General features: G+C 38.6%; 2 protein-coding genes across 3 annotated transcripts; one reads left to right on the plus strand and one right to left on the minus strand.

The window, feature by feature from the left end:
• The first annotated feature begins 2758 nt into the window (after positions 1-2758).
• On the plus strand, positions 2759-18962 carry LOC132130767 (soluble lamin-associated protein of 75 kDa-like). 2 transcript variants are annotated; one of them, XM_059542563.1, is made up of 13 exons: positions 2759-2878; positions 7251-7387; positions 7803-7902; positions 8068-8153; positions 8838-9009; positions 10604-10783; positions 14541-14663; positions 14859-14953; positions 15936-15973; positions 16099-16218; positions 17010-17169; positions 17401-17565; positions 17874-18962. In XM_059542563.1, the coding sequence occupies exons 2-13, from the start codon at positions 7253-7255 to the stop codon at positions 18741-18743; spliced, it is 2244 nt and encodes a 747-aa protein (XP_059398546.1). In that variant the 5' UTR covers positions 2759-2878; positions 7251-7252; the 3' UTR covers positions 18744-18962. The 2 variants fall into 2 exon arrangements, with proteins under 2 accessions (XP_059398546.1, XP_059398548.1); XM_059542565.1 differs by having other exon boundaries at positions 2765-2816.
• Positions 18963-24666: 5704 nt separating this feature from the next.
• On the minus strand, positions 24667-34858 carry LOC132130162 (LIM/homeobox protein Lhx5-like). Its single transcript, XM_059541836.1, has 5 exons — positions 34021-34858; positions 31881-32104; positions 29718-29995; positions 26711-26876; positions 24667-25512 (listed from the first exon to the last, which is right to left on the minus strand). Exons 1-5 carry the CDS (start codon positions 34191-34193, stop codon positions 25148-25150), a joined length of 1206 nt encoding a protein of 401 aa, XP_059397819.1. The 5' UTR covers positions 34194-34858; the 3' UTR covers positions 24667-25147.
• Between the last annotated feature and the right edge of the window lie 37231 nt (positions 34859-72089).

Genomic DNA, 72089 nt, shown 5'->3' on the forward strand with positions numbered 1-72089 from the left:
TGAATGAAGTAATCAAATGTAAAACAGCATTGCATATTGGTCTGTATAAATGAAAGATAATTCTTTATTATAGTTACAAAAGCTTTTCAATCAAGAGCAGTGAGTGATTTATTTGTGGTTGCTGTTCGATTAATATAAAGATTACCATTTTAAGAGAATACACTGATACAGTACGTTCAGCCGGCTATGTCTGCTGTAAGATACTTAACAAGACAGGCATTTGGCAGAATTTGTCAATTAAAACACAATAATTTAGAGGGAGCTTAATATTTGTCTGATTTGAACCGTGTGTGGAAGGAAAATAATAATAATAACAAAAATAATAATAAATGTTATTCTAGATTCATTGCACACAAACTAAAATATTTCAAGAGTTTTTTGTTTTAATTCTGATGGTTAGGACTTGCATCTTAAATTTTTAAAAAAAAATCAGTATCTCAAAAAATTTCAATATTCCAATTTAAGCTTGTTTAGTTTGAATAATTTTGAATATAAATACTGGGCCCCTCTTGGGCTAGTTTAGAACATGCAACCACAATTTTGGAAAAAGCTACTGACTAGAGTTGTCCCGAAGACAGTCATCAACACTCTCCAGGAAGGTAAGCCACAGAAGGTCATTGCTGAAAGGGCTGGCTGTTCACAGAGTGCTGTATCAAAATATATTCATATAAAGTTGAATGGAAGTAAAAAAAAAAAAAATGTGGAAGGAAAAGCTGCACAAGCAACAGGGATGACCGAAGCCTTGGAAAGATTGTCAGGAAAAGCGGATTCAAGAACTTGGGAGAGCTTCACAAGGAGTGTGGATTACAGCCGGAGTCAGCGCATCAAGAGTCACAACACTCAGACGTCTTCAGGAAAAGCGTACAGCTGTCACATTCCTAGAACCAAGCCACTCCTGAACCAGAAAAAAACATCAGAAACATTTCAACTGGGGTAAGGAGAAAAAGAACTGGACTGTTGCTAAGTGGTCCAAGGTCCTCTTTTCAGATGAAAGTATATTTAGCATTTAATTTGGAAATCAAGGTCTGGAGGAAGACTGGAGAGGCACAGAATCCAAAGTCCAGTGTGAAGTTCCTGAAGTCATTGATGATTTGGGTTGCCATAACGTCTGCCAGTGTTGGTCCATTGTGTTTTATCAAGTCCAAAGTCAATGCAGTCATCTACCAGGAGATTTTGGAGCACTTTATGCTTCCATATGCTGACAAGCTTTATGGAGAAGCCTTTTCCAGTGGGACTTTAAGCACCTGCCCACAGTGCCAAAACCACTTCCAAGTGGCTTGCTGACCAAGATATTACTGTGCTTGTTTGGCCAGCCAACTCACCTGACCTAGACTTCAATAATGCCTCAGCAGTGCGACAGGCTGATCGCCTCCATGCCACGCCGCATTGAAGCAGTAAATCTTTTTTTGATTGATCTTTGAGAAAATATTCACATTTTTTAAGATACAGAACTTTAAATTGTTCTAAACTGTAAGTCATAACCATCAAAATTAAAACAAAAACAAAAAAACCTCTTTCAGTTATTTCAGTTTGTATGCAATGAATCTAGAATATAAGAAAGTTTGCTTTTTTAATTAAATTACAAAAAATAAAGAACTTTTCCATGATATTCTAAATTATGTTTTATAAGGTTAGAGAGGAGCACATCAGATACTTAGCCTAATCAAACACCGGTGAAGCACAATCAAGTTAATCAGAACCTTAGTATAAATACAGCTGACTTACATCTATCCATTGACAGCATCCCTCCTCCACTCCATCTCGAATTCATTCAACACTTATACGGGGAGGGGGGTACTCTTAGTTCGGGCCATTCCCTGGACAGCACCCAAAAATATGCATTATCATACTTCAGCTAATTATATGTAAGCGGGAACTCGTGAATTATTTTAGATGCACCTGTCCTGTATAAATAATGGCCTCATTCTGGAGAGCACTAATACTGGACGTCTGGGTTTATGTCGCAAGTTATTCTCTGTCGCCCCCTGCAGTGTACAAAACAACGGAGCATGAGTTGGTTAATTATTGCATTGTTTACCATATTACCCGTGCAAGATAACTACAAATTGAAATAATAATCAAAAAATACTTATAAAATGAATGCAGTGTTCATTAAGCAGATCTCCAAATACTAATGAGATATAGCAGTTGTCATTTAGAATTTTACACTTATTAATTTGTATATACGAAAGATACTTTGTAAATTCTATATATATATATATATATATATACACACACACACACACACACACACACACACACACAATACACACACACACACAATTGAGCTCTCTGAGGTACTGTCAAAACGTCAGAATTGTCTAGCAAAATAACTAAATTAATACATGGATTATCATGGCTTTAAGTTCAAGCTAACTCAATTTAAAAAGGCAGTGTAATAATACGTGTAAAATCTAGTTCTCTGCTACATCAACATTTATGTTATGTGTGCTGCATGCACTTTTCAGTACATTCCTATTTCTTATATCTATAATTTTTAAGTTATTGACATTCTACTATACAGCATTTATAGCATTATATTTTCCGTTTTCATTTGAATTTTAGGAATTTGTATTAGTTTTTTTATATTTTAACTATTTAACTTCTGTTTTATTCTTATTCCAGTGTTATTTTTTATTTGACATAGTTTGCTTCTCAAGTCACTTAAACATACGAGAAATATTGTAATCTGCTCAAATCCTTTACCTTGGGGATATTTGAGACCTCTCACATTCCGTACAAAGCAGCTCCACGGGTGCGCGCGCAAGAGCTGACGCTATTAACAAGCGGAGGATACGTGATTAAATCGGCTACTGGTAAATAACCCGCTCAAAGGAAAATATAAAACACATAAAACCACATCGTAAGCAGGGCTAAGGTGAGTCGACAAATTTCCTCCAGTCGCGTGCATGATTGGTAGTTTCTCGCGTGTTGCCAAAGCGAACTGAATTGAGCTGGCACGGCCCAGTACTGGGGGATGCATTTTATTTAGATATACTTTAGTAATTTAATAATCGATAATTTAAGCTGATATATTTCATAATATATCAGGGATGGCCGTATCTTAGACGTTGTGCTGTTATGTTACATTACATTTCTGGACATTTTGCTAAAATCAAAGAACGATTGAGATGTGCATGCGGCAGGTGAGGGTAAAATATGAGCGTAGCCTACGCACTTAACGTGTTTACTTTCTGATTCCTGGATCTGCGTGCATTTTTAATAACTGATGTGATTGACAAGTCTGAATTCATCATTTATTCATTATTATTTAGACTTGTTCTACTTTTGTATTTGTTTCATAGTTTGGATTATTGGAGTCTTCGCCTTATTGTTTAATGTTACAGTGATAAAATATCTTGAAGAAGTAGTTTTATTAATGCTTTATTTGACGACTTTTTTGTTGATCATAGAGGAGCATGAGGAAAAGTTTTCACTCCAGTTTTTGTGAATGTGATCGACAGACAGAACAAATATGATTCATTTAATAATTTTTATAATTTCCAAGGCAAATTGTTTCTTATTTTGAATAAAGTTAATTTAGTCAGCGGAGTTCGTAAACTGGCAGCTAGCGATGTCCAATTCGTGAGGTAAGTTAATCACTTAAGATGGATCTTTTCGATGATTCGGTTGAAGTCTGTTTTGTTCAGAAATCGGCCAGAGCGGATCTTCAAATCAATTTGAATTGTTGAACCGATCTAACACGAGAACTGATAAGCGAACCAAATTTGGTCGGACGACATGTTATTTACTTTAATACAAAATGTTAACGTTAACATACTGGGCAAAATTTGAACCCTGTACTTAAGTGATTTGATGAATCGGTCTTTGAACCTGTTCTTCAAAATAAACTGTTCGAAAGAACCGATTCGTGACTTCACATAACTGGAGTTTGTTGTGAGGTGGTATTCGTGTCTTACAGCATATCCCCTTTTCATGGACGGAGAACACTTTTTTTTTTTTTTTTTTTTTTTAATTCTAGGCTGTAGCACCGAAGAGACCACAATTTAATGTACTTTGATTTGTTAACCAATAATTGTTTGTATAGTGTTATCTACATGTGATTTAAATTAATTAAATTAGTCTCTATAAAATCTGTTTATATTTAGGCCTATAGAGATTTTAGAGATTTTATAAATATATATTTTTCTTTTGCATTTTAACCCTCAGAGTCAGACAAATGTCTTAACTTTCATCTCCAAGTTATTGTGTAGTTTGCTTTCTGGTCATGTCCGTTTTGACCAAACCAGTTCAATCGAGCACCAGAATTCAAACAACTCGCCCTCCCCTTAGAAACTTTACAATCTCACGCACACCCTACTCGTTTTTATGAGCACAGCGTCTCTCCACCGCCAGTGATGTGTTTCTCTTGTGCATTGTTATCTTTCACTCTAGTTTGAGTTGTCATCGTTCACTGTCAGTTGTTAATTAAATCGCCCAACAAGTTGGAAGCTTGCATTTAGTTACACGTTTGTCTTGATAGCCTTTCACCTTAATTGTGCTGAGTTAACATTAATGTCACTGCCTCCAGAATTTTTTTTTTTTTGTGCCTGACTGCTAATTCTATCTGACAAAGTGTGAATCTGAGAGAACGAGAGAACCGGCTCAGACGGGCTGTCCGCTTTTAAGTGTTACAGCCAGCCATTCTCTATTCAGGCTAGATGACTAGACCTTTGTACTGTCATAGCTGCTTGCTAATATATAAGAGATACTGGGTCTAATGGAAGATGAAGGCTATATATCTGACTGTAACGTTTTTATCTGAGCCTTAGACCAACCTGACTTAACTTCCATGTGCAGTGGCTGTAATGTGCTAATAAAACCCCTGCTGATTTTATATATATATATATATATATATATATATATATATATATATATATATATATATATATATACTTAGCTTGAGAACCATTTTCTCATTAGTTGAAATGTTGAGATTTAATGAAGATAATAGAGATCTTATGTCATGCACACATACAAAAGTGTAAACATCCCTTATGACTATTGAATTATTCTTTACCCAAACTGATTCTGTGAGATTAAGATTTCATTTTAATATTTAATCTAAGTCTCAATTAAGAAAAGTCCAATATTTTTAAGATTACACTAAACAAAGCTCAATGTTGTCTGCAGAATGTTTGACAGACAGACACAATATTCGATGCAACATGCAGTTCCCAATCAACCTGTCTGGCTTCTATTGATCAATACTTCACTGTGTCATAATAAGGCCATCCTTGTTTGCCGTAACCCGACCGACCCTGTCAATTTAGGACCAACTCGATTTGTTTTTATTTTTTTTAGTCCGACCGACTTGCCGGTTGTACATTTGCGTTAAAACCGACTAATAATTTTTTTGTACTCCTCAACTAATACAAAAGCAATAAAATAATATTAATTATATTTTAGTAAGTACTGTAAATATATAAATTGCCTAGGCCTACATACAAACGAAGACTACGTTCTTTCTTAAAAAAAAAAAAACCCTGTGACGTCATCTATGTTTACACGGATGTCACACTATGGCCTGTGCCTGTCGTCTCATTCACTGTCAGGGTCAACGGTTCGCACTTGGTAATGATGGCTGCGGCTACAGTAAACAAAATGTTCGTGGTCACTGTTCAATGTCATACGGGTTCAGGCACCATAATACATCTAAAAAATTCATTAAAACAGCTCGACACCGCTTTAACTTGGCACGAAGTTCTGGAAAAACTGTGCCCAGATCTTTTCCCATCCCTTCTCCCGTCTAGTCTAAAACTTCGAAAATCTATTGCACGAATCGATTGGACCAAACCAACACAAGTTTCGAAAATGAAAATAGGACATTTATTTTAACGGCCTTCTCTCAGAGCGCGTCCAGTTTTCTTTTTTATTTTTTTTTTTGGAACACGCGTCACACAGCAACCGCAGCTTCGGACACACACGCATAACAGCAAATAATACTTCTGCACAGTATTTCTCTTTTTACAACAGAAATGTGAATTCTGCCGGTATTCAGACAGTCTCATGCATACAGATACAGAATCGGGCTAGAATCGCCTACGTATGCGAATTTTTTCTTTTCTTTTTTTTTTTGACCTTTCTAATCGTAAACACAGCCACGTTGAAGACTGCAGTAAATGTTTTGCATTATGGCAGTCCACTCTGCTTATTGTTTTTCGAGAATGTTGGTGTTATTTGCTGTATAAAATGCATCTAGACATGCAAAATCGATTTTTACAATCGATTCAATGAACACTTGTCACTCAAATCAAACAGGATTTTTTTCGTAAGTAAACGGTCTCTCATTTGTAGGTTGCATTGACACCTAGCGGTGGATGCAAGTAAAACAGTATAACAGTACCTAATTTTTTTTCTTCTCATCTGAAATTCATGCAATAAACATGTTTTTGACAAAGATTTCAATTTGTTTGTAGTCTATATAGCCTGCATCAAAATGAGGTTTGCAATGATGCGCCCGAAGGCACGGGTTGAAGACCCAGTCAGTGACGTCACGATATGCTAATTTGTTTAAATTCATACCTATGTAATCACCATCACCAAAATTGTACTTTTTTTTTTTTTTTTACATTGAAACTTGAAAAAAAAATATAGACCGACCTACCGACCCTTTAAAAAAAGTTTTTTTTTTACTGTTACTGCAAACCAAAATATTTTTAAGGATGGCCTAAACCTCCTTTTATTCCTATCTAATGGCTAGAATTTAGCTTTCTACTGAATCCTCTGTGGTTGTATTGCCAACATTTTTTTTATTTTAACTGACTATATTCTGAAGTATCTGTACAATCCCATGGTACAATGATGCTGACTGACCCAAAGAAGGTTTTGAAGAACCCAAATATAAAAATATTTGAGAGTAGGGGTTTTATACAGTGATCAAAAAAACAAACAAAAACTGCTGAACATTCTGGAAGCTCAGTGGTGAGTAGACCAGTTTCATATGAAATTGTAGCATGCAAGTTTAGATGCTGATGCTGTTAAAAGATATTTGGTCAGGCAAAGATGACATTAAGAAGCAACAGCAAGTTTGCTGTTATAAAACAAAAACAAACATTTGCAAGGAATCTGCTTTTTGCTTTTTCTCACTCATCAGTATTTAAAATTGCTTGCAGGTAGAAAATGTTTTAGGTCATGAATGAATTTTCTGATAAAATTTAATTGAGTAATTGATTAGAAAACAAACAAACTGTTGAATTTATTCAACGGAGCACTGAAGTTTCCGTTTTTGTGACCTCTGACCCCTGCAGGGATGGATTTCCCTGTAGATGTGTTGGTGTCTTGCAGACTGGAGGACTTGGAAGGTCCAGCCCAGAGCTACATGAACAAACTGCTCTACAGCAACCCAGATAACACACAATACTTTACCCTGCCCAGCATGAGAAAGGTAAAACACACACAAAAGAGCTCCGATCATGTGGAGAATATCAGATGATACCAAAAAGGAAACTTTTCTGTGCAAATTTATATTGTATCCAATTTTACAATTTTGCATTTGTAATACAACTCCTAATATGACCATAATAAAAAACAGCTCAAATAATACAGTAAAGAATCTAGGTTTAAAAAAAAAGTGCTTTTTATATTTATATATATTTTTATATATATATATATATTATATATTATATATTATGTATGTATGTATGTATATATATATATATATATATATATATATATATATATATAAACATTTCGTCTTTAAACCCTTTAAAGATGGACCCTGTTCACTTTCATTGTGCCTCACCATTGATTAAATTATAGGCTGCAATATTTCTTTAAGAATCATATTCTGGCTCTTTTAGATCCAGATCAGCCCTGCCAGTGTTGGGTTTGTTCCTCTTTATGGAGCAAATCTAAAACACAAAGTCCTGGCTCTGTTTGCTCCTGAGGACCAGTTCACAGGTAGTCCACTTTCCTGCCCCTTGTACCTATCATGATAACATCATGAATGGATTTTATGACAATAACATCATGGATTGTCTTACAGGAAAGTTATATTTGAATTTCTTTAGTGTATTATTTACATTTATTCCTCTTCGCCTCCCTTCTCTTATCATTTTTTTTTAGCTGTGGCATTGTTCTTAGCTGGCCAGTGGTACACAGTGGAAGATATTCTCAGAACGTCAAATCCTGCAAGAGAAGGCCTTGTGAAGGTATTATTTCTTTCTTTCTTTCTTTCTTTCTTTTTTTTTTTTTGTTGAAATATTGGGCATGAAATATTTTAATGAAATCATTCAGACAAATTTTTGTACTATGAACAGTGTCTTTTTAGAATGTCGCTTCTTTTCCATGTAAATAAAAGCAGAAATCTAAAAAAAATTTTGAGGATGTTTCTTTTTGTGGCTGATCAGTGAGAGGTGTTTTTGTCACACTCTACTCTTTGCATACATAGGCTTTTATGCAGAACGCAGTCCAGAAATATTTTAAAATGTACACAGGCAGTCTTTTTCTTTCTCACTCAAAAATACATAATGCTCCCTTTTTCTTTATGCTGGCACTTGTTCATTCCACTGTAATGTGTAGCATAACACACTCCATGTGTTGTAATATCCTGTGTGGCAGTCTGGATCTCCTCTGCAGGAATATCATCTTTATAACTTGACTGTTACATGATGTTGTACGCCTGTTGTTTAAAGTCAGCATGAAATGAGAATTCAACTTATTTATTTCCTAAATCTATGTTACTGATCTTATTGTCAATTCATCCATTCATTTTTGTTTGTATGTTTGTTTATTTTGTCATTTTTAATTAAAATGTCTCAATCTCCCGGTGAAATGTCAGATACACTTTATAAAATGCAATTTATTCTCTTTTGTGAATAATTGTATTTGTGCAGGTGAGGTCTGTGGGGGAGAGGACTGTCTTATACGTGCTGAACCGTATCATTTATCGGACGATGGAAATGGGTTCTAACGAGGTACCATTCCTGTGCCACGGAGAAGACGTCTTTGCGAAAATCCTCTGGAAGAATGGAGAGGCGGTGGGGTTCTACTCCGTCAAATCTAAAGGTCGGTCCTTCTCCCTGGAGAGTCTGGCTGTGCTGTAGATACATTGCTCATTCTGCCCATTGTGTGAATAAGTTTACATCATAAAACAATGTACAGTGTCTTCATTAAAGGATGAGTGAGATATATGACTAGGCTTTGCCTAGTTTATAAGAAGGCAAGCTCACAAGCTTCTGTGGTGTGGCCTAGTAATAAAATCTTGGCTTGTACAGAGAGGTTGTAGATTCTTCAACTGTGAATTAAATAAATAACATTATTATTATTATTTTCCTGTGAAAGATTTGATAGACCTAGAAAGTTATGCCCTATGGAAGCATACATAAGAAAAAAAACATGTTATGATTAGTTGTGACATGGTTATGACATTTTAGTCTATCATTAGAGAGGTAGTCGATTAGAGTAGATTAATTCAACTTTATTGTAATTGCACATGTAAGGTACAAGGCAACGAAATGCAGTCATCTAACCAGAAGTGCAATAAACAGTAAGTACAGGATATAAAGTGTTACAAATGTACAATAAATAAATATACAGATAAGGCAGTACTATGGACATAATTTACAGATTTTTAAGTATCAGCATGATATACAGATAGGTGTACTATGAACATACTATACAGATAGATTATGTAATAAGTGTATGTACACTACAAGCAGAAACTATGAACATCATTTACACTAGTGCAATGGACATTAAAAAAGTGCATTGAAAAATATGTGCAAATGGATCATTCAGTATTCTGGATGAACAGACAGTACTGCAAGTTATATCAAGTGTTTTTTTTGTTTGTTTTTTTAAACAAAAAGTCATTATTACAGTTACAAAAGTTAGAATACAGAAATGGCACCTCATTAAAATAAGCATAATTATTACTTTCATTTTTTCTTTTGTTCTCAAAACTATGGCTTGGTATGCCATAATTTCTTTTTTTTTTATATTATGACTTTCGATTTGGGGTATGTCATAATTATAGCTTTTAGACATTTTATATCATAATTAAAAGACGTCTCGTCAATCTGCTGTGTTCGTTCTCTCTTACACACACACAGAGAAAGAGAGACATAGAGACCGTCAGGGGGTATCTGAGCACGTTGGCTGCAGATGCGTTTTCAGCGTGAGAGCGGATAGAAAGTGAGACATTTATCATTCACGTATCACCGACAATAACCCGGAAAAACTACAAATGGTGACGTTGTATGGATAGTTCACATGTTTTAACAAAAAGGTATAGTGTAAAGAGATGGGGATTGAATCTCACGAAATTGACAGGAGCGGCTGTCTAACACACAGACACACACACACACACTCACTCACACACACGCAGAGAGACTCTAAGAGAGGGTGAAAAAGAGAGGACCATGTTCATTATTACAGTTACAAAAGTTAGAATACAGAAATGGCACCTCATTAAAATAAGCATAATTATGACTTTCATTTTTTCTTTTGTTCTCAAAACTATGGCTTGGTATGCCATAATTTCTTTTTTTTTTATATTATGACTTTCGATTTGGGGTATGTCATAATTATAGCTTTTAGACATTTTATATCATAATTAAAAGACGTCTCGTCCATCTGCTGTGTTCGTTCTCTCTTACAGGTAGCTTGTGTAATAGCTTTGTGAGCCAGTGCTACCTGCTTCCTGTCATGGACTCTATATTTGTGCGGAAGGATCACCGTGGTAACGGTCATGGCTTGCAGATATTGGAGGACTTTGTAGACTCCTTTACAGATGATGAACTGGGCGTGAAATACCCTTTAACACCAGCAATGCAAAGGGGTAAGAAATCTGCTTCACTTCTTTAAAATTTTAAATGCCCCTTTACTAGTTTGTAGCCTTACGAAAAAAAAAAGGAAAAAAAAAACATTTGAATGAGGTGAAAGTGTTGAACTTTAGTAAACAAATGACTGTTGAAATGTTATTTTATAGTGGAGCTGTTTTGAGACATTTGCTCAAAGCTGTATTTAAATATGTACAGTGCCCTCCATAAGTATTGGAACAGTAAAGACAAAATAGCTTTCTCTGATGTGGAGTCAAGACATTTTTTAATAAGATTAAAAGATGAATATGCGACAACTACAGAATGTCACATTTTATTATTAGGTCTTTCGACACATGTTTTATCAAATAAAAAGGACAGCACTTTTAGAGTTCATTTCACTATTTGATGTGAGCATAAGTATTGGAATGGTTGAATTTAAGGCAGATATAAAATATCAAAAGCTAATATTAAGTTGCATATTCCTTGCATGCAATCAGAGCAGTGAGTCTGCAACCCATAGACATCACCAGACTCTTGGTCTTATGCTTTGAAATGCTTTTCTCCAGCCTTTAATGCAGCCAATTCCAACTGTTGCTTGTTTAGGGGGCGTTTCTGTCTTTAGTCTCCTCTTCAGCTGGTGAAATTAATGTTCAATCTGATTTAAATCTTGAGATTGATTTGGGAAATCGAAGACTTTACATTTATTTGTCCTGATAAAGTACTTGACTGAACTGGCAGGGTGTTTTGGGTCATTTTCCTGATCCAATATAAAGTGCTTTCTAATGAGTTTGGTGGCATTTTCTTGAATATTGGTAGCCAAGATGATTTTGTACCCTTCCAAATTAATTCTGTTACTGCCATCATACATTAAGTCATCATTAAAACAAAGAGGTCCTGTTCTAGAGACAGCCATGCATGCCCATGCTATGACACCACCTTCACCAAGCTTTACAGATGAGGTTGTATGCTTAGGATCATTTGCAGTTCCCTTTTCTCTCCACAGTTTTGCTTTCCAATCACTTAGATAAAGGTTAATCTTTGTCTCATCGGTCCATCAACTCCGTTCCAAAACTTTACTGGGTCACATTTGTGAAGAGTCTTTCCTTTCTATCTTGGGTGCTGATCTGAGGTTTGCATCTTGCAGTGTAGCTTCTGTAATTCTGTGTCAAATTCTCCTGTGGACTGTAGATTGACAGAGCATCACCCCAGCTTTCTGGAAGTTGTTGGTAATTATACAGCCATGTATTTTAGGGTTCATTTTCGAAGCTTTTATGTTTTGTCTGTCATCAACTACTGATTTCTCAGCCGATCAGGTCGTCGTTGGTTGCTGATGTCACCGGTAGTTTCCAAACTCTTGATTTCTCCATTGTTTTTCTTATAGTTCTAATTGACTTCCTCTTTTCTTTTAGCATCCAAATTACTTGCTTTTCTTTAAGAGTCGGCTTCCTCATCTTCATCCTGGTTTGTGTTTGTCATTGTCGAATGCAAGACTTAGAATGCAAAAGTAATTACTATAACTGTTAAAACACATTCCCTACTTTTAATATCTGAAGAATAAATGCAACAGGACAAAGCTGAACACTTAAAAAGACCTGTAAGGCAACTGTTCAAATACTTATGCTAACATCAGATAGGAAGATGAAACTCTAAAAGTGCTGATGATCTTAGCTGGTAAAACATCTTTGTGTTGAATCACCCAATAATAAAATGTGACATCATAGTTTTGTCTCCTATTTATCTTTTAATCATATTTACAGATTTCTTGACTCAACAGCAAACAGGACAGTTTTGTCTTTACTGTTCCAAAACTTATGGAGGGCACTGTATACATATATACAGGTGCAAATCAATAAATTTGAATGTCATGAAAAATTTCATTTCAGTAATTCAACTCAAATTGTGAAACTTGTGTATTAAATAAATTCAATGCACACAGACTGAAGTAGTTTAAGTCTTTGGTTCTTTTAATTTTGATGTTTTTGCCTCACATTTAACAAAGACCCACCAATTTACAATCTCTTCAAATTAGAATACTTCATAAGACCAATAAACAAAAAAAAATTTTTTTTAGTGAATTGTTGGCCTTCTAGAAAGTATGTTCATTTACTGTACATGTACTCAATACTTGGTAGGGGCTCCCTGATTACTGCCTCCATTTGGCATGGCATGGAGGTGATCAGTTGGTGGCACTGCTGTGGTGGTCTGGAAGCCCAGGTTCCTTTGACAGTGGCCTTCAGCTCATCTGCAATTTTTGGTCTCTTGTTTCCCATTTTCCTCTAGAAAATACAGAGAATCTATGGGGTTCAGGTCTGGTGAGTTTGCTGGCCAGTTAAGCACACCAACACCATGGTAATTTAACCAACTTTTGGTGCTTCTGGCTGTGTGCAGGTGCCAAATCCTTCTGGAAAATGAAATCAGCATCTTCAAAAAGCTGGTCAAAGGAAGGAAGCATGAAGTGCCCCAAAACTTCTCAGTAAACGGGTGAATGGACTTTGGTTTTCAAAGAACACAATGGACCAACACCAGCAGATGAGATTGCACCCCAAATCATCACAGATTCTGGAAACTTAACACTGGACTTCAAGCAACTTGGGCTATGAGCTTCTCCACCCGTCCTCCAGACTCTAGGACCTTGGTTTCTAAATAAAATACAAAAACTTGCTCTCATCTGAAAAAGAGGACTTTGGACCAATGGCAACAGTCCAGCTCTTCTTCTCCCTATCCCAGGTAAGACGCCTCTAATGTTGTCTGTTGTTCAGGAGTGGCTTAACAAGAGGAATACGAAAACTGTAGCTAAATTCCTTGAAACGTCTATATGCCTTGACCAGTCCATTTCTTGTGAAGTTCACTCAAATTCTTGAATCGATTTTGCTTGACAATCCTCATAAATCTGCAGTTCTCTTGGTTGGTTGTGCATTCTTTTTCCTTCCACTCAACTTTCTGTTAACATGCTTGGATACAGCACTCTGTGAACAGCCTGCTTCTTTGGCAATGAATGTTTGTGGCTTAACCTCCTTGTGAAACGTTTCAATGATTGTCTTCTGAACAACTGTCAGATCAGCAGTCTTTCCCATGATTGTGTAGCCTAGTGAACCAAACTGAGACCATTTTGAAGGCTAAGGAAACCTTTGCAGGTGTTTTGAGTTGATTAGCTGATTGGCATGTCACCATATTCTAATTTGTTGAGATGGTGAATTGGTGGGTTTTTGTTAAATGTGAGCCAAAATCATCACAGTTAAAAGAACCAAAGACTTAAACTACTTCAGTGTGTGTGCATTGAATTTATTTAATACCCGAGTTTCACAATTTGAGTTGAATTACTGAAATAAATGAACTTGTCCATGAAATTCTAATTTATTGAGATGCAAATGTATTAGAATGATTTCTGAAGGATCATGTGACATTGAAGACCGGGGTAATGGCTGCTGATAATTCAACTTTGCCATCACAGGAATAAATAACATTTTATTAAAACAAGTTCTAAGTTCTAATATTTCACAATATAACCCTTTTTTTATTTTTTTTTATCAAATAAATGCAGCCTTGGTGAACATAAGAGACTTCTTTCAAACCCATTTTTTTTTATCGTACCTACCCCAATATTGTAATTTAAACTTATGTGTATATATCACATACAGTATATATTTCAATATTTACTTGTTTACTTTTACTATATATTATGCAATAAGATTGTAAGTAAATATAAAAAGCTAATTTCTTTAATATGTTTTACTAAATGTATATAAAGTGTCATTTAAAAAAAATATGCTTCAGTATGCAGAAAGTACCTGAGCACATACCCGGCCGATGTGGACCTGTTGTGGGAGGTGGAAGGAGTTGGAGGTGTCTACCAGAAAGTGAAAGTGGCAAACAAACTTGGCTCCATGACACTTCAATGTGAGCTTTTGCATTGGCTCTTCCTGACACGCAATTATTAAAATTTAACAGTTGTTGTGTTGTTTCTTAAAATGGCAGCTTTTACCAGTATATCTCATTGTTCATTGCAAGTGACATCACACTATCAGCTCAGTTTCACATATTTATTAGAGTTATATATTAGATTATAGTTTTGTTGTGTCCATTTCCATACAGGCAATCACAGCTCATGGGCAGCAGAAGTAAGCAAAAACGGAAAGGTTGCGGTTAATGAGGTTGAGATGACCGAGGAGAGCTACCTGGACATCACGGTAAATGTGATCCTGTCTTTTTGGAGTATATTCTCAGAAAAGCATTCTAGCATGTGGACAGTTACTGCACCTCTCTAAATTTATCTCTTTAAAAGCATGTTTTTTTTTGTAATTCATCTCCTTAATAAAAGACAATTGCTATCTGACTAAATCACAACTAAGCAATTTTCCAATCAATCTTTCCAATCAGTCTTTTTTAAAGCAATATGATAGGGTTTCTTTTACATTAAGATATTATTTAACAATGTTTTGTTGAGTCTGTCAATTACTCAATTAAAGCTGCAGTCAGTAACTTTTTTTGACGCTCTAGCGGTTAATAAACAGAACTGCTTGCGTCTTGCGGAAGAACATTGTAGCCGGAGCTACTTCTCTCTGTTTATGTCTATGAAGAATCACAAAGGTACCGGGTTAGTCCGCCGTGGTACCCCCGAAGCAATCTAAAATAGTCCGAATATAAACACTTATTATAGATGTACCCTAGTGATTCAGGACAGGCTAAAAACACGGTTTGGAAAATGGATTCATGGTGTACTCGCTTATTATATACATTTTGTAAATCTTGAATACAAAAAAAGTTACGGACCGCAGCTCTGATTGGTTGTTTCTTACCGGGAGCAGTGAATTTCTGCAAATGGCAATAGGACCACTGGGAGGAGCCAGAGGAGCTTGATTTTTTTCACAGATTATCTGTCTCATATTCTACTGTCAGGACATAATGACAGGTTTCACAAATACATTTTTACAAAAGTTACCTACTTCAGCTTTAATGGTTTGTGTTTAGCTTCAGTAACTAAGAAACACGATTTAATGGTTTCTGGTGGATATGAACCTATTATATAGGGCTTCCTTTAGTCATTCAGACTCAACATACACATGATTGCTTAATTGTTGTGCTTTTATTTTGAATGTGAGGTATTTGCATTTAAAGAATCTGTTAACCCTTGACTGAGTAGTGTGAATTGTTTTCATTTTGGTTGAACAGGAGGATGTGGTGGTAGTCAACAAACATCTCAAAGTAGCAGAAGGTTTGGATTTTTTAATCAATCTAAAAACACCCTTTCTTGGCAATTCAGACAGTTTAAGTTGGTGTGAAAGCCTTTTCTTTTTCTTTCATCCCTTTTCTTTTTCTTTCATCCTGTTACTCAAGAAATGAGTGAGTTGCCCATATCCACACGCACGCGCAGTACTGAATGCAGACAAAAGAAAAGGCAGCGGGAAGAACCAGAAGAGAGCACAGTGGAGAACCGACCTGAAAAAATCAGCAGGTCTCTAAAAACCCCTCACATACAAGATCTCATTGACTGATTGCTTTTAGAGGTTTTACTTAAAATTACAGTAATTAATATCATAATACAACAGATTGGCTCTTAAAATGACCATCTGTCATGGGCCTGCTAGTAAACTGTTGATATGTAACATTTTATTCTTGTCAGGATTTAATATGTAAACTTTTTAAAGCATCTTAAATGTGTTAAAAAAACAAAACAAACCATATGTAGGGACCAGAACACCTTAGAAACCACATATAAACACTTAAAGAACTTATTTTATTTATTATAAATGTTTTTTAATAATGCTCCAATTATGCTAATGTATTAGTACTTGTAAAAAATATTGACATTAAACCTAGATTAATAAATATATAATTTGGGTCATAATACACTACTATTCAAAGTTTGTGGTCTGTAAACTGGTTTCCACAATTTTTTTTTCTCATGCACACAGAATTCTCATGCACACAGGCTTTGATTATAAAAACAGCAAAATGTTTACACACATATATATATATATATATATATATATATATGTATGTATATGTGTGTGTGTGTATATATGTGTGTGTGTATATATATATATATATATATATATATATATATAAATTACATTTTTTAGCAGCCATTACTCCATAATGTAAATCATTGATATGCTGATATAGTGCTCAGTTTCTTATTAACAATGTTGAAAACAGTTGTACCAAAAAATGGAATGTAAATCTAGAAGGATTTAATTACTTTATTATCTTCCTTGTAATTTATAACCTGTAATTTGATTATAGAGTCATCGAACCAGACGCAGAGATAGAACCTGATGCTGTTGTGCCAGAGACTAAAGAACATGTGGATGGAGAAACTGGAGGAGAACAAGAAGGAGCAGCAACATCGGCCCAGGTGGAGGAGGCTGCAACTAATGAGGCCCCTGCAGACACAGAAATTCTGGTGAGGGACACAGCAGCATCCTTTGTAGCTAGTCTTATGTGGTAAAATATTTCATCTTTGGTTTAATATGAGGCAAAAAACAAGTTGGCTTACATAAGTTGCCAATGCAAATTATTTTTGTGGTTCATAAAACTATGTTCTGAATGCCAGATTTGCACATTTGTCAGTTCACAAATGCAAGTATGTACGAACCCAAACCTCAGGTTTCCAATTCTTTGATTCTCTGTGAAGGTGGCAGAAGTCAATGAAGAAATTGGTGTCAGTCACAAAGAAGAGAATGAGAAGTCAGCAGTCACAGCAGAGGATGCACAGATCATGCAAGAGCTCCCTCTAGAGGCTGATCCTGTCATCCAAAATGGCCCAGCTGAAGAGATAGAGGCAGAGAGAGAAGCACAGGTGAACTTTTTAGTTCGGTTTAAGGTTTTACTGTTACATGGTTTGAGCAATCTGTATACACTACCATTTGGGTAATTTCATTTTTTTTATCCTTTAATAAATTTCTATATTTGTATTAATTTCTCCAGTCTTCATAGCAGTCAGTGTGATTTAATATGGTAAGCTTGTGGTACTAACATGAGCAATACAAGTTCAAACCCTACTCAACATTTTCCAATCTCTTCCTGGATATTTGAAACATTTTAGGAGAAATTAATTGAATAGTGTTTTTTTTTTTTTTTTTTGAGTATTTGCTTTGTCTCGTTAAGGATGACATCATTGGCACCCCTGAAGTTTCTGAAGTAGTGGAGCAAATTGACCAAGAACTTGTTACTGAGGAGAAACAGGAAGTGTCTCCTCCAGTTGAGGAGGAAGAGGAAGTTCAGCAGGACCAGGAAGAGGAAGTAGCTCCTGCAGTTGAGGATGTAGCTTCAGCAGTTGAGGAAACTGAAGACACTGATCATTCACAAGCTGTTCCTGAGGCGCCAGTCATTCCAGCCAACCAGGTTGAGTGTGTTTCCTCTGTGCAGGACAGTGATACAGTAGAGGGACCACCTGCTCCTGAGCTAGAAGCTCCACACGAGGAGACGTCTCCTAGTGCAGCAGTTGAAGAAGACGTCATTATAGAGACAGAGGAGCCAGCTGTGAACCAACAAGATGAGACTGCCTCCGATGAGACACTTGAGACCGAGGAAAGCCCACCTGCAGTGGAGCACTCTGAAAAAGAGGAGCCAGATGTAAATAATTTACCTCAGACGGATGAAAAAAATAAACAGAAAAAAGAGGAGGACACTGCCACCACTGAAGATGATGATGATGAGGGGAAAAGCTCAGATGAAATTCAAGATTCTCCTCCAGGCGTTCGAATTCTTCGAGGAGGCAGGATCAAACCTGTCCTGCCAACACCCAAGCACACATCCAGAAGACTGAGCAAAGCTGTTGTTATACAGGTGTTTGATGAAGAGGAAAACTTCACGAGCACTGAAGAGGAGAAGTGGAGCACAGAGGAAGATGAAGCTGCTGAACACAATTCCGGAGAAGAGGAGGACCCTCCGGTGATTGACAGGAGAGTGTTGCGGAGGAAAACCAAAGTGATCCAGTCCACACCCACTAAAGCACAAAGACGCAGTAAAAAATGATTACATTAATTCTCCACGACACTACATTGTCTACATTCAAAACACATAGTACGTAAGTTAGTAAGTACTACTTAGTACACACTTATATACCAAAATCTTTACTAGAGAGAATTCAAATGTCTTTTATACTTGGGTAACAGGCATTGTATACAACATCTAGTTTTTGGTTTTGTTTTGTGACTAAAAGAGAAAATTAAAACGGGATGTATTTGATGTTAATATGTTGTAAGCACAGGCCTTGAGTTACAGTGCTGAGTGCTCACAATTATGACTGTGATTTGAATCGTCCTTTACTTTTTAACTGTTATAATTTATTCGTATTGAATGCAGCTTAAACTGCTTATAAAAAAGTAGCTATAATCTTGCAAATTTCCCAGACTAAGATCTTCTTTTAGGCATGCTGTTGTGGATTGAGTTTCACCAGAATCGTTTTAGATTTTGTTTTCACAAATGTTTTGATTTAAAAAAAAATAATAATAAAAAAAAATCGACTCCCACAGTAAGATATTAAGGAGACCCTTACACATTTTTAACTACTTTTCAGGTGATTTTGTGACAGGTTTTTAAATGTTCTCAACATTTTTGGAATTAAGGCATTGCTGTGCATGCCCATACGTACAAATGACATGTACATTAATTAGATGTATTCAAACATAAATATGCTTATACCTGAGGAAAGTCCAGGTTTATATAAAGTTTACATGTGTGTATGTATATGTATACGTGTGTGTGTGTATATATATATATATATATATATATATATATATATATATATATGAACCTTAATAATTGTAGCTTTAAGTACTGTAATATAAAACATTCTGTTGAAACCTCATTTTACTCATAGTGAAGTATTTCGTTGTTTTGGTTTTTCAAAAAATCTTTAGCCCACGTGTTATTACATAATTCATATTTTGTTAAAGCTGTGAAAGAAACGCTTACACATTTCAGTTTTCGAGTTTTAACGCTCTATGGTTAATGTGGGTGACCACATGAGGGCGCACCTGGATGTTAAATGATGTTAAATCACTCTTCACATTCTCTTCTTTTTTAATTTAAGATTATTGTTCGTCTTTGCCGTTATCTCATTGTGGACATCTGAGGTCAGTTGCTTGCATTTTCATATTAGGTGAAAATATGATTTAAAAAAAAAAAACTCCAGAAACGTGTGTTCTTCCAGATTTCCTCTCCACTTAAATGAAAAGTAGACATTTTTTGATCACAGTCTTGAGTGCTTCAAACTTTATTTTACTTGTTTAGGTGTTTGAGCAATATTTTTCTGGACTAGTTTTCTCAAAATTTGATTTTCCTATAGTAAATAAATACCTTTCTTGTAAATTGCATATCCTCATCATTTTTTTCAACCAGTTTTTTCAAAATTAATGCATCAAATTAATGCACTGTGCTCTGAGCTGTGTAAACATACACGTATGGATGAGGCGGAGGGATTTTGTACAACTGGTTTGAATGATATTTCGTTCCCAATCATTTGCTAAGCAAGGTATGTCAGAGTGCATGTGCCGTCTCTTTTGTGTTTTCTAACAAAAGTCGCCCAGCTGGTTTCCTCTGCCGTACCCTTGCCTTGTTCTTCCAGCTTTTATCTATTTTAGCAAATTTTAGGCAATTTCCACATCTTTTGAATTTTTTTTCGTTGACCATATGTGTGTAACTACTAATCTAAAAAAAGAATTGGTTAAGGTATATTTTGATGGATTTTCAAGGAAATGGACTAAAAAAAAAAAAAAAAAAAAACCTTTTGAACTGTGCGTGGTTTTTGCAAACCAATTGTGCGAGGTTATTGCTCTGCAAGTGTGTGTGTACCTGTATGTACGTCTGTGTGTTTGTGGTGTGGGTGCACTAGCTGCTGTGTGTTTTATGGTCCTGGCTGATTAAGCTTGGCACTGTCAGGAGTGGGTTTGTGTGTGTAATTAATGATGTGTCTCCTGCTCTCTCCCATGGTAAAGGCTAATAGGATTTCCCAGCCCCAGGCTACAGCGAGGAAAGGCTGGGCACATGAGGAAGTGTGCTGGAGAGGAGAGGGGAGGCAGATTGCGAGAGGTGATAGGAGAGGTGACAACGCAGGAGGTTTGAGCAGGTGGAGGTTACAGAGGATTCTGGATGGTCTGGCTACACTTGAGAGGAGAATTTGGGCTGCTGTGGGAAAATGAGAATGGGTTAAAACTGTAAAACCTCTGGAAAAAGAAACCATTAAAAGAAAAAGAAACTTGTAATTTAACATTTTATGGGGAAAAAATATTTTCTGGTATTTTTTCTTTCTAAAAGGTACTATTCAACTAGGTTTATATTTTATATTAATGTAAAACAAATATTTACAAATATTTTGAAAACTCGAAATAATTTATTTTAGTTTATTTTCATTGAAAAAGTGCATATTTCATGTCCGTAAGTTATATTCTCCTAGGTAAAATGTAAGTAACCATTTAATGCGTATTGATGTAATATTTGCATCAATATTACAAAATAAATATAATAATATTAAATAAGTTAACTAGCCAGTTAAAACCTTTTTAAACCATTTGATATCAATAGTATGTATTGTTTGCATCAAGTTTCAAGTTATTGTACAAAAAAATAAAGTAATTTTAATGAAATAAGTATATCTTACAGTATATAAGTATTTTACAGTATTTACCATTTTATATCACTATTGCGTATACTGTATGCACAGAATAGAAACAATGAAAACCCTTAAAATAGTTCCACCAAACAGGTTTATAATGTGTAATTGGAACTTGCATTTTGAACTGAACTAAAAATACACAAGAACAAAGCTAAATGTAATTTTCCATCTGAAAAAAACAACAACATAGTAAATAGTTAATTGACACATTTGCTTAAAGCAAAAACAACTTTTAATTGTTCAAGTTCCTTTGCTATATTCAAGTTTGCTCAAATAAAACTTTTTATGATTATGCTTAAACATTTGACCTTCGAAGAGTCTGAAATCAAAAAGAAAATGTGCAAATATAACCGTAATCTCTGAAGAGAAAAGTAAAGGTGACGAGAAAGATAATAAAATCTAGGCTGAAGAGCGCGATAGAGTAAGCAAACCGAAGTGAGGAGGGATGCTGAGAGGATTTGCAGTTTCTCGGGGGTTCCTGTGCTTGGGGCTGATTGTGTGCCGGGTGGAGGGGGGCATTGTGGGATAGCATGGGACGGAGAAACGGGAGGGAGAGAGGTGTGAGAGAACGAGCAGGTGATTTATAACAACAACAGAAGGCTTCTCTCCCCTCCACCACCTCCTCTTCCCTCTCAATGAAGCAAAACAAGGAAATCCATTACAAAAAGGCTTGTGTGATAATGGACTTTGGTGTGTGTGTGTGTGTGTGTGTGTGTGCGCGCGCGCAGAAACAAGACATTAGATATATTTGGGTTATAAAACTAAAGATTTTTTTCTGAGATATCAAAGTGTGCCCTGTTAATCTCTTGGTCAAAGCATGGCCCGTCCATATATGTATGTGTATACAGACACCTTTTCAGTCCCCAAGCTCCTTGCCTTCACGTCCTCACCGCCCTGAGATAAAGACCTCTATTCTACCTCGCCAAACGAGATATGGTGCTGGCAGGCTCCAGGGAGCAAACAGAGAGAAGGAGGAGAAGTAAATAATAGAGGGATATGGCAGGCAGTAATGGTATGGTGGCACTAAAGACCACGTTTTCCACGGCAGGAGGGGTTGCATGTGGGATCTAGCCCGGCTCAGAGTCTCCCTCTGGGGGAGAAGATGGTGTGGAAGAGCCCGTGCCTGCTCCTCTCACATTACCCGTTATGTTAAAACCAGTCAGGGGGAAAATTGGGGCCTGCGTGGTCCTCCGCAGGCCCACCTGAGCCCACTGAGACAAGGAATGGGGAAGGAGTGGGGACCTACAAGTCTCTAAATGTATGAGTATTAAGAGTCAAAACCTTGAAAACACATTTGGCATGAAAGCAGATACATGTTTGTTTGACTGCGATACCTTTGAAAGGATTTATAGGAATGAGTGAATTACTTATTTATATTAAAAATCATATGTTGTATCCTGAGTTTGAAAGTACTCATAAAGGGTGCTAAGAATTGATGTGGTGGATTTATAAAAAATATTCACCCAGATAAGTCTCATTCAGGGCTGTCGACAATTTTTATGGGTGGGTCAACCTTCACTAGACCTAATAAGTAGACTACAGTATAAAGGACCTCTGGGAGACTCCCATCATGGGCCTGGGACAATTTTCCAGGTTGTCCCCACCTGATGATGGCACAGGACTCAACAGCTAAGATATCTTGTGTGTGTATGTGTGTTTTGTTTGGCTGTTTTTGTTTTTAGTGACTTTGTTGATTTGTTTCATAGTCTGTCATGTTTAGTGATGTTTCTTTGCTCTAAGATTATCTTAGTTTTTGTTGTTTTTGGTTTGTCTAGTGACTGATTCTTTTGATCAGTGTATTTGTTGTGGTCTCTTAAGATTTATTAAGTTTTTCTGTTTTGAGATATTTCTTTGGTGATTTTTGTTTGGTGGTTTAGTTTGTTTAGTGACTTTGGTGAATAGTTTAGTTTGGTCAACACTAAGGTTCTTTTTAAATTATATTTATAAACAGTAAAAAAAAAAACTTTCACTGAACCCTAACTCTTGTGTGCATATTTGGCTTTACAAAATATTTAATTTGTTATTCGTTTTGGTTTAACAACAGTTAGCTAACACTGGGATGTCTTAAGAAATTAAATGAAACCCATTTTATATTTGAGTACCAAAAGTACCAATATTTGAGTACCAAAAACTAGTTAAATTATTACAAAATTATTATAACCCCCTATTGCCAGGTGACATTTGTCAAGATGATTGTTTTTCTTCACTAGCCCATCAGATGGCGCCTGCTTTCAGTCTGGAGGCTGTTCAGGGTGCAGTGGTAAGTCACAGATGTTGCCTGTCCCATCCTTTTGTTTCCCCCCCATTGAGAAGAGAGACCTCAGCTGTTAAAAGACATTTTTCATTATGGCTTCAATGTTCTTTTGAAAATAATTTCCATTAAAACATTTTTTTTTTCAAAGCAAGGTATTAAAGCGAAGGTTAAATGAAGTTGAACAAAGCACAGGCTCGTCAGGCGTTTCTGCAAGCTTCTCAATGACAGATCACTGTGTGGGCAAAGGCCTCTGTGCAGAAGATGGGGGATGGGTGGTGATTTGGGTAAGGCAGATGTCTCCATATGTCGCAGGTGCATATGTTTGTTTTAAAGTGTGAAAACTAAATAATAATAAAAAAAAAATGATAAAACAAGATATCCTTAGTTGTTCGCGATTTTGTCCTCTTGTAAAATGGTAACTTCCTCTTCTGTGATGTCAAAAAAACTAATGGTGATGTCATGGAACTTTAAGCATTTGAATTGTTAAATTGTCCAAATAAAATTAAATCAATACTATTACTGAAAAACTATTTGTGAAACAACCTAAAGGGTATATGTATATCGATCTTAAGGACGTACTCTGTGCTAAACGTAATTGTCCCAAGTTTTTTCAAATCCAAAATCATTTACAGTACCTCTGTCAACCTAATGTTTAGTTAACTTTTCTTTGCTGTTTGATGGTCATTTTTACCCTGGTAAGCCATTAACAGAGATTTACAGCAACTTGACATCAACTGTCTAGAACTTCGTGTGTATTAAAATAAAAAATTTATAATAAATTAACAGTTGGCTTGTTGGTTATTGAGGTTCAGTTGCTGGAGTGCAACTGACCACAGTAGGGTTATCAGTTATGTTTAAACTAAAAATAACTTTTTCCCTCTGAAATGCGTTATAATTTTTAATTCAGTGTACCTGTAAGTCCAATTACATATCAGATATTTGATAAGTGCAAAGTGTGCTTTGACAGGTATAGATTCATCAGAACACAGGTATACTGAGTGTTCATTGAAATGTTTAATGAACCAATTCAGCAGTTAATGAATGAACCAAATATGTTACAAATGGACCAGTTTTAAGACAGAACAGAAAACATTAATTTTATCTCGGAAAAGGAAGAAACTAACAGCAATGAAACCATGAAAATGGATTTACCTTTAAGTACTAGCTCACTTCTGACCATCAAATGCAGTAGAAAACTCCTTTGACAAACATCTGGGATATTGTCGCAATTATAGTATTAAACTCAAGAAACGGAATCAAACCAATGTGATTGGTCCAGAGGACCATTCACAATACACATTCCTTGACAGTGGAACCTAAACCGCAAGAGAGGGTCATTTGCACTTGATGTCTTTCAACCTTTCAGGTTTATGGTCTAAATATTTGTTCATTCTGGTCCATGACCAGCCAGTAAACCCTCCCTCAGTAACCTATAGCACTTAGGTAGACCAGTTTGGATGGAATTCCCTCTGTTTCCATAGTTCAGAGTCTTTCCTGCCTCTTGCTGTCCTACCAAACAGTGTTCTCCCCCATCTCTTGACCAGGATGGGACATGGGGCCGCTGTAACTGGTGTTGTTGGCCAGGGGGAAGGGTGGACTCGGACCCCCTGTGAAGCCACCCTCCCCCTGTGGATTAGGATGGAGTGGTCCGGTCATGCCTGGCTCAGGACTGGGGGTATCCGCGTGAGAGATCATGTCCGTGAACCTTTGGTCGTCTGAGGGGTGGAGAGCGGAGACTGGACCACCCTCCAGGGCTCCTGAACCCGAGCTGAGGAGGTACGGGGACTCGGCTGGAGACTGTGCCTGTGAGGAAGGGGGTCCATGAGGGAAGAAATCGTAGTTGACCACTGGCCCGTAATAGTCACCTTGGTATTCTGTAGAGAAAAACTGAGAAATCAGTAATGCTGTTGATATTTAAAAGAAAAAGTGCTTTTGGGGTTGAGTACACTGAAGAGAAAATTGGTGTAGAAACCGTTTTCACTTAAAAATTGTTAGTAAATTTCACAGAGTAGTAAAACAAAATAGGAAGTAACACCTTAAATTAAATGTGAAATTTAGAAGTAGAAAAATTGAAGTACTATATTGTTGTAAAATGTACTCCAATGATCCGTTTTGTTTACCATTTAGAAAAATCAGTGTACGTGACATTTAATTAAGTCACAATGAATAATACTTTTATTTGATGCCCAATTTCATATTTTTCTCATTTTTCAAGACAATGTGTCAGAATAGTTTGGCTATGACCAAAAAATGTTATTACAAGATTGCAACAAAGACAATGCTGATGAATAAGAAGGGCTCATGAATGAAATACTCAATGAAAGGTGAGGAAAAAGGCCATAAATGTGGAAATCATAGGAGAGTGCAGAGGCATGTTTCTTCATTTTTACTCTCATATCCAACCTCTCAATCTGTCACACCTTTGCGACTGGCCTATATAATTAGTGCTACAGAAAGTCGTTAACATTCCTCCCCAATTCCATTATTTTTTCCCTGCAGTTGTGATACTTTAATGTGCTAATCAATCATCAAAAGACATTTTACTATAAAGAAACACCACTTGCTCGCTGAGTGTTAGATAGTCAAATCATCAATGCCAGACCTCCAGATATCAGTATGTCTATCTGTTTCCATGTTCTAAAAGCTGGAAATGTATGCTTTTTTTTTTTTTTTGGAGGATTTGAAATATGCACTTTTTCAGTTATTTGTAGAATGGTTGGTGTTTCGTATTCTGATTGTATTGCTATGTTCACTCATTACAGAAATGAAAACACTGCTCGCATCTCTGCCAAACACCTGTTAGTATGTCAGATACCAGAAGTGTGCAAAATCCAATCAAAGAGACCAAGCTGGAATGTCGAGCAAAAGGTAATGCACATCATTTATCGCTTTCAGGGTCTTGTTTATCGGATTTCTCTGCAGAGTTCTCCAATGAATACTGTACATACTGTATCTTAATACCAGGAAAGAAACTGCTTGTAAAAGTCTTTGTGCTTTCAGGTAAGAGAAAAGCCTTGAAAGATACAGGGCATGTGTGTTTTGTCAGACAGAAAATTATTTGTGTTCATGTACCTCCATAGTAGCTGTATCCTCCAGGGCCCATTATGTCAGGATCCTCTAGTCTTCCTCCGAGTGGCCTCATTCTGCGTGGTCCCCTGAAGAAAGCATGTCGTCGAGCACCGAGAACGCTGAGCTGCTTCATTCTGCGTTCTTTAGACCGTCGATTTTGAAACCACACCTACAGGGCAAAGCCACAATTAAATACTATGTAATTACACTACAGCGGTACGTGAGATGAGAGCTACCTCACGTTTGTACATTTCACATTATTCTAATCATCCAATTAGAAAACGGGTCATTTTCCCACCTGTCCTGGTGACCTGATGTAATTAGGCCACGTACAACAACTAAACAAGATATCTACTTTCATTATGCCTTGTCTTATGCTTGTTAAATGTACTTTCTTCACAAAAGAAGACAAAACAAAGAAGATATTTTGAGAACCGGTTTTTGTCTACACAACGAACATACATGGGGTCCAATCAACTGTGAAACTGTGAATAGCCAAAAACATTTTTCAAAATATCTTCTTTTGTGTTTTGCAGAGGAAAGTTATTCATACAGGTTTGGAATAACATGAAAGTGAGTAAATTATAACTGATTTTTCCTTAAGGGTTAAATTTGTCAAGCCATTGCAAGAGGAATAGAGCTTTTAATGTTTATATAACATACAGAACATACAAAAACTAAAAGAAAACCAGCTACTCAGTGATTTACTACCTACACTCTTGTTGATTTAATGTTATTAGCAGCACATCTGCTTGAAGAAACATACCAATACCAAGAGGATGAATATAGAAATCAGCAAGTATATATATATATATATATATATGTGTGTGTGTGTATATTTATATATCATGCATAGACAATGTTTTAGGTATATCTTGCAACTCAACATATTAATGAAAGAAACTAACAAAAATTGGCCCTTCCCGGCTTAAATAAGTCTTGTCAAACCTAGAGTGCTACTGAAATACAATGCAATAGATTATTAAGATTTATATTCCTGTGAAAATTAATATGCTGTGATGATTTCACCAGTTCATTTTAGTGCATGCACGCACATAATTTCTGAGACATCACGGGGTTGACAAGTATCGTTTGATCATGAAGCCGCCAGCTCATTACAAATAGACCTGATATAACAGTGTGTGACAGATGCAATATCAGACTCATCACTGTCAAACATTGTTTCAATCTTTTAGTAAGACCAAGGCAATCTGACATACCACTGTGCTGGTAGAACTCAAATATAACCTTTTAGTGAAAAGAATCACAACCGTGTACTTCAACAACCACCATGAAGGCCGTTTTTCACACTGTTGACATATAAACTGCTTGTACAGAAACAAAGAGCGGAGGATGATGTGAAAATGTCTGACATAAGGTGACATTGTTATGCATGATGGTACAATTTAACACATCATGCCTGAATCTGCATTGCCACTGCATAATAAATGCTTACAACAGTTAGTCTGCTCTGGAGGCACAATCCTGCCATGTACAAAAGAGAAAAACAGAAAGTGAGAGAGACTATATTAGAGTGAGAAAACATGTTCTTTACCTAAAACCTCTTAAGCATTCCTCTCCATGCTCACCAAAGGCAACACCTGCTTATTGAGAACAATCGGCTAACTGTTTGGTACATTTTTATGGAAATGTTTTGCCTCCTCCTGAGTGAGCGTTGCTTAGGGATTACACACACATGCTGCTGAACCGGCATGGCTCCGGAGGGCTCCCCGCGCAGAGCGCACTCCTCATTTAACACATAACAAATGAACGGGGATGTGTGGCAAAGGCCGTCTCCATTTTGGCTCAGAAACAAAGCACTGAGCCTTGTTGGGATTCAGAGAAGATTGCGATTTCTTGATGATGACAGTGACACATTATGAGCAGTGTGCTTGAGTTCACAGATATAACCCAGGATAACTTTAGTCAGTAGAGATCAAAAATCAAATTCCTTTTGCTGTTCATTTTGCTTTTTTAGTTTTATATAAACCTGATGATAAATCCATATTAAGATGCTGTATTTTTGCTGAATTTGATAATTTCTTTAGATTTATAATCAAGTCATCCTTTCCACAAAGCTCCGCAATTGTACTATTTACATAACATATTGAAATTACTAAGCTAAATGTTTCAGGACTAAATACTTTTGGTATGTTTCTCTGAAAACTGGTGGAAAACTCTAGTTCTCAGTAATGGCGTTGATCTTTACCTGGACTTTACAGCATGGTTGTGTTTGTCAACCAACACTTCTCCAATTAAGTTTTACCTCATCAATTATCTGAACAATTTGTACACCAAAAGTTCTTAAATTTAGTAGAAACTGTAGGCTGTAATTGCTGTCAGCGTAGACTGTCTTTCACATTCATATTTTCTCAGCAGGAACTGACAAGCCTATCATGTAGCTGACATTATCTTGCTTTTTTTTTTTTTGTTCAAGGCCTACTACCTAATAAAAAAACCCATTAACAACTTTAATTAACTGCTTTACAACTGTGAAAATCCCAACCTATATTTGCATTTTGACATAATTTATACATACCTTTCTCATTACCTTTTATATTATACTAATAACCACTTTTCTTTCATGATGAACTTCCAGAAGAAGTTAAAGTGTCCCATTGTTTCGCTAACTTATATTTTGCAAGGTTTGTCAGTAGGGGGATGGTCTTCAATGTTGGCCTTGTCAAACAATGATTTTGTATAATACAACCATAATTTAAAACTTTGGAGAAACATCAGCATTAAAATTCCTCTCTCCATACGTGGACAGTGTCATGACCTTGACCTCTAGGACAGTAGTGGTTGTTAATCTGTAACTGCTACTTAAGACGATATCCTATGCATATAATATTAGCCTATTTGATTTAGCTCGAGGTGATTGCATTATGATATAGAAAGAATATATTTTAAAATCTTAAAGAAATGTAGATAGCCTATAAATTACTTATCAGCACTGAATATCGTGGAAAGGCCTTAATAAATAAATAAATAAATCCAGGTGCATTCTTGCCTGTATGACTCGCATGTTGAGGCCTGTCTCCTGCGCGAGCTGCTCGCGGATGTGTCGCGTGGGCTTCGGCGTCGCCACGAACGCTGCTTTCAGAGTCTCGAGCTGTTTGGCCTTGATGGTGGTGCGCGGGCCCCGCCGCTTCGTGCACGAGTTCTGCTCCTCGTTCTCGTTGTTGTTAGTGTCCTTATCTGAGGATGTGGAATTGTCCGTCTCCTTCGTGTCGTCCTGGATCGCATCCGGGAGATCAGGCGATAAACTCCGGTCCGTACACGATGACACTGAAGTATGATAAAGGACAAATGAGATAGACTCATTGCATAACATTTTTTTTTCTTCTTTACGGTTCACTATAATACAGGCTATAGCTACCATTATCACAATCATCTTATAATGTGATGTGTGACTATATTAATGGACGTTAAATAATACAACTCCTATCATCTGAATCGGCGATCTCATTTTATTAATTTGATATAGAACATCAGTTTAACATTTCATAATTTCATCTACATGAATGTATAATAGAAATATCATGGCTGACCAGGCGTGCAGGCTTGTACTTTTTCTGTACCCTAACAGATTAGCATATACAAATGGCCTTAATTTGTGTGTGTACATGTGCGTTATGAATTGAATAAGGTGTGAGGCATGGGGATTTTATTTATTTATTTATTGTGCAAGTAAAACTCTACCACTAGACATGAGTTTACACTCATTTAAATTGTTTGTAAATTTTATTTGATATATTACAAAATTTGTGTGTTAGTAGGCTAACTTTGAAACAATGAATCACGCTGAAACTGGGGGTTTCAAAGAAAGAAAGACAAAGAAACACGAGAAAGCAAACAGAGGTCTAAATCACTTCTGCGAAATATCAGAGGAATTAAGTCTGGATGTCTCTTGGGACAGGCTGCTGTGCTTGATAACAGCTTGTCATTGTCTGAGAAGCGCGAATAGACGACTACAGACGTTTATCTGACAAGCACGCATGGGCTGAGGAGAATGAGTTATGGACACTTCTCCGTATGTGGACAACACTAAACCAAAAGAGTCCTCAGCATGCAGTGAAATGTGATTTACTGAATCATATTCACGGACATGGACTGTCATGACATCATTTTAAAAAGGCCTTCATTTACTCTTGTATTGAATTTCTAAAATAAGTTATAAAATAATAATAATAATAATAGTAGCTAATAAAATAAAAGAGCGAGAAAGAGAAAGAAAAAATAACTGCTCAAAAACACTATTTTTGCATGATCATTAAACAAAACCCGGCTCGCCTAGATTTTTTTTTCTTACAAATATGCATTTGTACAAGTCATTCAAAATCAGGATTACTGAAAAAATAGCACGCAATAATTTTCAAAAGACCATTTGCTGCATTAATGAATCTGAGTGTTGTACAGTACGTCCCTTTAAAGCGACTGGACGAAGCCCTCCGTCGGTGTTAAATTAATTGGACAAGCACTGACCCACAAGTTGAGGCGATAATGATGTCATCTGTGTGTTGGAAAACAAACAGCCTGTCCGTGGATCTGAACACTCGTGAGCATCACAGTCACGGGGACACGCGTAAATAGTGAACCAACACACCTCTGAATCGGGCTAGTCGTTTTCTTTCAATGGATTTTACATTTGAATACAACACCATAGCTCCGTTATAGTGCATTTACATCTTAGAAAGATACGTAGGCTATAAGGCACGTTAGACTATATATAATGAGTAGCAGGCGACAAACAAACACAAAATGTCTTAAAAATGAAAATGTGTATCGATTTATTTGAGGTTAATAACAGGAATAGATTCATTTTAAGAAATGTTAATAAGTAAAAGTAAAATGTCTAAATATTGTTTTTGGACACTTAATGGATATTTTCAAAAACAGTTATTTTTTCTTCTTCTTCTTTTCTGTGAATTTCAAGTTTTAAGGAATTTATTAAAACGGTCCAAATTAAGATAATGACCCTGACAGAGTTATAAGGGTGTCACCTCCATTTTAAAGAGTTCATATCACATGACAACAACATGGCTTCCTGAATGCTGGTTATGCCATACTGACATTGATCATGTTTTAAAATGACCCCCCCCCCCCTCTCTCTCTCTCACACACACACACACACACACAATCAATTCTTAAACGCACAGCTCGTCGTTCTCACCTGAATTTAAATTGACCTCTTTGATAGCGCTCGCGCTCGTGTAGTCCTCTTTACACACAAATTTGTTTTCGTCGATGACGTAGAGCTCCTCGCCCGTGGACAGCTGTTTGTTGCACACCATGCACGTGAAACAGTTCAGATGGAACACCTTGCTGCGCGCTCTTCGCACGAGGTCGCTGGGCGAAATGCCCTGCAAGCAGCCCGCACATTTCGTACCAAAACGCCTGCAGAGGGACACAAAGATTACAATACAGAACTATATATATATATATATATAGTATGTATGGATTTTGTATAACGTCCAGTAAGTTAATTGTGAATTCTATATATCTTACAACAAAATTGTCATATTATGTCACTAAAAGTACTGGTGGATCATGCACACATGCTGACATAGGGGTTCGAAAATTATATTATTTTAAAATAATAATGATCATGTAGGCTAAACTAATTGTAAATCATTAATATGAACAAAAACTTTCATATTTATAACAGATATTAGCATTTTCATATACCATGCCATAATTCTGAGGGTACTTTGCAGTATGCTCAAGGTAAAGTCGACATACTCTAAATGAAGCGATATTGTGGGATTAAGATATACCAAAGCCTAATCTGTAGTATTAAACACAAACGCAGTTCACCTATAATATTCATTTCTTAGTGAGTGTGAGTTATCGTTGACATTAAAATGGAACTAGAGTGTTTTTCATCTACAAATACAAAACCTGATTTTCGATTTTCTTATATTTATCCATTCACCTTGTGAATTGAAATAATCCGCCAATTACAGGTGGTTGTTACTTTTCTGATTTGCGCCGACACTGTTATATATATATATATATATATATATATATATATATATATATATATATATATATATATATATATTTATTTTATTTTTTTCACGAAGTATATGCCAAAATAATACAGAGTCCGTGTAGTTTGTTCAATTCATATTTCAATGACAATGAGACGGGAAAGACCAGGTATTAAGGCCGGTCTTGGTTGTGAGGCACGTCAAGCGCACTATTCCCTTCTGTTTCTCCCCTCGGGTTTATTTTAACACTAATGTACTAAATCTTCCCCCATTTGTTATGGTATCGAGTCGCTCTCGCGCTTTTCAAATGCATCTCTCCCAGTGAAAGGCCATAACACTACTTACATAACAAATGGACGCATTACGGGTGATTACTGTTTCGCCCCACTAATGGCTCCACGTTGAAGCACAGAGCTGGATGGGCCCCATAGAACGTGATGGTCAAGGCCGTTTGGGATAACAATGGCACATATGAAAGCTTAAACACTGGATGACATTAAATGGCTCAGAGAAATGTAAACCAGAAGAAAACCTGACAGAACACACTGAGCGAGAAAATGACTAATAAAGGTAAATGAGCGGCCTGTTCTGAGACTACAACAATATCATTGCAGGTACGCAACACGGATGTTTCAGACTGTGTTGTTTGGGATTCTAATCTTCTTGTAATTTATTGCACATTTTTATTTCCTTTTTAATGATTTATTTAAAGAAATTAGTTGGTTTTGTAATTTGACTAGGCTGTTTCTGAATTAATTAAACATGTAGATAATCTTGGCGATTTTATTTGTCAATTTGAGGTTAAGTTAATGTAAATTATAGGCTATATTTCCTATATTAAAAGAAATGCTATTCGCTGGATTTTTCGTTTATATTTCTGGATAAGTGAGAATAAACACAGCCGTCTATGTTTAATATTAGTAATCCAGTGATTGCCTATCAGGGTTCAAAAGCAAAATAGTAATAATGCGAATTATAGTAATTATACTCAAATGTTTTTGAGTATAATAAATAATTACTTCACTAACAGATATTTTCCCCACAATCATGTGCAAAAAAAAGGCCCTCAGCAGGAATTCTCACGACGAATGTGTGTGAATACAATAAGCATTGAATGGCTCATCAATAATGAACGACGGAGGATCAAAGGTTTAACAGTACATTACACATTTTAGGCAGGTTAATCCACAAATCGAGTCTCATCCACATAAAAGGAAAACAAGGGTAGGTAAATCCTACATGACACATTCTTCAAATGAGGATTAGTCCAGAAGTTTGACGAGGTGAGGCAGCCCGAATGCAAGCAGCTTCAGATCTTACCTGAAAAAGTCAATTTTGCAATAGAGCTTTCCATCCCTGGAGAAACATTTCTCGGTCAGGTTGCAGTTACACTCGCAGCATTGGACACACTTGGCGTGCCATGCGCGGTCGAGGACATTTAAGAGGAACCGGTCGAGAATGGGCCTCTCGCACCCCGCGCAGTGCACCATCATTCCGCCCTGGAGGGAACCGAGAGCCGACCTTCCCAAACGGGCACCGCGCCTCGGATTGGGGCCACACGAATCGGTGCGGAGCAACGTCTTGGCTTTTTGGAGAGGGAGGCAACAGCAGAGCAAATGTTCCGTCTTGAGAACGAGTCTCCAACACGCCTAGAGGGAAACCCTCCGGACGTGATGATTGTTATGCATCATACCTGTCGGCATCCAGAAATCCAAGGAATCAGAAAATAGGCTAAATGTATTCGATGCTAACAAAAAGGCTTCTCCAAGGTTTCCTCCCGGGTTTGTTTTGTGCTCTTGATCCACCTGCTTGTGTCCACTCACCTCAACGACACTTTTTGCATCACTCTGTTCTAGTTCGCGGGAGCATCTCGCATCCGTATTCAGATTTGATGACGTTTTTCTTGTACTTACGCCGCTGTGGCCAATCGTGGACAAGTCGCCATGGCAACGGGTTTAAATATTGGTACTCTCAGATTCCTTCCAAAGTTCTACCTTGAGTTTAGTAAAACGTCTATAAAGGCTGATGGTAGAAAAGCGAATGATTTTATCGACGTGCCATTTTTGTTTCTACCGAATTTGGACTCGACCAGTAAAATCAGAAAAACGTGTAGCTAGAAGGCTTGCGTTTTTGACCTCACTAGACCTGGATCCTGGACAGCACATTTGGACGGGGAGACTCTGTTCGATTTCTTCATAGATGATTATTTTTGTTAAGACGATAATGATTCAATTTTTTTTCTGTATAATTAATTTGAGACTGAAAGTCTAGTGGCAGTGGCTACCACAAGGTAATTAACTTAGAAACGTCGATAAATATTTCTAAACGTTTATAGATGCTATTTAAGTGTGCACGTCTTTTTGCATTATGTCTTTAGAAATTAAGTGTAGAAAATCCAAATAGCCGTCACTGTGTCTTAATTCTGAAGGAATGATCTGTGCGCGCGGTGGGGGATCCCTTTCTTTTCTCATGCATAAAGCCATTTACAGGGAAATGCACTGGATTAAGATACTGGCTCGCATCAATGGCGAGTACCGGATCGCCCAGCGGTTTGACAAAGTAGCCACAAATCGAAGGGATTTTAAATATTTACCCAGGTAATCATTTTGTTAGCTGTGGAAATGCAAACATTGCGCACACTCTAATTTATTCTAGTGAATTAGAGACTGAATTTACAACCTTAAGCAGCGTTTTAGCCTAACATTTAGTGGAATTACTCTAAAAATAGTATATTGACTAAATTAAAACCTTTTCATTTTTTGTACAGGTATTCTGGTTCGTGTATGTTCTCACGATAAATATAATTTATTTTAAATTAAAAGGGAAACAACTAAAATAGCAGCGTAAAATTTTATTTATTATCGTTAGATAATGATATTTTAACCCACATTTCCTTGTGCATTAGCATTAAATATTGTGTGGGATAATATCATAGCGGCATATTGTCAGGGAGCCGTGTTTTCACGGGTTCTGGAAGCTACAGGCATGTCTGATCACTGGAATAAATCCGGATCAGACCACCCGTGGTCTGTCTACCCGCTTCCCTCTCTGCATGTAAACAATAGCACGTAGTTTACAGTTGTGTTAGTGTATCGGATTAGAAAGCCAACGCAAACACCGTAACCAATGCTCTGTGCATTGTTAAATAAAATAGTCGGGGACTATTTAAAACAACAAAATCTAATAATAATAATAATAATAATAATAATAATAATAATAATAATAATAAGAGGAATATGGTAGGAATAATAATAAACATCAGTTGAATATATATTATTATTATTATTATTATAAACATAAACAATTATAAACATTTTAAAATATGGGTTTCACTAAAAATGCCTATAAGTCTAAATGAATAAAGAACCTTATCTATCTATCTATCTATCTATCTATCTATCTATCTATCTATCTATCTATCTATCTATCTATCTATCTATCTATCTATCTATCTATCTATCTATCTATCTATCTATCTATCTATTCCCTGAAATGAATAATCCTTTTACAACATGCAGGGCTTAAGCAACGACTAAACAGCATTTGGTAATATTTGGAGTCAGGGGATGCCGGTGGGCTGCATGCTGGAGAAAAGGAGAGCCAAGGGCGAGTTTCGGGGCCCCTGCTGTTGGCAGGCAACAAGAGTTTGGCTTCGCTTACATTTCTAATCCCTTCGTGACGCAAGCTATTTATTTTCTCACTAAGTATTGTTTTGTTGACTTCCCATTTAAGAAATCCTCAATTTTCCCCCTGACGTTACCCTCCGCGAATAAGCAAATATGACTGAAATGCACGCCTGGGCTACTTCCAGTCATTTGCATATTTTTAAATAGCTAAATGCTAAAATTAAAGGTGCCATCTGTTTACAATCGCCCTGACAGAAGAGCCATTAACAGACTGGCCTAACCTTGTCAGCCTTATGGTTAAATAGCGAATCAGCCCACAGCTTGTGCGTACACGCATATGCACCTAAAACTATGTGAATGCGAAATATAGACACGCAACAACTTATTAAAAGCTGACTTTAGATGACACAGAACTTTCCCACTTGCATCATAAACGAACCAACGCGTTATCATATGATGCTTGGGAAAGCTAACATTTGGGATTGGAAACGGTTATTGAGAGCTCATTCTTCTACGTCTAATCAACAGGCTACATTGCTATGAACCTCCAAGAGAAAGGGCCTTAGGTCTGCAATACAAACAAACGTTAGTCGAACGCGCAAAGGCACCTGTGTACTGTAGACACAGGAACTGTCCAGGGTTCTGAAAACAGCGGGAGGGATTTGTGTTCAGAGTAACTAATGGAGCTTTTTCACATTTCTGGGTTTCTCAGCAGCGGATGTCGTCATAGTTGGGTTAACTTGAAGAGAAGTAAATGGGAGAGTACCACACTTTTTTTTTGCATTCCCATTTGCACACATAGCAAAAGAAAAACTCCATGATAGTGATTTCATGACTTTCAATAAAAGGGAAAACATTGAGAGAGACTGATAACGGCAGTCAGAAGAGAAAATGATGTCAAATGTACTGTCCCTCACATAGACGCATGCATTAGAAACACCCGCGCATTAGTTAACTATTTTTTTCTTGTAATTTTTGTAATAATACAAAGAATAGTTATTTATGCACATACATTAAAAAAAATACAAATATGAAAAACTTTAGAGGATTTACGATGCTTATGATGACCGTTAATGTAAAAAAATAAAAATAAAAAACAATAGAGCCATCACAGAAAATTCTAATGGTTTCCAATACCATTACAAATATTACAAACCATCAACTTTTAACCATTAAAACCAATCAAATTTGGTTTTCTGTAGTGTATTTTAGGACATATCCTAATTAGGATTTATTGGTTTTAACAAGCCACCAATAGAAAGTGACCAGTTCCACAGAGATCCACAGAGATCCACAGGGTCCATTACAGTTTCCATTAAAACCAATACAAGTCTCATTATAACCAGTAAAACCATAACAGATTTTGTTATGGTGTCTATTGTTTTTTTTTTTTTTTTTGCAGCAGCAGAGGAAGTCCATAGCCTACATCCCAGTCAGTGTGTGAAAATTATACAATAACTTCCAGGAGGGATAGATATTATAAACAAATTTCGATATTTTAGTATAGTTTAGTATAGTTAAGAATTTTTCTTCATTAAAATAAAATTTTGCTCAAATGTAGGCTAATTTTCATTTCATGCAACATAATTTAGGCTACTAGCATATCTTAAAAACAAAAAATCATATATGACATATGAATTTATAATTTAATGAAATACAAAGAGTTTAACAATGTACTGTACCACCTAAAACAGATTGTAATGATTGTTACCCCTGGGAATGGGGATTCTATTGGTTAGCATCAATTGAATACGCATTATGAGAATTAGGGCAATGTTTGGAAACACTGTTTAAACATGAATGTGTACATTTATGAATAAAAAAGATTGCAAAGAAAAAACGATATTGCTATATTACTAAGACTACCCTACAGACCCTTCTAACCCACCCACCAACCCACTTTTTGATTTTTCTTCTGGTTGATGCATATTGTTTGTAGAAAATAATCATATTTGACCATTATCTCATTATTATGGCATATAATGACACAAGTAGTCAGCAATTATCAAATATTATTACATACTAACATATTAGACACTCTCCTAAACATCTTACCATTAAACATGGTAAGTCGGTCTTTAAGACTTTTCAGTACAGTAACTCAACACCAGGAGCCAAATTGACAAAACAGTTATTATGAGTTATTCAATGAGTGGATAGTGATTCTTGTAAGTCTCTTTTTCTTAATCATGTTCAACTTTACATTCAACTCATTAAAATTTAAGAGGAGGCAGAGGCAGAAAACTTGACACAGATGCCCATTTATTTACTGTTCATTTGTGTCAACATAATTACATCTAATCTACAAATTTTTCTGGTGATGCACATAGATATGACATTATTAAAAAAGAAGAAAGAACAACTGAAATATTTAATGCATTTACACTTACGCAACAAGTGTTGCAAAACTCCATAAACTGAAAGAGCAGAGCATATGTGATTCATTTAAAGGCAAACGTCCTTATTATATCACTCTCAAAGGCTTTGGGTGTCTATCAAAGATATCGCACAAGCATGATCTCTAGAGTTTTGCATGAATAGGACGTGAATACATGCATATTAGATAAAACAGCTCTGTGTTTTTTGTATAATTTACAGACAGAAGTGTTTAGAGGGCCTAATTTATGCACGTTTTATTTAGTGGACATTTCCACATAAACACACAAACTATTAGCATGAATGAAAACACACAAAGAAATCGAAAGAGAGGGACATAATTACACATATTTCTCAGAATGTATTTTATAAATACTACATACCCTTAAAAAAATTTATTTAGTAGCATCTATGGTTCCATAAAAAAAAACTTTAATATACATACACACATAAGGTTCTTTATTGGCATCAATAATTGCTTTATTGGCATTTCTGTGGGGAACCCAAAATGCTTCTTCTTGAACTCACTTTTGGAAAATGTATTTTTAAGTGTGTATATTCCAAAATTAGGTAATTCTGAAAAAAAATACAGAGAATGATCTAAATTATATTATTTTAAATATAAATAATTTTAATAAAATAAAAATAAATAAATACTAAAATAATATAAAAAATATTAAAACTTCAGCAAGCAAAAGATACACAGAGGGAAAAGTGTAAAGTAAATAGACAAAAGGACATTAGAGACACGAACGTACACACTTTGAAATGAGCTCCACTCAAAACACGTCTCCCTGGAGACATTGCAGTGAGTGGCACACCTCCACTTCCCCTACACAGACCTTGATTCTCACTGCCAGAACTAGCCTGGAGGGACCAAGCCATCTCAGCATGTTTTCTACGCCGTACCACAATCAAGTCCACTGCACACAGGCGGGCAGACAGACACACTCTCGGTCCAATGTGCCTTTAGTCTTGAAAGGTAGGAGAAGAGGTGAACAGGCATCTCAAGCATTTTGATTTGTAACCGCACCCCCTCCCCATCCCTCCGCTTTCCGTATCCATCCACCAAAGGGGTACATGACTCCCCAGGGCTGAGGCAGCATGGCTGGGATAGGCCTGGAGGGGGCTGTGAGCCGGGATGTGGTTGTGGGGGTCGGTCAGTGTGATGGATGGTTGATTGGTAGCTGTCCCAGGGGCCTCCCTCTCTCTCACCTCTGGCGCTGGGAATTAAAAGGCGGTTTGTCTCTAGCGAGTCCTCAGCTGCTGAAAGCAACCCGGCAATTTCACAGAGATCAGAGAGGGCATTACTGCTGCCTGTCAGGGGAGCCATCACACAGCCGGACACTACAGGGATGGGGTGGTGAAGGGGGGCTGGTTCTTACAGGCATGCACATGCGTGCTTATTTTCACACAGAAAAACATGTGAATGCATATGAAACTGTGTATCTGTGGAGTAAGACTTCTCTGAAGAGCTGATCTGTCTGAGTGCAGTAGGTGCAGACACACACACACATTCACATTCTCTCAGGGCCTTTTATCGACAGCCCTGTCCATCTCACTTATCTGTTCTAATCAGAGCTCTCTCCATTAACACCCAAACTATCCTCAGAACACCAATGTGAGACCCCTGTCCTGAAGAGTATAAATACATACAGACATTCACACTTTCGACACTCTCACAGCCACTGAAATGCCAAGAAACTTATTAACAGCCACCAGACAGTTGGGTGGAAACCATCTTGTCAAAAATGCAACTGAGCTGTCATTTACTGCTATAGTTGACAGTTTAAAAATGTGGGAAAATGTCTTAACGCAGAGGGTCCACTAATTACTTTCTATGAAAAATTTTTAAAATATGTATTATATGTAAATACAACATTAAATTATTTTAAACCAATGCTAAATTTAATGCTAAAAAAATAATAATAATAACTTCTGTAAATTATTAATTTAATGACTTTGTAATGTTAGCATCCACAAAACATTAATATGTTATTACAAGCAAGCCCTACAATGCCCCTATTTGACAGAAATAGTTGACACCCAGAAATTTGACACCCAAATATGAAAATTCAGTTTTATGTAGTCACCTTCATGTCATATGAAAGCCATTATTACTTTCCATTTTCTGTGCAATATATAGTTGAGCAGAATGTCTGAGAAATTCAAACAGGTTCTGCTTTTATAAAAAATGCTGCAAAACAGCAGTATTGTGAAATATTATGGCAGTTTTAAAATGTTTTCTTTTAGTATATTTTAGAATGTGATTAATTCTTGTAATGGCAGAGCTGAATATTCAGTATGCATTACTCCAGTCTTCAGTGTCACATGATCCTTCAGAAGTCATTTTAATATGCTGATTTGGTGCTCAATACTGTTATGATGCTGAATATTTTTGTGGAAACCACGACACATTGGTTTCATCTATTCTTAAGAGTATAAATGTCTCTAATGTCACGTTTGATCAATTTAATGCATCCTTCCTGAATAAAAGTATTTCTGAAAAAATCTTACTGAGAGCAAATGCTTGAATAGCGTGTTATCTAAATCAGTGCGTATTATTGTAAAGTGTAGTGCCAGCTGGATGAAAGCAATGTGTGTTTGTTTGTGTGTGTGTTTATAAAAGTACTTGAATTGCATGCCTGCAGGATGTGTGTGTGTGATTGTGTATAGGGTACAGACCATGTCACTGAGGCATGATGAGAGAGATTACCTGCAGCCTTTGGTCCATCTTAATGAGGTAATGAGTGGAGAGGAGGGGGGCACTCTGCCTCTGCCCTCATATACTCCATAAATCAGAACAGGGCGGGGGGGTGTTGGGGTCAGACACCACGACCAGAGCCCCAACCCACACCCATAATGCACTAATGGACTGACTGAAGGTGCATTTAGTTAAATGGCTCTGACTGCTTACCATGATGGAGAGGAGTAGGGTGAGAGACAGTGGAAGAGGATGGAAGGACGACAGGACAGAGAGCAAAGATGAGAAGGAATAAGAGGAACGAGATGAGGGGAAAAATCAACAACAACTGCAAGTATAAATTATTGGTAAGAAAATGACACCTGCTAAGAACTGTTCTGTGAGACATGAGTTAAAATTACATGCAACTAAATTTACATTTTAGTGTGGGAGGAACAATTAGACACTTAGCTATACTTCAGCTTCTTGGGTTTGGAGGATGTTAGTCAAATAACATATTTTTAACCAACACAAACTTGATCAGAAATCAAACAATAATCCCAATGCAGTTTGCTGGGATCATTGCCACTATTTTAAATGCTTCATTATTACATGCTTCATTTTATGGTTTTTATTATAAATCTACATGTAATACATGTATAAGTACTTGGTGTTTTAAACTATTGAGAACACTCTTCATGTGAACACTTAATGCACCATCTAGCTGCAATGAACCTCTTTGTCAAGCAACATTAAAGTGCAAATGGATACCTTTCTCAATGTATTTTAACACACACTGGTATTGGTGGTTTACGGGGACTCTCCATAGGCGTAATAGGTTTCATGTACAAACTGTATTTTCTATCGCCCTATACCAACCCTACACCTAAACCTACCCCTCACAGAAAACCTTGTGCATTTTTAGATTTAAAAACAAAAATAAAAAACACTGTTGAATTACAGGGACACATATTGCAATACCTGTGTCATACCCATTTGTGTCCTTATAAACCATCTAAACCAATGCACACACACACACACACACACACACACACACACACACACACACACACACACACACACACACACACACACACACACACACACACACACACACACACACACATATTTGTTGTTTCAGCTTTTTAATTACAATATACTCTGATCTTTCTAGTAGAAAGTAGAAAAAATATTTTACTTGATCTAACAATCATTGTTTACAATACAGGGCTGTTGCAAAAACAAATGAAAACTGATATATAAATCATAAATTAAGAAAATCAGGCAATGCTTACAGAGAAGTACAGACGGAATGAGAATAGAAAAGAGGACATAATGTCAGATTGATGGAAGGAATAAAGGATGGAAATGAGCAAGAAAACAAGAATGAGAAAGAATCAGTTTTTGTACAGGTGGTAAATGGACTGCATTTACATAGCGCTTTCAACAGACCACATGGCCATCCAAAGCGCTTTACAATTTGCCTCACATTCACCCATTCACACACTCATTCACACACCGACTGCGGTGTCAGCCATTCAAGGCACCATCCAGCTCGACGGGAGCAGCTGGGGTTAGGTGTCTTGCTCAAGGACACCTCGACACTTGGTCAGGTGAAGCCGGGGATTGAACCACCAACCTTCCGGTTTGTAGACAAACTACATGAACCACTGAGCCACTGCCGCCCCGTGGGTCTCATTAAATTAGAATGTCGTGGAAAAGTTCATTTATTTCAGTAATTCAACTCAAAACGTTACAACTTTTATATTAAATAAATTAAATGCACACAGACTAAAGGAGTTTAAGTCTTTGGTTCATTTAATTGTGATGATTTTGGCTCACATTTAACAAAAACCCACCAATTCACCATCTCAACAAATTAGAATACTTCGTGAGACCAATAAAATTGGCTTTCTGGAAAGTATGTTCATTTATTATACATGTACTCAATACTTGGTAGGAGCTCCTTTTGCTTTAATTACTGCCTCAATTTGGTGTGGCATGGAGGTGATCAGTTGGTGGCACTGCTGAGGTGGTACAGAAGCCAAGGTTCCTTTAACAGTTGCGTTCAGCTCATCTACATTTTATTGGTCTCTTGTTTCTCATTTTCTTCTTGACAATACCCCATAGATTTTCTATGGGGTTCAGGTCTGGTGAGTTTGCTGACCAGTCAAGCACACCAACACCATGGTAATTTAACCAACTTTTGGACCATTTGGCAGTGTGTGCAGGTGCCAAATCCTGCTGGAAAATGAAATCAGCATCTTCAAAAAGCTGGTCAGCAGAAGGAAGTATGAAGTGCTCCAAACATTCTTGGTAAACGGGTGCAGTGACTTTGGTTTTCTAAAACACAATAGACCAACACCAGCAGATGAGATTGCACCCCAAATCATCACATACTGTGGAAAATAACACTGTACTTTAAGCAACTTGGATTATGAGCTTCCCCACCCTTCCTCCAGACTGTAGGACCTTGACATTTCCTGTGGTTCTTGAATCGATTTTGCTTGACAATCCTCATAAGGCTGTGGTTCTCTTCATTGGTTATGCAAATTTTTCTTCCATACTTTTTCCTTCCACTCAACTTTCTGTTAACATGCTTGGATACAGCACTCTGTGAACAGCCTGCTTCTTTGGCAATTGATGTTTGTGGCTTACCCTCCTTGTGAAGGGTTTCAATGATTGTCTTCTGAACAACTGTCAGATCAGCAGTCTTCCCCATGATTGTGTAGCCTAGTGAACCAAAGTGAAAGACCATTTTGAAGGTTTTTTTTAGTTGATTAGCTGATTGGCATGTCACCATATTCTAATTTGTTGAGATAGTGAATTGGTGGGTTTTTGTTAAATGTGAGCCAGAATCATCATAATTAAAAGAACCAAAGACTTAAACTACTTCAGTCTGTGTTCACTGAATTTATGTAATACACGAGTTTCACAATTTGAGTTGAATTACTGAAATAAATGAACTTTTCCACAACATAAAATTTTTTTGAGATGCATCTGTATATGTGAAAGAAAATGTCTGAGGTATGTATGAAAAGGACGACAGTGAGTCAGGTACAGAGAGGGAAGAAGAAAGAGCTTGTGAGGGTAGGGATAATCTGAGCTCTGTATGTGCAGTTGTGCCCTGTTCTCTCCTGGCTGGCCGCCCCAGCAGCCACTTGAATTAGCAGCCGAGGATTATAGGGGAGAGGCTCATTAATGGAGCAGACAAACAGCAGCCAGTGTGAATATTTGCACCCAGAAATTGAAAAGATTAAGTCCTATTTGACAATGACTGGCAGGCTCTATGCTCGGAGAGAAGATACTGTTAAATATTCATATGCTGCCCGCAAGGCTGTCCGTGCATGAGCGTGTGCGTGTCCTTCTCCATCCATGCAGAAATGTGCGAATATTTCTCAGAAAGTGTGTGTTTGTGTTTCTGTGTGAGTGTGTTGGGGGGGGGGGGGGGGGTGCAGTGTATTTGTGTTCAAATGTCTGTACTTTTGTTAATATGAATCCTTGAAAATTCTGTGCGTATGGAAGGTGAGGAAAATGAGAGCCTTTGGTGTTATGTATAGTCATATAAAATCAAGCCACCTGCTTTATTTCTTACCATATGCCCTCAGGTCAGTTCACAAGGACAGTAATGGCACATTTTAATCATAAAAAGACTTTTTACATAACCTTTGACATGGTCAGACTAAAAGCTGGCCTTGGATTTTGAAAATACATTAATAAATAAAAAATCCTGGCACTACCGGGTCCAAGCTCTGCATTGTTTGTAAAATGCGATGAAATGTGAAATTAATTTTTCATATAAAGCACATTATTCAGAATGAATCTGCAGCCTGATGTCCCCATGAGACTGGACCATTCTCATTCCAGTCTTACAGTAAATGAGGGAATTTTTCATCACTAAATGGAGACAGTTTGTTTTTCAGCCAAAAACTGGTGGGCCAGGCACTTTTGCATCCATTCTAAGTCATTCTGGGGTAATTCTAGGTCTGCTTTAAGACTTTATCAGTGCAGTGACAATATTTTATATATTCTAAATATTAAAGTGTAGTGAATAGAGTCACTGATTTTGTTTATCGCTTGCTACGTGACATGGATTCAGTGGTTGGTCCATGTGCCCAACTACATTGGATGGTGATTAATGGCGTGCCCTTTAGGAGTCTGGTTAATGCCAACCCCCCACTGGCACTTCCCTTTAAATGGCAAACTCATGACATAAAGAGGGAGCTAATCTGACAACTTCAATTAATCTATTGATCCTTTTTTAGCTGTAATATTACACCAAAAAGCATCATTCGTGAATGAAGAAGACTTATTTTGTTATTATCTATAAATATATGCTGAGAAAGCATGAGAGATTTAAAGGAAAATTCAAAAATATATATTCATAAATATGTGTGTTTCTTCAAAAACAGGCACGTTTATGTCCCAGCCTTTTCAAAATTTGGTTTATACATAGATTTGGTTGTTTACACATCTCAAATTCAGACCTTCAATTTCAATTAAAATATTAAAATAAACCATGAAATTAAAATGAAATGTGTAAAAATGTATCATGTAAAAGATTACAATCAACAATTTTGCAGATAAAAAAAACTTTCATCAAAAGTTAGATAAAGTTTTGACAAGAGAAGACAAGAGTGTTTGTAATGAGCAAGCTGTGTTCACTTTATTTTGATGGTCTTTAGAAATGCAGTTGACTAAAAGTAACTAGTAGCATAAGTTGATGTACCTGCAAAAAGTACTTATAGTCAGTAGAATGTCTGTTGGGTGACCATCAAAATGTGTTAGCAAATATTAAGCAGACAGTCTACTAATAATCTAATTACTTCTAGTTGACATAGCTGCAAAGTTACTTATAATAAATGTCTAAAGGGCATAATCAAAATAAAGTGTTACCACAAGCTGGAGATCAAATATGAAGCATGTAATGTGTGGTAAAATATTATTTTTATTATAATTATTATTGAATGCAATTTGCAATCAACCTGCAAAATTGTACAAAAAGTGTGTAAATATAATTCAATCGTGCATTAATTTTTTTTTTTTTAAAAGAGCACACAAAATACAAAATTCTACTGTCATGATTTTATTTTCACTGTTAAACATAGGTAGTGGATGAATAAAGCTAGTGAGAGAGTGAACAGAGTGTGTGTTTTCAGATTATTTTTTGTCCACAAGGCCCATAGTTGAAGACATTCCCACACCAAATACCACAATGCAGTATAATCACAGCACTGTGTCTGTGCTGTGAGCACACCAGAGCACCGCGTGAAGCCACTCTGACACCCCGTCGATCAGCCTGCCCTGAAGCTGCCTAGCTGGAGATCACCTCCAGCGAATGCTCTGCAAATACAACAGCAATTCATTTCCTTGAGGGGACTGGATTCTTCAGACCACACAAAGCTATTTACCTAGCTCGCTCCAGTACTAGCCCATGTTAGCGCTAATGTTTTCCCTTCTGCAGAGGATCAATATCTCTGGAAATGTACAAACAGCAGTCCCTCGGTAGAACAGATCCTGATGTGAACTGCTAACAGACCGCACTTTCTGAGATGGTTGACAGCAGCTCATCACTGAAAAACCAACAGCAGAGAAATCAAATCAACAGCACGTGCTAATGGACCTCAGACTGAATCAACATTAGTGAGCTGTCAAAAACACTCCGCTCCAAGCGCTAATCAAGGCCACGTTGGACAGAATCAACATAGTCCAAGATCGCACAGACTATATCAACAAGTTGTGTAAATCCACAAATATGGAGAAACTGAGTCAAAAAGGCACTGCTGTTTTGAAAGTGACTGAAGTAACATAATAATGGAAGATCTTTGCTCATGCTTTACTCCATTATCTGATTTTACGAGCATAAGTAAAATAATAATAATAATAATAACAATAAAAAAATCTATACTTAAAAACAGAATTGTTTTGATTTCACACTGTAAAATGATAAGAACAATAATGAAATAAATCACTGACCTAATATTGGTCAGTCCAATAGTTCAGCATGCCATTTGCAGTTTATAAGTTGAATTGCCATATGTATGAATGTTTCATTAGTTTCCATATTACTGCATTGACTTGTCAGGCACCAACATACAAAAAAGATATGTATCTTAACTGTATATATCATGTTGTAAACAGTCAAGAGGAGTATGGGATGCTTTAAGTGAAAAATAAAAAATTGGAAATCAAATCCATATTTTAATATGAAAATGCATATTTGAAATATCTTTGTATATACATGCAAAAACTTACAAGTACACTATTTTTTTTTGGTATATACATATGACTTGTGTGTGTGTGTGGGCGTGTGTCAACTTCATGTGAGTGTGAGTATGTGTGCATGAACGAGGCAAGGTGAGCTTGTGTGTGTATGAGTGAGGGTGAGTGTGTTTAATCGCCTGCTCTGCTGTGATAATGATGAAGCCTGTTATCAAGTCCATCTCTGCCTAAGGACTCAGCGGAGGGAGACACGCTCACACACACACACATGCTGCTCTGCATATCTCTAGCTTACACAGCCCTCTCTCGGTGCGTGGGGACCAGGGGGCCAAGACAACCGCTGTTCACCATAAACCTCTGACACTCATTCTGTGTCTGTCAGTTTCAGTATTGTGCTTCTCTTAGAAAACACCTGCTTCAATCACCACACTGAACATTATCAAATCGGCCTTTACTAACATTTATTAGTCATTCCCTATAAAAGGAAGACAATTTGAATGTGTTGACCAGACCCTTTTAATAGACACAAGATTTATGCTATTGTACATCCCTGTGTTGAAGCTATAGCTAACACAAAAAATAATTCAGTCATTATTTATTCACTGTCATGTCTTTACAAACATTTACCTAAAAACATTTTTTTTTACCTATTGTACCTATTGTAAATAACATAATCTTTACAAAAATTTTACCCTAAAATGAAAAAAGTGATCACAGCTGTTTAGCTCTAAAGAATTATATAAGCGGTCCATAAAACTTGTGCACTATATTTCTTATCTCTATATTATTAAGTCTTCTGAAGCCACATAAATAGAACTAAATTTTTGTTAATCACAAGAAAAGAAAAAAACATTTCCTGTGGTTTTCAAATCAAATATAGTTCTTGTTTCTAATTTCAGTTGATGAAAATAACATTTTAGTTGACAAGCAATAAACATTTTATAGTAATTAAAACATGAATAAACATTTCAAATACATTGTTAATATCAAACAATGTTATTTTTTTTATAAATCATCATATTTTAATCAACAGTTTGCTTTTAATAGAAACATCAAATTACTGTTGATGAAAATTTTGTTGACAAAAAAGTGCAAAATTAATACCAATATTCAAATATTATATATTAATTTAATCATATATCAACATTTGCCAAAAAAAACATGTGAAAATCTTTTTTGATTTTTATACTTTACAAATATTGTAAGTGCTTTGTTAATATCTAACGGTATTTTTTTTCCTTTATTTATTTTGTAATTTATTATACTTTTTTATGCTTTTAATTTATATCAAGAATACCATAAATAACTGTCATCAAGCTCATCTTGTCTTAATGATTGTTGATCAAATTAAAAGACCTATTTCACTGATTAAAAAAAAATCTACACACTCTTATAGCAATTCATTGTTGTATGAATTTGTGCAATTGCTTAAGCTTTAGGGGTGGTCCTTCATGCATTTTTCTAAAAATCATAAATTTCCATACAAATGACATATTAATTTTTCATCAATTAACCAAAAATGGCATGAGAGAGAATAAATTACAGAATTTAAATTTGTGGCTGAACTGTTTGAACTGTGATAAAAGCATACCAGCAGAAGAACCTATTTCACTCCTTACTCTAGTCAAGTCAAGTCAAGTCACCTTTATTTATATAGCGCTTTAAACAAAATACATTGCGTCAAAGCAACTGAACAACATTCATTAGGAAAACAGTGTGTCAATAATGCAAAATGATAGTTAAAGGCAGTTCATCGTTGAATTCAGTGATGTCATCTCTGTTCAGTTAAATAGTGTCTGTGCATTTATTTGCAATCAAGTCAACGATATCGCTGTAGATGAAGTGACCCCAACTAATCAAGCCAGAGGTGACAGCGGCAAGGAACCGAAACTCCATCGGTGACAGAATGGAGAAAAAAATCTTGGGAGAAACCAGGCTCAGTTGGGGGGCCAGTTCTCCTCTGACCAGACGAAACCAGTAGTTCAATTCCAGGCTGCAGCAAAGTCAGATTGTGTAGAAGAATCATCTGTTTCCTGTGGTCTTGTCCTGGTGGTCGTCTGAGACAAGGTCTTTACAGGGGATCTGTATCTGGGGCTCTAGTTGTCCTGGTCTCGGCTGTCTTTCAGGGCAGTATAGATCCTTTCTAGGTGCTGATCCACCATCTGGTCTGGATACGTACTGGATCTGGGTGACTGCAGTGACCCTCTGATCTGGATACAGACTGGATCTGGTGGCTACGGTGACCTCGGAATAAGAGAGAAACAGACAAATATTAGCATAGATGCCATTCTTCTAATGATGTAGCAAGTACATAGGGTGTTATGGGAAGTGTTTCCGGTTCCGGTTTACCTAATTAATGCAGCCTAAAAATCCTTTAACGGATTTGGATATTAAAAGCATATTAGTATGTTATGTGTAAACCAGGTTAAAGAGATGGGTCTTTAATCTAGATTTAAACTGCAAGAGTGTGTCTGCCTCCCGAACAATGTTAGGTAGGTTATTCCAGAGTTTAGGCGCCAAATAGGAAAAGGATCTGCCGGCCGCAGTTGATTTGAATATTCTAGGTAGTATCAAATTGCCTGAGTTTTGAGAATGTAGCAGATGTAGAGGATTATAATGTAAAAGGAGCTCATTCAAATACTGAGGTGGAAAACCATTCAGGGCTTTATAAGTAATAAGCAATATTTTAAAATCTATACGATGGTTGATAGGGAGCCAGTGCAGTGTTGACAGGACCGGGCTAATATGGTCATCCTTCCTGGTTCTAGTAAGAACTCTTGCTGCTGCATTTTGGACTAGCTGTAGTTTGTTTACTAAGCGTGCAGAACAACCACCCAATAAAGCATTACAATAATCTAACCTTGAGGTCATAAATACATGAATTAATATTTCTGCATTTGACATTGAGAGCATAGGTCGTAATTTAGATATATTTTTGAGATGGAAAAATGCAGTTTTACAAATGCTAGAAACATGGCTTTCTAAGGAAAGATTGCGATCAAATAGCACACCTAGGTTCCTAACTGATGACGAAGAATTGACAGAGCAACCATCAAGTCTTAGACAGTGTTCTAGGTTATTACAAGCGGAGTTTTTAGGTCCTATAATTAACACCTCTGTTTTTTCAGAATTTAGCAGTAAGAAATTACTCGTCATCCAGTTTTTTATATCGACTTTGCATTCCATTCGTTTTTCAAATTGGTGTGTTTCACCGGGCCACGAAGAAATATAGAGCTGAGTATCATCAGCATAACAGTGAAAGCTAACACCATGTTTTCTGATGATATCTCCCAAGGGTAACATATAAAGTGTGAAGAGTAGCGGCCCTAGTACTGAGCCTTGAGTTACTCCATACTGCACTTGTGATCGATATGATACATCTTCATTCACTGCTATGAACTGATGGCGGTCATATAAGTACGATTTAAACCATGCTAACGCACTTCCATTGATGCCAACAAAGTGTTCAAGTCTATGCAAAAGAATGTTGTGGTCAATTGTGTCAAACGCAGCACTAAGATCCAATAAAACTAATAGAGAGATACACCCACGATCAGATGATAAGAGCAGATCATTTGTAACTCTAAGGAGAGCAGTCTCAGTACTATGATACGGTCTAAATCCTAAGAACATATACCATTTTTCTCTAAGAAGGAATGTAATTGTGAGGATACCACCTTTTCTAGTATCTTGGACAGAAAAGGGAGATTCGAGATTGGTCTATAATTAACTAGTTCTTTGGGGTCAAGTTGTGGTTTTTTGATGAGAGGCTTAATAACAGCCAGTTTGAAGGTTTTGGGGACATATCCTAATGACAATGAGGAATTAATAATAGTCAGAAGAGGATCTATGACTTCTGGAAGCACCTCTTTTAGGAGCATAGATGGTATAGGGTCTAACATACATGTTGTTGGTTTAGATGATTTAACAAGTTTATACAATTCTTCCTCTCCTATAGTAGAGAATGAGTGGAACTGTTCCTCAGGGGGTCTATAGTGCACTGTCTGATGCGATACTGTAGCTGACGGCTGAATGGTTGCAATTCTATCTCTAATAGTATCGATTTTAGAAGTAAAGTAGTTCATAAAGTCATTACTGCTGTGGTGTTGGGAAATGTCAACACTTGTTGAGGCTTTATTTTTCATTAATTTAGCCACTGTATTGAATAAATACCTGGGGTTATGTTTGTTTTCTTCTAAAAGAGAAGAAAAGTAATAGGATCTAGCAGTTTTTAATGCTTTTCTGTAGGATAGGTTACTTTCCCGCCAAGCAATACCAGCTGCGCTCCATTTTCATGCTGCTCTCTTTAGGGTGTGAGTATGCTCATTATACCATGGTGTCAAACTGTTTTCCTTAACCTTCCTTAAGCGTAAAGGAGCAACTGTATTTAAAGTGCTAGAAAAGAGAGAGTCCATAGTTTCTGTTACATCATCAAGTTGTTCTGAGGTTTTGGATATGCTAAGGAATTTGGATACATCAGGAAGATAACTTAAAAAGCGGTCTTCTGTGGTAGAAGTGATGGTTCTTCCATACTTGTAACAAGAAGTAGAATTTACAATTTTGGCTATATGAAGTTTGCATAGAACTAAATAATGATCTGAGATATCATCACTTGGCTGAATAATTTCAACACTATCAACATCAATTCCATGTGACAGTATTAAATCTAGAGTATGATTTCGACAATGAGTAGGTCCTGAAACATGTTGTCTAACCCCAATAGAGTTCAGAATGTCTATAAATGCTGATCCCAATGCATCATTTTCATTATCAACATGGATATTATAATCACCAACTATTAAAACTTTATCTGCAGCCAGAACTAACTCGGATGTAAAATCACCAAACTCTTTAATAAAGTCTGTATGGTGCCCTGGTGGCCTGTATACAGTAGCCATTACAAACATAACAGGGGATTTATCATTAACATTTGTTTCTCTGGATAATGTTATATGAAGCATCATTCCTTCAAACGAGTTATACTTGAAGCCTGCACTCTGAGAAATCCTGAAAACGTTGTTATAAATTGAAGCAACACCTCCCCCTTTGCCTTTTAGACGCGGCTCATGTTTATAACAGTAACCTTGGGGGGTGGACTCATTTAAAATAATGTAATCATCAGGTTTTAGCCAGGTTTCTGTCAAACACAGTACATCTATATTATGATCAGTGATCATATTATTTACAAAAAGTGTTTTCGTAGAAAGGGATCTGATATTCAATACAGAAAGAACAATCATCTCTGATCAAATACTTCTGGAATCTAAATCCAAAAGCAGGTAGTTTTGTCTGGTGGTATAAGAGCATAGCTGGCACGGGGGTCCAAACTCTCCATTGAACTAATCACCCCCAACTCAACGTGTACCCAACCCCCCATTCGGCTAATTATTCGTTTTTTCAAATGCAAAGCGCTCGGAGAAAGTGAGATAATTTCTCCTCATCTGCTTAGGAGGGAAAGAACGCAGGGAGGGAAAGAACGGTCGAAAGACATGACTTTCTCCTTCATATGGTGGAGGTCTTTGAAGTCGACCGCGAAAGAGGGGTGCAGGAGAGAGGGGTGGTCTCCAAAATAATAAAGCGAGGGAAGATCGTGTTAACGAGATGGCCTCTGAACATAAATTAAATGGTGGGAGAAAAGAAACACGATCAAACCTCTCCTACTTAGGCTGCTTACAAACCCCTTTCAGTGCCCATGAGGTGTTTCAAAGCCTGGATTCCTGGCCAGCACTTCTTAAAGGAGCACGGTGTGTTGAAGAGGCCGAGTTTTGGGGAGGCGGGGTGATAGACTATAGACATACATCATAGGCTCTGAATGGGGAGGTCAGGGACTTACACGTTGACACCAGGTCAGAAGTGCTAAAGGATTACAAGCTCACAAAGCCCTCAGGATCCCTTGTTTTCACTGCTTCTCTCTGTTTGTTGTTTTGTTGTTCCACAGACGTGAGGAAGAAAGGAGAGAGTGGACCGACGGACGGGAATTAGTGTAAAAGCCTGCGGAAGAGAATGGCATCTCATTCACACCTCTTGTTGGCTGTTTTCGAGGCCCCCCAAAACAGCCCTCCCATCCCTTGTTGCTGTTAAAGCACGTTAGGTTGGCTTTGTGCAGACAAAGAAGACACCCCTCCCTGCTCTTCGGACCCCGCAGGAGCAACAAGAGGATTTGGCACGGCGCGCTAAACCCTGAGCCGTTCTCACTTTGATTGGCTTCGGTAGGAGAGCTCCCACTCTCTTTGTTGATTAATCAAGAGATTTTCCAACTCTCTTTCTCTCTTTTAAACTCTATTTCTCTCAAGTTCCCCCCTCCACCCAGTCTCTCTCTATCGCGCTCTCGTTCTTTGCCTCCAATAGCTTTGAAGGTATTTGGGTTCTATGACATCATGATTGAGGGAAGTTATACGCCCATCAATGTTTCTTTATATATGATTAAATTTTTTATTATTGAGCACTCTATATTCTGCAACTGCTCGAATAATGTTAACCATGTGTGGCATTTATTAGTGCAGATTCAGAAATGTAGCAAATGTAGCATATTCATTCATGGATTGAACATGAACATGATAATCAGGTTTTACACAAGCTTTTGGAGTTCATGCATGCTGTCGTTAAATTAGGAGGACAAACCAAACACTAAACATCCTGAAATTCTTGTTCATTTTTCAGTAAAGTTTTTTACTTCATTTGTTATTCTAGTAATATAATCTGAAATGCAAAACAGAAGCATTTTCTCTGTTGGTCTCAGACATTTGGACACTAATGTATAGCAACCAGAAATTCATGGTGCATTAAAACATAATTACTTACATTGTGACAGATACCAACAAAGTCATATCTGTTTGTCATTACCGAGTACATCATATGTGTGTAAATAATTATAAACATTATTTGCTTACATAAAATCTATAAAACTATTCCAGAAGCGGTCTTAAATGATCCAAAAAATAACAAAACAAGCAAAATTTGTGAACCGGAGATTTGAAACTAATGAAGAAACCACAATTAAGACATTATAAAACTATGTCAACTGTGTGCAAGACTTGCTGAGTGTATTAAACATCTCAGCATGATCGGCAGGATTACTTTTTAGACAGTTGTGGCAGGGATAGTACTAAGAACATGAAAACATGATTTTTTTTTTATACAGAGGACAGTCGAGAGAAGGGAAAAGGGTTAAAAAATGTTGCAAGCCTGATTCAAACTCACATTGCTGATAAGAATGTGCTGACCTGTATGTCACGGGTCTGACAAAGCCATTTTCGATTGGTCCTACATATATCAGTCCAAGTGGACAGACCAGGCTAACGGAGGAAATAATATCTGAAGCACACTGTAAATAACCAGATATCACATGTAATGGACATCTGTGTCTGGGTCTTTTTGCCTGTGTGGTTGTTTGAGATGAGGGAGTCAGCAGGAGAAAGTGAGAGATTGAGCAAGAGAGATAAACAGAAAAAGGAGGGGGGGGGATCTTTCAACAATAAATCAAGTTCCAGACTAATCTATTTAGCATGCTTTCACCATTATCCTGTCAGTGAAACAGCTAATTAATTAACTGATTCTACAATGAAGAGCTTTTGAATGAGCCCATTTAGGTAATTACTACCAAGAGCTGTTTGGAAGCTTCATTTACTGCAGTCACACGAGCACACTGGCAGCTGCAATAAAGTCCCTATCCTGTACAATTAGAAAAATTAAAGATAATATAGGTAATGGGTGTGTAGGTGTGGCTATGCACATGTTTGCATTTGTGCAATGTGTGTGAGACAGAGAATGAGAGTGTGTCAGAGAAGTTCGTAGCCAGGAGATGATAATGACAGCACTAATTCAAGCAAATCAATATACATTCCAGCTAATGATAAATATGATATATATGTATGCATATCACACACACACACACACACACACACACACACACACACACACACACACACACACACACACACACACACACGCGCACACACACACACACGCACACACACATGCACACACACACACACACACACACACACACACGTACATGGCAAGACGAGTATATTTTGTATATATTTTTTATTCTTTATTATTTTATTTATATTTTATAATTTTCCTCTATGATGTAATAATATTTCACAAAATATAACATTTGTACAACTATAATATTAATATCATATCTTATATCTTATAATATCTATACACACACACACACACACACACTCTCTCTCTCTCTCAAGGAATTCCATCTTATTATTTTAAATAATTTTATGCAAATCAGTCTAAATCTTTAAAATCTATAAACTTTTTGCACACAAAAGAACACTATTCACAGTGAACCCAAATAAAAGGTTTCAGTACCAGGCTATTGGTTCACTACAAAAGACAGGACAGGATCAAGACCAGAGACAGGAGGGGGAAGATCAGTGTGAATTGGCTGAATGTGTGGGAATGCACATCATCCAACGCTGACAATGTGGACATCAGGATAAAGAGAACAAAAAAAGATATTTGCAACTGGCCTGGTGTCTGTGGTCAGAGGTTCATCACCTTTGGGTTAAAAGAAACGAGGTGAACAAACTCTCCTCATCAGATCAGCCCCAATTCATCAGTATATCTCAATAATGGCTCAATGAGAGGGCATCCCCCTTTAAGTGCCCTTCCTTCACAATGGCTGTTTTCTTGTTGTGCCCAGGGCTTCTCTGTTTGTTTGAGCTCTGGACGCCAGGCTAAAGGGCACAAGCACTTTAAATACAAGCAAAGAAAGAGACCAAAAGGTAGATGATTTTATATATATATATATATATATATATATATATATATATATATATATATATATATATATATATATATATATATATGTGTGTGTGTGTGTGTGTGTGTGTGTGTGTGTGTGTGTTTTATTTTTTATTAATGATTTAGGAAAAATTACTTGCATATCTTACAGTTACATTAAGTTTATGCACTTTAAAAGTACATTACTAAGGTTAAATAAAAATTAAGCTCATTTGATGGTATTTGTGGTATAATGCTGATTACCTCAAAACATGAGTTTGACAACGACATCGATTTTTAACAGACAAAAGCATGTCAAGTGTTTTCCTCAGATACATAACAATAAAATGAAAACATTATGAGTTTCCATTTCATGCTGACTTTAAGTGGTTTCAAAAAAAGTTAAATTGTTGTAAAGTTAACGTGCATATTGTTCATGTCTTGGGTCATTAACAATGTCACAAATGCTGTTGAGCGAAGGAATAGTTCACTCAAGAAATGAAAATTGGCTGAAAATTTACTCACCCTCAGTCTATGGAGAAGAGTTTGTTTCAAAAAAATAAGCACAGATCAAGCACTGTTCACAAGCAAAAACAGTCCTTTTCCTCTCAAGAAGATTTTGATGTGTGAGGACAACAGGGTTTGGACGTTTATAATGGAGGAAGTGACAGAACTGACAGTTTAAGGTTAAAATGCCTTAATGATGCATTAGTTCCCTTTCAGTCGGTCACTCTCGACGCCACGTCGGTGACCGACGAATATGGGATATCGCTTCGATAGACCAATCTACTTCGAGTGTAAACTAAACGAACCAATGTACATTGGCATGCAATTATTGCGTGAGTATAAGAGGGCAGCAGGTGCAATGCATACCAGCTTTTCGCTTCGGAGCCGAGCGTTAGTATCGCTCTGCTCAACTGTGTCTGCTGTGAACTACGAGTTCAGCACACTCTCGGAAGCTTCGTGTGTTGGCGAGACGGCGCTTCAGCGGCGGTCGTTCCTGTGTCGAGTGGATTGCACACTTCAGGCTGCATTACCCCTGTCGTGTTGCAAACGGCCAACTCCCCTGTGTGCCTCAGCACTAAAAGAGCATTTCCTAAAGAGCAAATTTCTCTAAAAGAGCTTCACGGGTGCGTCTTGGTAAAGACGACGGATCGTCCTTATAAGGATGCTGTTTCACCCGTGCGTTTCTGGGTGCGGTCGTTACCTGGCAACGGGTGATGGTCACGATCGCTGCCTCATGTGTCTGGGCGTCGAGCACGCTGAGGTGGCTTTCGTGGATGAGTCATGTTCTCACTGCGGGAATATGACCATCTCGGAGCTGCGAACCAGGCTCCACTACCTTCAGGGGGGCGGAGTCCCGCTACCGCGGCCGCGATCTGGGGCTCGTTCTGGGGGCCGACAGACGAGAACCACTTCCGGCAGTAGCGCGGATGGTTTGAGGGTCACAGTGGTGGCAAACCCCGCAGGGAACCAACCCTCTGGGGACCACCACTCCTCTTGCACCTCCGATCCAGTGGAGCAACCCACGGAACGCACTGGGCCCTCTACAGCGAGCGTTCCAGTGGGCCTCCCCCCGACCCGTCATGACCCAGAAGTTCTAAAGGAACTCCGAACCACCACTGACCTCGCGCTCCGAGCGACGAAGGTCACCGCGAGTTCGCTGGGTCGTGCGATGGCCACATTAGTGGTCCAGGAGCGCCATCTCTGGCTGGGTCTGGCAGACATGAGGGACACCGACAAGGTCCGGTTTATCAATGCCCCTGTGTCCCAGACCGGCCTCTTTGGCGACGCAGTCGAGAACTTGGCCCAGCAAGTCTCGGCTGCCCAGAAGCAGACTGAGGCCATCCGACACATCCTGCACTGGCGGGCAGCTGCTGTCTCTACCCGCCCGCCGGCCGCAGTGCCCCAGCCTGCTCGTCGCCGAGGGCAGCCCCCTGCATCCGCCCCTGCTCACGCGCCGCATCTGCAGCAGCCTCCAAGTGGTGCCGTGGAGCTGGGCGCAGGCAGGCTGTTCCTCCCGTCCCGGCCCCCGTCAAACTTGGCGGTGAGCAGAAGACCAAGAGGCCCCAGGACGGGTGACCCAGAGAGAGGTAGCTGCTTTCTGAGGAATGGTGAAGGCACCTCTCCCTCCTCTGGAGGAGGGCCAGGCGGAGAATCTGGAAATCTCGACAGGAGAGCAGTTTTCTCCCTCTCTGGGTCCCAGGAGGGCACAGAGAGTTGCGGACGGCCAAGCTCCGGACCTCACTCATCCTCCTCCTTCGCCAGATGGCAGCAGCGGGCGGTTCGAGAGCGTCAACAAAGGCCCTACTCACGCACCCTCTGCCAACCTGTGGAACCAGGTGAGCCCTGCACCCCACACTCGCACCACACTCCGGCCTGCTCACAAGCCGCCCGAGTTGGGTCCCTGTGTTCCACCTCGCTGCCCCACTGCGGGTGCGGCTGTGGTTCCTCTGGTCCCGCTTGTACGGTTTTTAAGCGCCAGGTCAGTGCTACCCAGCCCATCTTGCTGGCTTCTGCGAACCATCAGCCTCGGCTATGCGATTCAGATCGCCCGGCATCCCCCCAAGCTCTGCGGTGTCCGCTCCACTACAGTGAAAGCGTTCGATGCCCCTGTCCTGGGGGAAGGGATCAAAGTCCTACTGGCGAAGGATGCGATAGAGCCGGTCCCTCCAGCCGACATGAGGATGGGGTTTTACAGCCCGTTCTTCATTGTACCCAAGAAAGGCGGTGGGTTACGACCGATCTTGGATCTGCGAGTTTTGAATCGGGCCCTCCATCGACTACCATTCAAAATGTTGACACAGAAACACATTTTCGGGTGCGTCCTTCCCCAAGATTGGTTTGCAGCGATCGACCTGAAGGACGTGTACTTTCATTTGTCCATCCTTCCGCGCCACAGACCTTTTTTGCGGTTTGCGTTCGAAGGACTGGCATATCAGTACAAGGTCCTGCCCTGCAGGCTGTCCCGGTCTCCCCGTGTCTTTACGAAAGTCATGGAGGCAGCTGTCGTTCCTCTCAGAGAGCAGGGTGTTCGCATTCTCGACTACTTAGACGATTGGCTGATACTAGCACAGTCTCGAGATCAGTTGTGCGAGCACAGGGATGTGGTGCTCCGGCACCTGAGCCTGTTGGGCCTTCAGGTCAGCTCGGAAAAGAGCAAACTCCCGTGGAGGATCTCTTTTCTCGATATGGAGTTGGATTCGGTCGAACAGACAGCACGCCTCACAGAGGAACGTGCGCGGTCGGTGCTAGCCTGCTTGAATACGTTCAAGAGCAGGACAGCGGTCCCACTGAAACTCTTTCAGAGGCTCCTGGGGCATATGGCGGCCGCGGCGGCACTTACACCGCTCGACCTATTACATATGAGACCGCTCCAGCACTGGCTTTATGGCCGAGTCCCGAGGTGGGCGTGGAAGCCCGGCACTCACCGGGTCCAAGTTACACCGGCCTGTCGCCAAACCCTCACTCCGTGGTCAGATCTTGCATTTCTCGGGCAGGGGTGCACCTAGAGCAGATCTCCAGGCATGCTGTGGTTTACACGGATGCCTCCACCACCGACTGGGGGGCCACGTACAACGGGCATGCAGTCTCAGGGGTTTGGACAGGCCCGCAGCTGCAGTGGCACATCAATTGCCTAGAGTTGCTAGCAGTACACCTTGCCTTGAACCGTCTCAAAGGTCTCTTATGAGGCAAGCATGTGCTGGTCCGAACGGACAACACTGCGACCGTTGCGTACATCAACCGACAAGGTGGTCTGCGCTTCCGTCGCATGTCGCAACTCGCTCGCCACCTCTTCCTTTGGAGTCAGAAGGTTCTGAGGTCACTTCGTGTTGTTCACATTCCAGGCCTGCTCAATCGTACAGCCGACGAGCTGTCTCGAGCAATGCTCCCGGGAGAATGGCGACTCCATCCCCTGACGGTCCAGCTGATTTGGAGATGGTTCGGAGCCGCTCAGGTAGACCTGTTTGCTTCTTCAGAGACCTCTCACTGCCAGTTGTTCTACTCCCTGACCGAGGGAACTCTCGGCACGGACGCACTGCCACACAGCTGGCCTCGGGACCTACGCAATTAAGCGTTTCCCCCAGTGAGCCTTCTCGCACAGACACTGTGCAAAGTCCGGGAGGACAAGGAGCAAGTCTTGCTAGTAGCGCCGTATTGGCCCATGTGGACCTGGTTCCCCGAACTAGTGCTCCTTGCGACAGCCCCTCCTTGGCCAATTCCTCTGACGAAGGATCTACTGACTCAGAGATGGGGCACCATTTGGCACCCGCGTCCAGACCTTTGGAAACTCCATGTCTGGTCCCTGGACGGGACGCGGAGGTTCTAGGTGACCTACCCCAAGAGGAAGTGAACACCATCACTTCGGTGAGAGCACCGTCTACGAGACACGCTTACGCCTTGAAGTGGAACCTGTTCGTTGAGTGGTGTTCTTCTCGCCGAGAAGACCCCCGAAGATGCCCGATTGCGGTCGTGCTATCCTTTCTGCAGCAAGGGTTGGAGCGAAGGCTGTCTCCCTCCACCCTCAAAGTCCAGGTTGCCGCTATTGCTGCGTACCATGACCCCGTGAATGGGAAGTCTCTGGGTAAGCATGACCTCATCGTCAGGTTCCTTTGAGGGGCCAGGAGGTTAAATCCTTCCCGGCCCCCCTGTATACCCTCTTGGGACCTGTCTCTAGTGCTTAAATCACTACAGCAGGGCCCATTCGAGCCTTTGCATTCAGTTGAGCTAAAGTTTCTTTCATTGAAAACTCTGCTCCTGCTTGCACTGGCCTCCATCAAGAGGGTAGGGGACCTGCATGCATTTTCGGTCGACGATTCGTGCCTACAGTTGTGGCCGGCTGACTCCCAGGTAATCCTGAGGCCCCGGCCTGGCTACGTGCCCAAGGTTCCCACTACACCCTTCAAAGACCAAGTGGTGAACCTGCAAGCGCTGCCCCTGGAGGAGGCAGACCCAGCCCTGGCTTTGCTTTGTCCCGTCCGAGCATTAAGGTGCTACGTAGACCAGACACAAAGCTTCAGGACCTCAGACCAGCTCTTTGTCTGTTACGGAGGCCGGCAGAAGGGGAGTGCCGTCTCTAAGCAGAGGATGGCCCACTGGATTGTGGATGCCATAACCCTGGCTTATCAGGCTCAGGATGTGCCCTGCCCGTTCAGGTTGCGAGCTCACTCAACTAGAAGTGTTGCATCCTCCTGGGCGCTGGCTCGTGGCGCCTCGCTGACAGATATTTGTAGAACTGCGGGCTGGGCGACCCCTAACACGTTCGCTAGGTTCTATAGCCTTCGTGTAGAGCCGGTATCCTCCTGTGTTCTCACCTCAAACGGGTAGTGGCACTGAGAGGCCCTGGTTAGTGTCGGCTTGCTTAAACCGCTCCAGAGTGTCCGTATTGTAGACCCTGTTGAGATCCTCCATCACCCTAAGCAGCTGGACGCAGCGGAACGTCCGGCGCCAGACCTTCATGATGAATCTGTGAGAACCATGGAAGGGTGGGTTCCATATTGAGACCTAAGCGGTACTCATATGTGTATAGTCCACGGTATAGCCTTAGAGCCTGTGTTTTCCCGGCAGACTTCTGCCTTCCCAAGAGGGTTTTAATCACCTCAAATTTCTCCTTTATACTCCTAAATGGATGCTATATGTGTATTTGCCTCCGAGACCTCCTTCGGGAAGGATGGGGCTTCCGCAGCGTCCCGGCTCCAAGTGGACCGGGTACGTTTTCCCAGTGTTATCCAATCTCACCCAGTGAGGTAGTGCTTTGACAACGGTGAGTGGAGATTCTTGTTCTGAGCCCCAGCCTACACCTAATAGGGGCGCAGGCGGCTCGCACAGGGCACTGGAAGGGGCAGCACCCATGGCGCTTTGATAGGGATCCCATATTCGTCGGTCACCGACGTGGCGTCGAGAGTGACCGACTGAAAGGGAACGTCTCGGTTACGTATGGTAACGTAACGGAGACGCCACGTCCCGTCGCCATGGTTGCTGTACTGCCGCTGAGCTGCCGGGTCCCTGGCTCGACTCCTCAGCGAAAAACTGGTATGCATTGCACCTGCTGCCCTCTTATACGCACGCAGTGATCAGCGGCAGCTGGATGCAATAATTGCATGCCAATGTGCATTGGCTCGTTTAGTTTACACTCGAAGTAGATTGGTCTATCGAAGCGATATCCCATATTCGTCGGTCACCGACGTGGCGTCTCCGTTCCCTCCTTCAGGGAACGAGGGTTACCATACGTAACCGAGACGTTTCTTAAAAATACCCAGCTTTTCACTTTACACGCTGTTCATTGATGGATTGAAGTTGTGTCTGTTACTTGTGGCATGAAGGAGAGTAAATTTTCAGCAAATATTCATTTTTGGTGAACCATTCCTTTAACTTGTACGGAACCTGGAATAATTAAATCTTACTAAAACAAATTTTTATTTATTTATTTAAAGATATGATACTTAATGTGATACATTAATATGATACTTAAAGCATTTATTAAGTACTAAGATCAATTAGCTAAATTAGTTAAGGTGTTGGCGAACAAAGGTGGTCTGAATGAAAAAACCAAAGGAAAGGCCATCCTAAGTCTATGAATGTCAGTTTTCACTGACTGCATGTTCACCTCCTGCTTTGTCTCTCCATTTTACAATGCAGGCGACGCTCAATACCTCCTCACCCAGAGCTTCATCACGAACACTAGCCCTGCCTCTCATGAATGAACCTCTGTCAGGGCCTTTCTTCCAGCCTTCATTCGTTAAAACAACACATTACAGATTTGGACAGAGTAAGCAAGACACCAAAGGAGAAAGAGACTACTGGTCTCATGTGAAACTGTATTTCACAATTTATATTTCCGATGTCACTTCAGAATATTTAGGCCAACATCAGCACATGAACATATTAACATGCACCCACACACATACACACACACACTTAATTTCTTCACTATCACAACCCCGGTCCACACACACTGTACTTATTGCACCTTGTGAAGGACACAAGGGGCCATTAATTACTGGAATAGGCAGTTTTAAATCTGGCAGAAGGACGCAGTGTTGTTCCTGCAGAATGGAACGTAATTAAGGGGAAAGGCCACACGTCAGCGCCGAGCAGCCCGTGGACAATGCTGATGGGGATTTATTACTTCAGCACGTAGAGAAGGAGAAAGTGCAAGAAACTGTGCTGGGGCAGCAGCCAGTGTCTTGTACACACACATACATCTAGGTGAAATTGAATGCAGTCGCAGATGTGCATGTTGATACAAACACATTCACTTGCATTTGAAAACATACACCTCACACTCTCTAGCACATGTAGAAGGTCACACATTCCCCTCAAGATTTCCTTTGGCTAATTACATCTTTTCTTTTTTGGAGGAATTGCAAAATGTTTTGACCCTACATAAATAACATTAACCTATAGAGTTGTGTATGCTCTTGCATTTTTGTGTGCTGACACTAAATATTGTTTATTAACAGTGTTGGGGTAATGCATTACAAGTAACATGGGTTACATAATCAGATTACTTTTTTCAAGTAACTAGTAAAGTAATGCATTACTTTTTAATTTACAAGAAAATATCAGTTACATTTTTTTTAAATACAACACAAGTTACTGTTTTCCCATGTATTGACTGACAGCTTTCCTTTCTTCAACTTGAGAGAAATCAGGAGTGAGTGCAGAAACATTGTGTGCGCTGTGTGAACATGATTACTGTTCAGTAGTTCTAGATTAAATGTCAACATGTATTTACTCATCTCACTTACACAAAAACAGATACAGTATTCCTCAAAACTAATAAAAAGGCAACCATCAAATGCAAACTCAGAATATAATGCATAATGTTAAGTAACACAAATATCCTTTATGTATTTAAGTCCATTTATTAACCAGAATCTTCATACATATATATATATATATATATATATGTGTGTGTGTGTGTGTGTGTATGTGTATATATATATATATATATATATATATATATATATATATATATATATATATATATATATATATATTTAAGTGCAGCTACAGCAGCTTTACTTTGCTTATGAATTAGCTTTAAAAGATTCATCATTGTTGTGTAAAAACATTACATTGAAATGTCTACACTTTAAGCATAGCACCTAAATCACACAATTCAGTAAATGACTAAACTTGTAATGTTACTTGAATACTGGACATCGGCTCATTTCTATACATTGTTCCTTTATCTTATCAACAGATGTTAATGTTAGACAACCCCATGTGTACTTATAATGCAACTTGTAAAGATTTACCTTAAATTCTCAAGATGATGGGTTATGCATAATGCGTTTGGGTTTAATAGTTCTAATCTGATCACTCGAACAAAGCAAGGAAAATAGCATCCTGCTTCGTCCACCAAGAAGCCTTAATTAGCCACATCTGTTTGCCCAAAAGACACCAGGTCAGTTTTCATGTTGCTTCAGATATTTAGGAAGGCCTGAGGAAAGCAGTAAAGGAACGCGAGAACGACAAGGCATATTGACACCCCACTGTGTTAGCTGTTCAGTGCAAATAACCCCAGAAAAGAAGTTATAAATCGGTTAAGGAGAGCAAAGAAGCCCACTTGTATGCTTTTTCATTTCCATCCCCCTGCCACCTTCTCTGGTAAAGCGTGTAGAAAGCCTGATGACTCAAATTACACCTGGGAAGGGTGTTTTTGGCTATTGTGCAAGCCAAGAAATCATCTATATCAGTGCAAAAGAGAACTCGGGGTAACAGAAGGCTTAGAGATTGAGAAAGGTTTTTCACGGCTGTCATAATCTCAAATGCACAAACTGAATTGTTCGTCTTCACAGAGGCGGAACACCTGAGCACCCGTGCGAGACACGAGACTTTCCAAAGAGTCTGTACAGTGTGGAGAGGGGCCAGGTGTCCCGAACCAATGAATTCCACAAACGGAAGCATTTCTCTTCCTTCTGAATGTGGACTTTTATTGACGAGAGGTTGCGGGCGTCTCTGCCAATATACTGCTGTAAAATGAAGTCCCCTCCATTCTCTCATCCCCTCCCTTCCTCTGAATGGCTTCACCCTTCTTAGGTCTGTGTTCCGCCTCCATCTCTCTCCAGTCATTCCTCTCATTCTTCTATCGGCCCATAGAATACTCCCTCCTCCCTTCGCATTGCTCTCTCTCTCTCTCTCGCTTGTGAGATTTGCCTAACAATGGGTGGCTCTGCCCAAGGTCAGATAAGAAGCCACAGTCCAAGAAGCCACAGTCACTGTTTCTTTCATCCGTCTTTTTTTTACTCTCTCTCCCCTCACAGCTTTCAAATTATCTCTGCAGCACATAATAATAATTACTGAGGACGGCGGAGAGGAGATAAGGGAGAAGCAGCGGATGGGAGAGAAGAGGGGAGGGCGGGCGTGGAGAGAAGGAGTGTGAAAAAATACGGCTGCCAGAGAAAGAGAGAGGTTGAGGAATTATTATTGCTAGATTGAATTGGGTGGGTGGGTGGGTGGGGTGGAGGCACTCAGAGAGAACAACACTGCAAATGTGACTGTAATGAGCAAATCTCTATTTTTCTTCACATGAAAGAGTGTTGTTATACCCTGTGTGAGCTAAGTCAGTACGTTGAAGTCCAATGCGATAACATTAACTATAGCATTATCAGGAAAAAAAAAAAATCTTCTCTGGGTAACAATGACCGCAAGATAAGGGTTAAAACAAGGGTTAAACAAGTTAATTTAAGATATATAAGTATGTTTACAAAAAAATAAAAAATAAGACAGAACTACTGATTATGAAAATTATATTTTGTAATGTGGACACTCTGTCAAAACACTTAAAACTAAAAGATCCAGAAATACAGTCAATACTGTGATATTAAAACGTAAAAGTACACAAACCTACAGTAAATAGCATATCTCTCGGTATAGGAAGTGCTTTAAAACCTCAAAGGAGTCCACATAGAGATTTGTGGATCATCAAAAAATGTAAAACAAGCAGAATGTCTCTAGAGGATTTTACTCTAGGTTTTGTATTTTCCAGTCCAAGTTAAATTGCAACTACCCCCGAATCCCATCCTGTTCACCATGCATCTCCTTTCTAAACACCTTATTCCATGCACTTCCACACCCCTAACCCTTCTGATCCCCATCATGTTATTGGGAAGCAGGCTAAGCATCCTAATTCCAGGTCCTGTGATTCCCCACACCACCCAGAGGAGCTTCTATCTGCCTAGCTGAGGTGCTCTGTGCCGGGCTGATACTTGTGGGCTGAGAGGGGGGTCTGGAGATGCCTATCTGAGCTGCAGGACAACAGTCTACAACGCACACATGCACACACACATACACACATCACCCCTGACATGTAGATCGCTGGCCATCACAACAATTCTGAGGAGGCCTTATCTCTGAACTCAAGCTTCGTTACCTGGATGACCCATAGTGGACCGATGACAGGGGGGGGGGGGGCGTTTATACCCACCCCACCTGCTTCTCAATTGGTTCACCAGTCTGTCTCTGCTTTTGGTTGTGGCTCATGCTGGACACTGAATGGGTTTGGATTTGTGTTATTTAGATATAAGGTGCATGGAAAGCATCATCACCAAAGACTAGAGTTTGTGCTCTACTATGAATTTGTAACAAACTTTATGAGCCAAAAAGACCTCAAAATCATCACAAAACTTTTTTCAGAGATCTCAGTAGTGCACAAAACTGAAGTCAAACAACATGTTGAAGTCACTTCGTGCAAGAATAATCCACATCGTATTTAGTTCTAGCACTATTTCATTTAAGCATAGAATGATGAAATGCCTAACACTGAAGACAAACCTTTTCAGATTTGTTATTATTATTTGAAAAGTGTGGGGTTCCAAAGACTGAAATCAAATCGGAGATTCTTTTTCTGTGAGACTGCATGAACATAATTAAAAGCCCATTCATCCTAACTTACAGTGATGGTCCCTATGAATGTCTATGTTTTCAAAGAAAAATTGCAGGTTGAATACAGGCAACATAAGCTCCATCAGTGGCATCTGTGGCATGCTGATGATTGTCAATGGAAATATTTTCAACTTGTCCATTGGTTTCTACAAACAAAAGGATGCATACTGACTGTAATGCACTGCAAGAATACACTTACAGTAGAAGTTTTTGACTTTTTTTTTTTTTAAGTGGATGAATGTCTGATTTTTATTTACTTGCTGTTAAAATACCACACATATGTCACATAACTTGTTGGCATCCTTACATGAATTTCTTACAAACATAGCCTGAGTCATGACATGGGTTCACAGATACATTCACAGCTGTCCATGTCCAGAAAGGTAAGAAAAACATCATCAAAGTAGTCCATGTGACATCAGAGGGTCAGTTAGAATTTTTTGAAGCATCGAAAATACATTTTGGTCCAAAAATAGCAAAAACGACGACTTTATTCAGCATTGTCTGCTCTTCCATGTCTGTTGTGAGAGAGAGTTCAAATCAAAGCAGCTGGATATTCGGTTCGCGAACGAATCATTCAGTTCACCAAATCGAACTGAATCGTTTTAAACGGTTCGCATCTCTAATACGCATTAATCCACTAATGACTTAAGCTGTTAACTTCTTTAATGTGGCTGACACTCCCTCTGAGTTCAAACAAACCAATATCCCGGAGTAATTCATGTACTCAAACAGTACACTTACTGAACTGCTGTGAAGAGAGAACTGAAGATGAACACCGAGCCGAGCCAGATAAGAAGAATCGAGGAGCTGATGATACTGCGCATGTGTGATTTAGCGTGAAGCAGACTGACACACCGAACTGATTCTTTTGGTGATTGATTCTGAACTGATTCTGTGCTAGTGTTATGAGCGCGGGTAAACCGAAGGCTTGAATCAAGGGCAATCATCGCAAATGACGCCATTACGTCGAGCGCAAAAGAACCGGTGAACCGTTTTCTTCAACCGGTTTATTGAATCGAACTGTCCGAAAGAACTACTGGTGATCCGAAAACCGATGCAACCGGTTCTTGACTCATGAACGAGTCAGTCGTTTGTTCGTTATCTGGCTCGGCTCGGTGTTCATCTTCAGTTCTCTCTTCACAGCAGTTCAGTCAGTGTACTGTTTGAGTACATGAATTACTCCGGGATATTGGTTTGTTTGAACTCAGAGGGAGTGTCAGCCACATTAAAAAAGTTAACAGCTTAAGTCATTAGTGGATTAATGCGTATTAGAGATGCGAACCGTTTAAAACGATTCAGTTCGATTTGGTGAACTGAATGATTCGTTCGCGAACCGGATATCCAGCTGCTTTGATTTGAACTCTCTCTCACAACAGACATGGAAGAGAAGACAATGCTGAATAAAGTCGTCGTTTTTGCTATTTTTGGACCAAAATGTATTTTCGATGCTTCAAAAAATTCTAACTGACCCTCTGATGTCACATGGACTACTTTGATGATGTTTTTCTTACCTTTCTGGACATGGACAGTATACCATACATACAGATTCAATGGAGGGACTGAGAACTCTCGGACTAAATCTAAAATATCTTAAACTGTGTTCCAAAGATAAATGGAGGTCTTACGGGTTTGGAACAACATGAGGGTAAGTTATTAATTACATAATTTTGCTATCTGTGTGACCTAACCCTTTAAGCAGAAATTCCTCATTTGCCTATATTAATTTAGAAAAAAAAAGGAGGAGGAAAAATAGTGTTGATTTAATATGCATGAAAGTTTCCCATTGGCCTCTGGAAAGGGGAGATAAAGTGGACACATCTCTGAGAGTTATGATAAGTGTGTGTATTTGTTTGCACATGTGTGTGTGCCTGAGACATATCTCTGAGCTGTATGATAAGACACATCAGCACGTAACAACTCCTTAAAATGAAGGGAGGAGGGGGAGAACGGATGGAGGGAGGGATTGGAAAAAATGAATGACACAAGGGGGCGTTTCTATTTCTCTCACTCGGTGTGGGTCCTCTGGGAAAGGTCGTGCGGCACAATGCAAACATGTCTGTGTGAATAGCTCGATGGGAAAAGGACAGCTGTTTGAGATGACAGCGATGGCTGCTAATGCTCAATCTGTCTGCCTCCCCACAGACCTATTCATGCACACACACTCACACAGTGACCACAATGAGTTAGCCACAAAGCCCAAATGTGCTACTAACACATATACTGTACACACTTGCCACTTGTGCAAGACAAAATGACAACCTCGGTTCCTGTGTTGTGCCTTAATGGGCAAAATATCATGTGTCTTACATTTACTTGTCATATAAAACGTCATAACAGGAGAGTGATATATCGTAGAATATTGTGATATATGTTACGGGTCTTGAAAACACAGGCATATTCATTTTTTTCAGTGCTAAGATCCATTATCTCACTCATTCTGGCTTGAGTACAACTAGAAACACACTTTAGACACGTACGCAACTCGAAATGCTTGACACAGTCATTGCAATCTTAAAAAGTATTTGAGTGTTACTGTGGCAGTAATAAACCTCCTTGGGGGTGCTAGAGATACCTAAAATTACTGTGGCACTAGATGCATTATTGATCAGGTAACCAATCTTAACTAACTTACCCAGGAAGATTCTCTTCGAACCTTTGCTTGACCATGACATTAGTCGACCTATAAGAAAAAACTGTAAAAGACTTAATGGTTTACTCCATTATGCACTTTAGCGCTCCTTGAGTCAACACTGAGAAAGCAACGTGTACTTGCATTGCCCAATGTTACAAGTTTTGTTCTAAGTTTTAGAATGCAGCAATGCATGAAACCAAGCACTGAAGCAATTCACATATTTGTGTTGAATATCCACAAAATGTTATCCACAACACTTATACTCTGCACCATATTCAACATTGTTCTATGGAGCAAGTGAAATAAGGTGTGTGGTTAGCATTGCTTGTAAAAATGTCATTCTACAACATGCAATACCATTCAAAAGTCTATTTTAATATATTTTCATATGTAATTTATTCCTGTGATGGCAAAGATGAATTTCAGCAGTCATACTCCAGTCTTCAGAAATCCTTTTAATTAGCTGATTTGGCACTCAAGAATCATTCACTATTATCACCAAAAGTTAAAAACAATTATATAAATATTTTTGTGAAGAAGAAAAAAAAAGTGAGTTATGGCTGTCAACATGCTAATGCTATTTCCTTCAAGGATTTTAAATTACTAATAGCTCTATTTAAACAGTCTGAAATGCCAACCTCTGAATGAACCAACTTTTGTTTTTTGTTTGTCCAATCACTGACAGGCAAGAGGAGTAACTGGGAAACCTGTTCGGAAACAATCATTAAATACCACTTTAGATACCACTAGTAGTGCAAACATTACACAACGGACATTTAAAATGAACATATCCGAGGTAAAAGTAGAAAGACATACTATGGGAAAAAAGTAGAAATCAGAAATGGAGAGGAGGAGAGAGAAGGTTGAAGAGAAAGAGGAAAAAAGTGTCAAGCTAATTAAAGAAAGCCTACAGGCAAAGCTAGGGGGCTGGGAGGATCGTCAAGGAAGGTGTCATCACACACATACACTTTCTTCTTCTCTTCTCCTCTCCTCTTCCTTCTCTGGCCTTTGATAAGACAGAGGTGCTAGACTGGGACTCACCAGCTCCATGTATAATCATGATAGAGCGAGAGAGAGTGTATGAGAGAGAGCGAGGGGTTTGTTTGGCTGTTTTAAAAGAGTGCTGCTCTGCTCTTGGCCTTGTTAGTGCTCATTAATGACTGACTGCTTGTGTGTTTGAGCTGGCTGCATATCTGTTCTGTGACCTGTTTTAATGTTTTATTTAATGTGTGTATCTGTTTGGTAATGTGTGTTTGGTGCAGTGGTATATGTGTCAGGAGGTACGGCTACATATCACTGTCACACCTGATTGTGTGTATATGAGAGTTTGAGTGAGAAGGAAGGAGAAATCATAAGAAATGTTCCTACAAGTCATTTCCGTTCTACTTTTTCCGTACTAGCGTTTTCTTACACCTTTTTAATTAAAATGTGGTCAAATGACTTTAATGTCTACCTGCTAAGAGATGTGCTAACAAGGTGCAGTCACACGCACACACACGGAAAGCTCAGTCAACCTCTCCTTCAAAAAAGTGAAATAATTTTTTTAAACCTGAACATTTAAGGGTTCAGATGACGTTGCTAAAAAGAAGATTATTTGGTGTATTTGGTGTTCAAAAAACACATTATTTTCCACATACTGTACATTATTGTTGCTTCAATGCCCCGCCTTTCTGAAACTTCTAGACTTTTCATCGATCTAAAAAGTGAGGTGTTCTCTAACTGGCCAGCTATCTATTGCGTTGTGATAGATCAAATACATCAAACGAGTGACCGAAATGTTACGCCCCTTACCATACTGTGATGCCATGTCCCTGCTTGATGAAACAATTACCCATTACAAACCAGGCATTTGTTTCATCCAGTGGGGACATAATTACGGATTATAATGACTTATATAGTCTATTTACGTGTTGCGTATCGCGACACATAAACGTAAAACCATGTCTGCATTTGTGATCTGAGAAATAACAAACAACAAGCGCAACTCTACAATGCTCAAAACTCATGTTTGAAACATCAGTAGCAAATTCTTAAAATATGAAAATATACTTACAGGTTGTGAGTCAGAACAGCCGACATTGTACAGGTTCAGGAAACAGTCCTCCGTTAAATGCACTGCACACACACAAATAATGGGTTTGAACTGTTCTGGAACAGTGTTGTTAATACAACTTAACCACTGATTTCTAGTTGTGTCCTCTTTTGGAAGGCC

Source organism: Carassius carassius, chromosome 47 (genome assembly GCF_963082965.1).
Source record: "Carassius carassius chromosome 47, fCarCar2.1, whole genome shotgun sequence".
In the NCBI taxonomy this organism is placed as follows: Eukaryota; Metazoa; Chordata; class Actinopteri; order Cypriniformes; family Cyprinidae; genus Carassius; species Carassius carassius.

Excerpts from the sequence above, each read along its gene's own strand:
- LOC132130767 (XM_059542563.1), top strand. The coding sequence starts at position 7,253 with ATGGATTTCCCTGTAGATGTGTTGGTGTCTTGCAGACTGGAGGACTTG. Across the intron at positions 7,903-8,067 it reads TCCTGAGGACCAGTTCACAG|CTGTGGCATTGTTCTTAGCT; the intron begins GTAGTCCACTTT and ends ATTTTTTTTTAG. Across the intron at positions 10,784-14,540 it reads AACACCAGCAATGCAAAGGG|TATGCAGAAAGTACCTGAGC; the intron begins GTAAGAAATCTG and ends AATATGCTTCAG.
- LOC132130162 (XM_059541836.1), bottom strand. The coding sequence starts at position 34,193 with ATGATGGTGCACTGCGCGGGGTGCGAGAGGCCCATTCTCGACCGGTTC. Across the intron at positions 32,105-34,020 it reads TGCAAAATTGACTTTTTCAG|GCGTTTTGGTACGAAATGTG; the intron begins GTAAGATCTGAA and ends GTCCCTCTGCAG. Across the intron at positions 25,513-26,710 it reads AGGATACAGCTACTATGGAG|AATACCAAGGTGACTATTAC; the intron begins GTACATGAACAC and ends TTTTCTCTACAG.